At 44.0% G+C, this 58,102-nt stretch overlaps 3 protein-coding genes across 7 annotated transcripts; 1 reads left to right on the top strand and 2 right to left on the bottom strand.

Annotated features, from left to right (window-relative positions):
• Positions 1-276: 276 nt before the first annotated feature.
• HAGH (hydroxyacylglutathione hydrolase) lies at positions 277-19,259 on the bottom strand. 3 transcript variants are annotated; one of them, XM_089896402.1, is made up of 10 exons: positions 19,143-19,232; positions 18,735-18,876; positions 16,328-16,503; positions 15,751-15,815; positions 13,588-13,705; positions 12,556-12,664; positions 9,056-9,159; positions 8,642-8,743; positions 1,009-1,088; positions 277-524 (listed from the first exon to the last, which is right to left on the bottom strand). In XM_089896402.1, the coding sequence occupies exons 3-10, from the start codon at positions 16,430-16,432 to the stop codon at positions 425-427; spliced, it is 783 nt and encodes a 260-aa protein (XP_089752528.1). In that variant the 5' UTR covers positions 16,433-16,503; positions 18,735-18,876; positions 19,143-19,232; the 3' UTR covers positions 277-424. The 3 variants fall into 3 exon arrangements, with proteins under 3 accessions (XP_089752528.1, XP_022450177.1, XP_022450179.1); XM_022594469.2 differs by lacking the exon at positions 18,735-18,876 and having other exon boundaries at positions 19,143-19,258; XM_022594471.2 differs by lacking the exons at positions 12,556-12,664; positions 18,735-18,876 and having other exon boundaries at positions 19,143-19,259.
• On the top strand, positions 8,735-24,358 carry FAHD1 (FAH domain containing oxaloacetate decarboxylase 1). The gene has a single exon (XM_089896404.1). It carries the CDS (start codon positions 19,681-19,683, stop codon positions 20,344-20,346), a length of 666 nt encoding a protein of 221 aa, XP_089752530.1. The 5' UTR covers positions 8,735-19,680; the 3' UTR covers positions 20,347-24,358.
• MEIOB (meiosis specific with OB-fold) lies at positions 19,978-57,760 on the bottom strand. Of its 3 annotated transcripts, none has more exons than XM_089896395.1 (16): positions 57,457-57,760; positions 53,225-53,301; positions 50,873-50,930; positions 46,710-46,841; positions 44,674-44,746; positions 42,307-42,502; positions 40,069-40,169; positions 39,103-39,155; positions 38,922-39,017; positions 36,373-36,474; positions 34,760-34,913; positions 32,605-32,788; positions 31,804-31,890; positions 27,974-28,976; positions 25,291-25,433; positions 19,978-20,672 (listed from the first exon to the last, which is right to left on the bottom strand). In XM_089896395.1, exons 2-14 carry the CDS (start codon positions 53,291-53,293, stop codon positions 28,866-28,868), a joined length of 1,416 nt encoding a protein of 471 aa, XP_089752521.1. In that variant the 5' UTR covers positions 53,294-53,301; positions 57,457-57,760; the 3' UTR covers positions 19,978-20,672; positions 25,291-25,433; positions 27,974-28,865. The 3 variants fall into 3 exon arrangements, with proteins under 3 accessions (XP_089752521.1, XP_089752520.1, XP_089752522.1); XM_089896394.1 differs by lacking the exon at positions 19,978-20,672 and adding an exon at positions 24,569-25,032; XM_089896396.1 differs by lacking the exons at positions 19,978-20,672; positions 40,069-40,169; positions 42,307-42,502 and adding an exon at positions 24,569-25,032 and having other exon boundaries at positions 57,457-57,754.
• Positions 57,761-58,102: the final 342 nt, after the last annotated feature.

Below are 58,102 nucleotides of genomic sequence, written 5' to 3'. Positions count from 1 at the left end.
AGAGGGAGGGGACGATGCCAGGTAAGGGGAGTGTGCCCCTCCCAGGGGCCTTCTTCTGGTAAGCACAGACTTTGAACCAGGGCGTGCCGGCCTCACCAGGGGCAGGGCGGGTACGACTCTTACTGGGGCATCATATGGGGCTCACACGGCAACTATGGGGGCCCCATGGGAAGGCTGGAGACAACACAGTCTGCAAGCAGAGCTTCCGGGAATAAACACTTTCTAAACTTCTTCTCTTATAAATATGTATTAGAACATTTGATAACACAAGCAAGATGCTCTGAAATTAATTTAAAATTAAACTGAGACTGAATTTCCTGCACTCCTAGCCAGAAATTCACCTAACACATCTGAATACCCAAATGTGGTTGAAGGTGGCTGCAGCTGCAGCAGCAGCCTTGGACACCCAGGCCCCGCAGCCACCTCAGTCCCGCGGCACCTTGAACTGGTCCTTCTCTTTGCGGATGGCCCTCATGGTGGTCACAGGGTCCGTCTCACCCGCATGCTGCTGCACAGTCTTCTCCCTGCGGAAGCCAAGCACCAGGCAGCAGGCCGCACCCTGCACCCGCGGGCCCACCACCCCTCCCAGGGCACCAGGGAAGAAAAGAGCCTGTAGGAGGCGGGACGTTCTTAAAAATGAAGTGCGACAGCCAATGGCCAACTCAGGTGTTTCTAACTGCGGGAAACATGCTGGCCGAGCCAGTCCTGCTGGTGACCTGGAAAGCGGGGACACCAACTCCACGCTGGCATCCGGCACTGCCCCGCGCCTAGAGGCTCCCCAAGCACAAGTCTCGTCCACCTATGGATCCAGACTCCAGGGTCAGAAAGGACCCTACACCCTAGCCAGGGCGTCAAGAAAAGCGTCCCCCTTTAAGAAGAGGTGTCTCATTCTTTGGCTACACTTTAAACAGAGATTTCAGGGCAGCCTCCTCTCCCACCCGGGCTCTTCAGGAGTCGGGGTGGCGGAGGCGGAGATGTCCGAGGACAGCGTGGGACCCGCTCCCTCACCTCACTCTCATGAATGGGTTGTAGGTGAACTCCTCTGCAATGGTGGATGGCACCGTGGGCTCCCCGATGCTGTACTTCTCCTGCAAGAAAAGCGGGTCCCTTTAATGCGGAAACTTCTAAAGCTGACACTTCAAAAAGCCTCCTAATGGTCTTCCAGTGTCGTCCGACTGAGAAGATAAAGTGAGCAGTGGGTCAGTACCAGGACAGGCCCTTCCCTGCCCGTGGAGAAGAGATGTGAGTGCTCCAGCTGCCACCAACAACCTCTCTCCTTCCCTTGCTGTCTTGGAGGTGCAGGGGCACAAGGAGCTTTCTTTTCATTAATACAGAAGTCATAACTAGCAAAAATGCAGAAGACATAGCCCTACCCCCAAGACAGCATGTGGGTCGTGAGCACCTCACTGCCAGGAAGAACAGCAAAGCAACAGGTTCCTGGGGTCCCTCCCCTGCGGTGACAGCCCCCCAGAGGGCAGCTCTCATCACAGGGTGTTCAGGCAGCTCGTGACCTCCACTCAGGACCAGGATGGCCTTGCTTCTAATCAACACTGACCAGGGCAGGCAGAGAGAAGACGCATACTGGGACATCTGGCCAACTGTTCACTCCTATAGAAATGCCTACAGGAAGGAGGTCAGAGTTAACAGCTGGGGGTTTCCACCCTGCCCGCAGCCCCTGCCCTGCTACTGCTGGGCTCACCCTGAGGGCCACAGGGCCAGTGATTGGACAGCCACTGTCAGCACCCACACCCAGGCTTCCTGACCATCAGGGGCCCTCAGACCCAAAGGTCCCAATCCCACCCACACTGTGAGCAGTGGCATCGAGAAGTAATCCTTTAACCGCTGGAGGTGGGTCACGTTGGAGTCTGGTGGGAGGTCAAGATGAAGGCTTAGGGACTTCCCTGGTGGTCAGTGGTTAAGAATCCGCCTGCCAGTGCAGGGGACACAGATTTGAGCCCTGGTCCGGGAAGATCCCACATGCTGCGGAATGACTAAGCCCGTGAGCCACAGCTACTGAGCCTGCGCACCACAATTAGTGAAGCCCATGTGCCTAGAGCCCATGCTCCACAACAAGAGAAGCCACCAAAATGAGAAGCCTGCGCACCACAATGAAGAGTAGTCCCCGCTGACCGCAGGTAGAGAAAGCCCGTGCAGCAACGAAGACCCAACACAGCCAAAAAATTATTTTTTTTAAAAAAAGATGAAGGCTTATTGCTAATCTCTGAACTTTCCCTTCTGGTGAAAACAAGCATAGAATGTTTTATAATATTCCCTGCACTTCCTCCAATATTCTCACTCCTCCTAAGAAATCTTCCTCCACCTTTTATGAAGGAAGAAAACCACTGAATTATTCTAAGGATAATTTTAAAACAGGTCCTTGTAGGCATAGTTGGGGGAGTGTAAACTGTCATAACCTTTTGGATTATCTATTAAGATGAGCGTTAACATGCAGGGACTTTTCCTACAGAAGTATGAAGCACACAAATGTAAAGACTTACATTTGAGGATGTTGTTCACTGTAGCACAAGTTATAAGAGCAAAAATGTTGGAAACTCTAACTGTTCTCCCTAATTGTATTGGTAAAATGATTTACGGTTGACGTTCACACATTAGTATGTTTTACTTATTAAAAAGAATGAAAGTAAGATGGATAAATAGGCAGTGATAAAATTAGTAAAATGTTACTAGCAAGGTGTTAGGTATATGACTGTTCACTATGAAATTCTTTCATCTTTTCTGTATGTGTGAAAATTTTCATAATAAAAAGTTGAAAAGGCTAAAAAACAGTTTAACACAGTTCAGTATAACCTATGTGTCAAAGAAGAAATCACAAGGGATATATTAAATTATTTCAAATTGAGGATAATGAAAATAAAACATGTCAAAATTTGTGCTGCTAAAAGCAGTACTTGGGGGTAAGTTTTTAGCTTTAAGTGCTTATATTAGAAAAGAAAAAAGATCTAAAATCAATGACTGGGACTTCCCTGGTGGCACAGTGGTTAAGAATCTGCCTGCCAATGCAGGGGGCCATGGGTTTGAGCCCTGGTCTGGGAAAATCCCACATGCCATGGAGCAACTAAGCTAATAATTATAAAAATAATTACTTTTATTAAAAAATAAAATCAATGACCTTGGGTTCCATACTAAGAATCTATAGGGCTTCCCTGGTGGCGCAGTGGTTGAGAGTCTGCCTGCCGATGCAGGAGACATGGGTTTGTGCCCCAGTCTGGGAAGATCCCACATGCCGCGGAGCGGCTAGGCCCATGAGCCATGGCCGCTGAGCCTGCGCATCCGGAGCCTGTGCTCTGCAACGGGAGAGGCCACAACAGTGAGAGGCCCGCGTACCGCCAAAAAAAAAAAAAAAAGGAAGAACAAAGCAAATCCAAAGTAAGTAGAAGGAAAGAGTTTTTTAAACTTTATCTTTTTAAGAACAGAAATCAGTGCAATGGAAAAACAAGGAAAATTAAGGCAAAAGTTGTGCTTTTAAAAGATCAACAAAATTGATAAGAGCAATGAAAAAAATTCGCAACATCAGAAACGAAAGAGGGGCAATTACTACAGATCCAACAAATATTGGTGGTGAGCGGCAGGGGGGTTGGCGGTTTAAGTCATATTGATCTAACAGTAAAAGCTAAAACTATAAAGGTTCCAAAAGAAAGCATAGGAGGTTTCTTTGACCTTGGCAAAAGAAAAGATTTCTTAGATGGGAGATAAAAAGTATGAACCACAAAAGAAAATTAATATGCTGGACTTCATCAGAATTTAAAATGTTTGCTCTTCAAAAGACACTGTTGAGAAAACAAAAGGCAAGTCACAGAATAGGAGAAACTATTCACAATACACATATCTGAAAAAGGACTTGTACCTATACTTAAAAAAAAAAACATTATTCAATAATAAGAAGACAATCCAGTTTTTTAAATAGGCAAAAAATCTGAACAAACACTTCACAAAATGGCCAACAGGCACATGGAAAGATGTTCAACATTATTAGGCACTAGGGAAATGCAAATTAAAACCATAATGAAATACTACTACACAGCCATTAAAATGACTAAAAAGACAGACAATACCAAGTGTTTTTGAGGATGTGGAACACCTGGAACTCTCATACTTTGCTGGTGGGAATGTAAAACAATACAGTCGCTCTTTAGAAAACAGCCTGGCAGTTTCTTTACAAGTTTCAACTTGGGACTTCCCTGGTGGTCCAGTGGTAAAGAATCTGTCCTGCAATGCAGGGGACGTGGGTTTGATCCCTGGTCAGGGAACTAAGGCCCCACATGCCATGGGGCAACTAAGCCTGGGCGCCACAACTACTGAGCCCGTGCGCCTCAACTAGAGAGCCCCACATGCCGTGAACTACAGAGCCCATGTGCTCTGAAGCCCATGCGCCACAACTACAGAGAGAAAACCCCCATGCCACTAGAGAGAAGCCCGCGCACGGCAATGAAAGATCCCACGTGCCACAACTAAAGACCCAATGCAGCCAAAAATTAAAAATAAATTTTAAAAAAGACTGAACAAGTTTCGACTTAATACATACACCTAATACAACCCAGCCATTCCACTCTGAGATATTTACTCAAGAGTAATTAAAACATATGTCACACAAAGACTTGTACACAAACGTTCATAGCAGCTTTATTCACAATGGCCAATAACTAGAAACACAAATGTCTATTGACAGGTGAATGGATAAACAAAATGTGGTATAACCAAACAAAGGAATACTACCTGGCAGTGAAAAGGGATGAACTGATACATGCAGCAACATGAATGAATCTCAAAATCATTCTGCTGAGTAAAAAAAGATGAAAGAGTACATACTGTATAGTTCCACTTATATGAAGTTCTAGAAAATGTGAACTAAGTTCTAATGGCATACTGGAGCAGGGCAGAGAAAATGAGGCATGAGGAGGTTCTGGGGGGTGATGGAAATGTTATGTATCTTAAATATAGTGGGAGTTAATTGGTATATACGTCTGTCAAAATTCACTCAATTGTTCACTTCAAATGGATGCAATTTATTACATGTGAACTAAACCTCAACAAGCTTGATAATAAAAAGGGAAACTATGAAAACTATGCCAGTAAATTTGAAAACCTTGATGAAATGGACAAATTCCTTGAAGATACTAGTTGCTAACAAAACTGACTCAAGAAAATATAAAAATCTAACAGCCCCACACAAATTAAAGACATTAATTCATATGTCTTTATGAATTATGTCTCATAATTCATAACAAAAAAATCTTTCCACAAAAAAGAATTCAATGTCCAGAAGGCTATGTCAGTGAATTCTAACAAACACTAAAGGAAGAAATAATAACAATCATAGAAAAACTCTTTCAGCAAATAGGAGGAAGCACTTCCAACTCATTTTATGAGGCCAGCATTACCCTGATATTAGACAAAGACATTACAAGAAAATAAAACTACAGACCAATATCCCTTATGAACACAGACACAAAAATAGACACCATGACTAAGGTTTATCCAGAAAGCAAGGTTGGTTTAACATTTGAAACCAAGTGATATACTTCACCAGATTAAAAGAGTAAGGGAGAAAAAAAATGTATGATTACATAATAGATGAAGAAAAATCATTTAACAAAATTCAACACCCACTCATGACAAAAACTCTCAGAAAACCAGGAATATATGTGAACTTCAACAACTTGATAAAGAAGACTTACAAAAAACTCACAGCTAATATCATACTTAATGGTGGAAGACTGAATGCTTTCTCCCTAAGACTGGGAACAAGCCAAAGGTGTCCACTCTCACCATGTCTACTTAACACTGTCCTGACGATCTTAGCCAGAGCAACAAGGCAAGAAAAATAATTAAAAGGCATATAGACTGGAAAGGAAGAAATAAAACTTTTTTTTTTTTTTTTTTTTGCGCTATGTGGGCCTCTCACTGTTGTGGCCTCTCCCGTTGCAGAGCACAGGCTCCAGACGCATAGGCTCAGCGGCCATGGCTCATGGGCCCAGCCGCTCCGTGGCATGTGGTATCTTCCCGGACTGGGGCACGAACCCATGTCCCCTGCATCGGCAGGCGGACTCTCAACCACTGCGCCACCAGGGAAGCCCGAAATAAAACTATCTTAATGTTGATGGCATGATTGTGTGCTAAGGAATCTATGAAAAAGATGCTAGACTAAAATGAGTTAAGCAAGGTCACAAGGAAACAAGGTCAAAATACAAAAATCAATTGTATTTCTGAAGACTACCAATAATCATTTACAATAAAATCTAAAACCATGAAGTCTTTAGAGATACATTTAACAATATGTGCAAGATCTTTAACACTGAAAATTACAAAACACTGCTGAGAAAAACTAAAGACCTTAATAAATGTAAGGCTATATCATATTTATGGAAAGACGCCATATTGTTAGGATCTCAAGTCTCTCCAAATCTTTTGTTACAACACAATCAAAAGCCAAGCTGACTTTTTGTAGAAATTAACAAGATGATCCTAAAATTTATATGAAAATGTAAAGGACTTAGACGAGCCAAAATGAATTTCAAAAAGGAATAAAGTTAGAGGATTTATACTACCTGATTCTTAGACTTACCATAAGCTACAGTGATCAGGACAGTACTACTGACGCAAGAATAAGTCATGTAGATCAATGGAACAGAATAGAGTCCAGAAGTAGATTCATGCCCACATGGTCCATTTTATTCAGGAAAGATGCCAATGAAGAAAGGCAAGTCTTTTCATCTAATGGTGCTGAGCAACTAGATGTCAATATGCAAAAAAGTGAACTTCTACCCTTACCTTACACCACAAACATTAACTTGAAGTGGATCACTGACCTAAACATAAATTTATATAAACATAAAAGCTAAGACTATACAACTGCTAGGAGAAAACAGAGGACAAAGTCTTTGTGATGTAGGGTTATGCAAAGATTTCGTAGGACACAAAAACCATAAAAGAAAAAATTAATAAACTAAACTTTACCAAAAGTATAAACTTTTATTCTTTGAAAGACACTGTTAAGAAAATGGCAAGGCAAGCCACAAACTGGGATAAAATATTTGAGATATATATCCGACAAAGACTTGTTTCCAGAATGTATAAGGAATTCTTACAACTTTAGCCATCAGAGAAATGGAAACTTAAAAACTACAAGCTACCACGACACACCTATTAGAATGGCTAAAATTTAAAAGATCAGCAATACCAAGTGTTGATGAGCATGTGGATCTCCTGGAACTCACACATTGCTAGTGAGGATTCCAAATAGTACAACTAATTGGAAAACAGGTTGGTAGTTTCTTAAAAGTTAAACATACACTTACCACACAACCCAGCAATTACACTCTTAGGTATGTTCCCACAAGCAATGAAAACATGTGTCCACACAAAGACCTGCACACAAACGTTCACAGTAATTTTATTTAAAATAGCAAAAAACTGGGAACTACCCAAGAGTCCATCCAGATGAGTGGATAAACAAACTGTAGTATGTCCATATGAGATACTACTCAGAAATTTAAAAATCTCGAAAACCTGCTGAGTAAAAAGAGCCAGATACAACAGAGTAATGTTGTATGATTCTGTTTATATGAAAATCTAGAAAAGAGTAATTTATAGTTACAGAAAGCAGATCAGTAGTTGGGGACTGAATGGGGAGGGGCAAGGAACCTTCTACGATAGTGGAAATGTTCTCTATCTTGATTGTGGTGGGGCTGACACAGGAGCATATACTGTCAAAATTCAAACTGTATAATGCTCACTTAAAACAGGTATGTTTTATCGTATGTAAATTATCCTTAAGCAGATAACCATGAAAAGAATAAGCTCAATATGTTTGGACTGCTATGGAAAGAGCACTAAGACCCATTATTAAGTGACAAGGAAGCCACAAAATAACACACAGGATGAGTTTTTTATATTAAGTACTCTTATGTGCACACTGTAAAAAAAAAAAAAGGAATAACATTTATCAACCTATTACGGTAGTGTCTGAATTTTTATAAGTATTATTTTGCAAGCCCACCTCGCAAAATTGATAAAGATGCTTGATAAAAACAGGTGACTTATGAAAAAAAAAACCTATGAGACCATTCCTCACTGAACTCAGCAGAAGGGAGCCCAGCACCTGAGGACTCCCAGGTGTGTGTGTTTCTTACTAACACCATTTCTCAGTGACTGAACACAGACACCTGAGTCCAGGAGAACGTCAGCCCAGCTGCCTGCAGCAGCGTTTCCAAACCCCCCCACAGAAGATGCCTCCAGAACAACACGCCAACCCCTGGGCCGAGCCACGGGGCATGTTCGGGGCCATGTCTGAAATAAATGCCTTTCAGACAAGCAGCCTCTAGGGTGAATCCACTGCCCACAGACAGCAGGGAGGGGCTGGGACCTGCTGCTTCAGCCTCACCTGGGCACTTGTTGAAAATGCAGAATCCCAAGCCCAGCCCTGACCCACGAGTCAGAAAGGATCTTAAGCAGACAACCAGGGCTTCTTGCTCCAAGCTGGGCTGTCTAAACCCCGCCTCGCCCACTGCCCCGGAGGAGCACTTTCTGCCCACTCTGAAGCGGGCACCATGAACTCCGTGCTCCTGGGAAAGTGGCATCACGGTGCCCGACCCCAGGACGCGCCCAAGTGCATCACGCTCACCTTGGCCCAGGCCAGTTTCTCCTGGATGGCGGCATTGCTGGGCTCCACATGGCAAGCAAACTTGAGGTTGTTGATGGTGTATTCGTGGCCACAGTACACTCTCTGGGGAAAAAGCCAAGCCCGCCAGCTCTGAGAAGACTCATTAACCCACCCTCAGCCCCTCAGAGATGGGTGTGAGGGACCTGGCTGGTCCTGGGGGCAGCACCCACGAGACGTCCCTCAGGACAAGGACACGTCTTGCGTGTATGTTAAATGACAATGAAAAGTATGCTTAAAGAAAAAAACACACTTCCAGAAGCAATGCCTCTACCCTCCTGCTCCTCCCAAGATGCAGGGGAGACCCCAACGGGGAGAGCCAGCAGGGTCCTCCCACCACCGGGTGAGCGAGTGGGTGGCAGGTGGGGCACCGCCTACCGTGTCTGGAGGGAGCCGGCCCAGGACCTCGAGCAGGGCTTTGTACATCTCATCCGCTGTCCCCTCGTAGAACTTCCCGCAGCCAGCCACAAACAATGTGTCGCCTGCAAGACAGGACAGTGTGGAGCTGGAGGGGCTGTCAGCAGTGCATGCCCCCTTGAGGGCCGGGGCTTTGCCCTGACCCCTGTGCTGACTGGGCCACAGCCCCAGACCTGACCTCCACCCCGAAAGGGCCCAGGGATGACCCACGAGTACTGGTTTCCACCCTTCCCAAACCTTTTCCCTCAAGTTGCACTAACTGGCACTGCCAGGCCCCAAACAGCTGTTCAGACCCAAACCTTAGAGTCACCCTGGCTGCTCCCTTCACCGCCCAGTCCTATCAGTCATAGCTCTGAGAATCCCCAAAACCCAGCCCTTTCCCCCACCCATCCAGCAGCCCCCTCCCAGGCCAGACCTTCCTGTGACTTCCCTTACTCCCGACAGCCAGCACCATTCTGTAAGACCCCCATGATCTTGCCTGGACCCTCCAGGAGCCCCTCACGCGGGACCACAGCCCCCATGGGCCCTTGAGACACGGACCTGCCACCTCCCAGACTTGCCCCCTTCCTGCCGCAGCCCTACCTCCACCTGACACCCACCAGGTCTCCACGTGCTGCTTCCCTCCCCCAAGGCTCTTCCCTGAGAACGGGCTTCATGCCCAGTGGACACACATGGCACATTTGTTCTCCAGGCCCCTGGGTGGGGGAGGGCCTGGGACCCCACAATAGGGAGCAACAATCCCCCTCCACCAGCGTTTGCCAGGCCTCTTCCCAGGGAGCTCCAGGCCAGGCAGGAGCCAATGCCCACCCAGTGGCCATGGTGCAGCACTGTCCCCTCAGAACAAGACCACAGATGAGAGAGTTGGGTAGCCCGTGAGCAAAGCCTCAACACGCAGGACTGGGGCTATGCCCTAAAGGACCCCTCAACCTCGTGGTCTGGGCACCAGTGAGAGGCCAAGGAGAGCCCAGAGGACAGGCCGTGAGCAGGCACAGTAGGCTGGGGGGATCTGGTCCTCCCTCCAGGGACCAGCAGTACCTGCTGTTTACACATGGAATTTCATGGGCCTCCTGCCACAGGGGCTGGGGAGCCAGCCTGGGCCTCCTCCGTGGGGCCATGTCCTCAACCAGCAGGACACTGAGAGACCCGGGGGCCCCCACGTCTCTCCCTGGCAGTGGGACCACCATTCACCTGCACCCCCAGCCTCTCGCTGACTGCTCTCCACCTTCACCACCAGCTGCTAAGAGTGCCTGGAGGCATCCCTCCCCTACGCAGGCTGCCCCACCCCCAGGCTCTACAAAGCCAGCTTTGCCTCTCCTCCCTGCACACTGGGCCATGGTTCTAGCATCGACTTCAGCCTCCATTTCCCCACCGCCACCACCTGAGCTGCTCCTGGCGCTCACTGCCATGAGTTCCCAAATCTGAGGTCCCAGATCCTAACCTCTCAAACAGACAACCCACTAGTGCCATCACAGCACCCTGCTCCAGGCCTGCTCCCCCGGACAGCCATCCCATCTTCCTCCCTGCTCTGTGGGTGCCCAGTCCTGCCCACCACGTCCCAGGGCCACATGCACACCCTTCTCTGGGCTGTCACCTCCTCTGCTTGCATCCTTTTCCCTTTGTTCAGCTCACCCCAGAGGAGAAGGGAGTGGGGCCATGGGTCACTCACATCCGAGCTCGAGGCCTGGAGCTGCCAGTCACCTCACCTCTGGACGCTGCAGGTTCCTCAGCCATGCACACAGAGGCCAGCCGGGGCCCTGCTGGACTGCCCTGCTCCCCTGGTCCTCACTGCTGATGCCCCAGGCAGCTCAGCTTCACCACTGAGGACCCTGTGTGACTCACCTATTTAGTATAAAAGCTACCAATTAGATAACGCACTCCCCTGCCGGCCACTGTCATGCAGACTAGAGAACAGCACGTGCAGGACATGGTCCAGGGCCTGCCTGGCGGTAACCAGCCCTCCACACCTTCCACAGCTGGCACTCGGCTTCTAACATGAGCGCGGTCCAAGGGGGCCACCGCCACGGGCCCGCACAACCCCAGGCCCTGCCGGGATGGGGGGCAGACGGACACCCAGGGGCCAGGCAGCATGACAGAGACAGGAGCGCAGTTGTGAGAGTTCACCGAACCCAGCGCTGGTTCCACACCCCTCACCTCACACCCACAACCACCCAGTGGGGGAGACCCCACACCCACCACTGACGCAGGGGAAACTGTGCTTAAGAGAGGGGGTCAAACCTTGCACAGGCAGCCAGCCCACCTGCCCCAAAGCGCTGTCTGCCGAGGCCCATTGGGAGGCCAGGGGCTCCCACAACATGCCCAGGGGCCCGTGGCCCACACTCAGCAGTCGGCTCAAAGCCCACACATCCTGCTACTGCAGCAAAGACCCTAAAAATGACTGTATTTTTAAAAATAAACATAATAGATTTGGAGATAATTTTGGATTTACAAACAAGCTGCAGGGACAGTCCAGAGGCCCTGTGACCCCTCATTCGGCCTGTGTGTCCCTTCATGCTAGCGTCCCCACCCCTGATCTCATGTGGCTTTCCCATCGACACCCTTTCCCCACTCCAGGAGCCCACACTGCTTCAGCTGTTGTATTTTTAAACAAACTTTCACTGCGGTTATAATATCATGATTGTTACGTAACTGGGGAAGACTCAAGACTGAAAACTGCTTATACTCGCTAAACAAGCTAAGGGGGCAGAGGGGCCTGCTCTGTGCCCATCCACGGCCACTGGCTCACACTGCCCTGAACACCCACCGTCACACGGCTGCTCTGCTTCACAGGTTCCGCAACCACCATCAAGATTCTTCCATTTCCTCTCAAAAGGAGAAACACCTCTAATTGCTGGAAAGGCCTGCTCGCCCCAATCGAGAGCCACTCACACAGCCCGATGCTGGTGGGGCTTCACCTCCACCTTCCAAGCTCTTTGGGCCACCGTGTGTGACACCCTGACCTGGGGCTGGCTTTTGCCAGACCCACTCAGCTCACGGCCCGTGGAGGGATGGGGCAACGCCCAGCACCAATCAGGCCCCACACAAGGCGGGTCTGACTTGCTCCACTTGGGGTCTCCCTTGGCCCCTCACTTGCCTACCTGTCTGCTGCTGGACGTAGTGGGGGCTGGGACTGCACCCCCACCAGGCAGAGTCTCTCAAGGAAAGGCCTGTCCCCATGCACCTGACAACGATGACCAGGATCAGAGGGGTGCATTCAGGCCAGCCTCGCAAGGAGGTAGCACCCCCACCACGTTCCCACCACAGCTGCCTGTACCCTGGACGTGTTTGAAGCCAAGTCCCACGCTCTACCCTGAGGGCTGTGGTCCTCCTCACAGAGCCCAGCACAGTCTGCCTGGCAGGAGATGCTCTGCTGCTCTGCCCAAAGGTGTGCAAAGCCATCTCTATGCCAAGAGGGTCTTTGCAAAGAACACCAGACCCCCCAGCTCAAACACCTGAATACTCACCTGTGAACACCATGGGGGGCTCGGGACTGTTGGGTTTGCTCACAAAGTAGCAGATGTGTCCGGAAGTGTGACATGGCGTCGACAGGCACTTGACGTTGAGAGACCCCACCTTAAACAGAGCACACACTGGCCTGTGCTCCCTGCGTGTGGGGAGCCTGTCCTAAGGCTCACAGATTCTCCCAGACCCCATGCCCGCCCCACAGCAGGAGCTGCCATTAAGGGCGAGTGGGCTTCCACAGCCACTGCTCCATTGAGCAAGTCATGGGTCTTGCTAGTGACCACAGGACCCAGTCCTTGAGGGTACCCCAGATGCAGGGACCCCCTGGAAGCCGGTGTTTGCTGGTATGCAAACGAAAGGGCTGATTTTGTTTTCTCCTCAAAACCAGGCCAAATCTGAACCAGGCGTCTTGCCAGAATAGAGTTTTCCTTCTTAGCTGCTTGGCCTTTTGTTTTGTTTCCCTTCTCTGCCTCCATCCCCCACCCCACTCTTTACTTCAAAAACGTTCAAACCTACCAAAAACTAAAATGACAATGAATCCGTGTGCCCTTTACCTGGGTCACTAAATGCTAACAGGTCCCACCTGTGCGGCACCTGCTTTGTTCACACACACATATCTTGACACACTGCCCCTAGACACTCCAGCTACATCTCCTGAGAAAAGGACATCCTCCCATATAACCTCACTATTATCAACACCCAAGAAATTTAACACTGATGTCAAATATGATCCCACGTAGAGTCCGTATTTCAATGTCCCCAGCTATCTCAAAACCATGCATACAGCTTCTCCCCTCAGCCGGTCACCATCTGCACACTGATTTGCTTGCAATGCTCTCAACAGAAGGGACTATCCAGGCCCAGGCAGCCCCAAGAGCCCATCCACCCATGCACAGGCCAGGCTGTCTCCACAGCTAAGCCCTTGACTGCCCCTCTGGGTTCCTGGGGTAAGTGAGGGGACAGCCAGCAGGAGGCGGCTCTAGGGCCTGGAGCCCAGCAGGGCCACAGTTGAGCCCCTTCCATTCACTCCTCACCTGCAGTGTGGACAGGTGTGTGACCTTGTGAGTCAGGGCTCCGATCCGGTCATCACCCCCATACACCTTCAACCCAGGTTCCAACTTGACCAGCTTCTCGTTCCCGCCAGCGTGGTCCCTGGAAGTCGAAAAGGGGAGCTAGGGCTACTGCCGATATGAACAGGGTTTGCCTGCTTTTAAACCCTGACCAAACGGAATTTTTATTTTTCCCAGTTATGTTTCTCAGAAGAGAAATGCATCTTCCAACCCAGGATCCTCGCTTCTTGTCTGTCATTTGGCTCCACTGAAAAAGAATGTCCTCAGACACCCCATTCCCAAGAGAGGCACTTCTGTGCCCCTGCCGTGTTGCTGCAGAAGCTTCTGGAGCAGATGAACCAAATCACAAACACCTGGATAATCCCTACACCCGTGGTTCCCAGACTTTGGGCGCATCAGAGTCACCTGAGGATCTGTAAACAGCGCCAAGGCGTGACTCCCACACACACATCCTGATGCAGTGGGCCTGGGGAAGCCCACAGCCCAGGAGTTTTAAAGGCCCTCAGGTGATTCTGATTCACAGACCAGATGGAACCCACTGCCCCGAGCAGATTGCAAAGCTGTCTCCTAAAACAATGCCCAGCTGCCAGAGGGGGATCTGTCCACCCAGGGACAGGCCAGCTCGGAATGACCTCCCCACGTGACTCGAATGTGCAGCCAGCATTGAGGCACCTCCTGGAAAATCATCCAGGAGTTCCCCACGCTTCCCAGGTCAAGAGAAGAGCTCCACGCCTCGGCCTTGTGGGGCAAGAAATACACTAGTGCAAGACCTGCCAGGGTCTCGGGGCGGGGCTGGGAGTGTCCTGAGCCCAGAAGATTAGCTTTTCCAGGATGAGGCGAGGGCTTTCCAATCACCAGGGAACACCTGCTCCTCACTACACATTCACCTACGGGCCCAGAAACAGCAGGGCTCACAGATAAGAGGGGGCAGCCCTCTGCTCCCTGCCCTGCAGGGGGCTGATACACACAAGCTGGCACCAAGCACTCAGCACACGCATCACTGACCCCCGAAAATGCCACATATAAGTGGGAGGGTGGCACAGGCCACACCCTGGAGCTCAGTTTGGGGCCTGGTTTAATTTATAAGGCATCACAATGTGGGAAAAGCCGTGGGAGAGAGACTCACACTGTGAAAAGTTGGGGAGGTGGAGCCCCCCAGTGCAGCCCCACAGAGGCCAGAGGAGTGAGGGCGCCTCGGCACCACACGGGACGGAGTTCCTGAGAGAAGGAGCGGCTGTGCTAAGTAGCCACTGCAGATCCTTGGGCCTAAATCAGTCAGGAAGTAACACCTGATACCCCAGAGGCTAAACAACCCCAAAGATTCTCAGTGACTTAGTTACATCAACAAGTTTCCAACACTTAGCAGACTTTGGCCAACCACATCCACGTGACACTCCCACACAGAAGATGAAAGGTGTCCTTTTACCCGAAGACACGCCCCAAGCTCCGTGAGATGCCACAGAACAGGTTCAAAGCTGTCCTAGCTGCCCTCGGGCAGTTATTTGGAAAAGAAAATTCAGAGCCAAATAAACATTTTTTCCTAGCTTTGAAGAGCCTCAAAAGTTTCAAAAACCCACAAGGGCCTTGGGCAGGCAACTCTAGTCCTAAGACCCAAATATAAGAACTTTTTTCATCCTTTAGCCTTCAAATATCAAAAAAACCGCAACCTCTCCAAATGATTGCTTGATTTTCAAAAACACTTACGTCTAGACTAGTTCATTCCCCGACATCAAGGCCAATTTCCCACCACACAAGCACAAGAGCTTTCAAAGATGTTGCCAAAGGTCCACCCATGGCCACAAGATATACAGCGTAAGCCTCTCCCCTTGGAGCCCCCAAGTCACCAGACCCCATCACCAGGCCTGAGGGACACAGGGCAGCAGCACAGAGGCCCAGAAGCCCCGTCAGAACCCCACTGGGGCTGACCCTTAGCTCACAGCTGTGGAGGAGAGAAGGGCTTCCAGGGCTCTGAGCCCCTAGGCTCCCACCTGTGGGGGGACCCCTGGGAGCCTGCGAGCGCCCCACCCCCCTCCACCTGGTGGATGCTCCCCCCTGGAGTGTGCGCGGCACAGCTGTAAGGCCCAAGCAACTCTGCTGGCACAGAAGTTCGGCCTCTGGAGCACTTACCAGTGGTGGTGGGTGGTGAGCACTGTAGTCAGCTTCACACCGTGCTTCCTCACCATTTCCACAACCTGCAACCAAACATGAGGCAGGACACAGGCCACAGTCACACCCGGCACTGGCTCATCAGTATGCAGGGTGATGCCCAGTAGAGCCTGCCAATTTGCCCCAGCTCCAGGAGAGCAGGGTGACAAGGAGGCTTTTTCTCCCTTGATCCGTTCGGCAGTTCAGTCCCACCCACAACCTCTCAAAGCCCCTCCAGCAGAGACTGCCACTCTTAGAGGCAGCACTAAGGGGCAGAAAGCCCTGAGGCGGAGGAGAAAGTGCTGAGAAGGGCTCCTCCTTCTCTTGCCCAGGGACTCTACAGACAGGAGCCCTTTTCTCTCCACTCCAAAGCCTTTGGTCGCTTCCACCCCTCTCACTGGCCCTTTGCCCCTGTAACAGAGTGGCTGGACACTAGTTTAACTGTTTTTCAAAAACCAAATGGATTAATTTCTGTTCAGCTTTGGCCAAGTTGCAAGGGCACTGTGGTTATCAAACTCATCAGGAGATGAAGAACTGGTTCTGGGGCCTCGCCTCCCACCTTCTGGGGCTGCACCGGGTCCACAATGGCAGCCTCCTTGGTGTCATCATCGATGATCAGGTACATGTAATTGTCGGTCAGAGCAGGCAGTAACTCAACCTTCATCGTGCCCTGCTCCACGGTCAAGCTCTTCCTTAAATCCGTGTGATGGAGAAAGATTCCCAGCAGGGCTGGACCTGAAGACAAAATGTGGTTCCAGTCAGCGTCCACATGAGGCCACGCTGGGCCGAGACTTCAAAGCAAGCCCTTGGCCCAGCAGTCCAGGCGTCCGGGGAAGTGACATCCCAGGGATGCAACGTGGTGAAATACGAAGGTTTTCTAAGTTCTTTGATAAAGAAGAGGATAGCCTCATTTAACCACATCCGTAAGGAAAACAGAGAACACGATTCATGTTCATAATTGTGGAAATCAGCTCTTTCAGACTTAGGATCCCTATTTTCTTTTTCAAAGGTTCTAAAAGGACACAAATGCCAGCCTGTCCCTGTGATTCAAACCTTTGTCAGATGTGACCACTGCCAGTTCTGGGGTTGTTCACACCTGATTCAGAGAAAGACCATGAAGAATGAAAGCGCCAGGCCAGGCTCTTTTCCCTCGGCATATGGCTGCCTCTGCAAGCTAACAGAGCCTGAGTCCTGTGCAGTTACTCACAGCCCTTCTCAGGTCTCGAGCCAGAAAAGAAAACAATATCCACTTTCAAATGGCAAGAACTCGAAATTTGGATAATGCACAAAAGCCACCCGGGGCCTGAGAAATGGGACAGCTGGTCACAACTGTTCTAGATTCGAGTGTGCATGATACAGAATCACCATCCAACTGAGCCAAAGAAGGCTGCCAGTGTGGGCTGGGAGTGACCAAGGGGCAAAAGCATCCTCCGCCCAGGAGACAGGTGCCAAAATGTTTTCAACAATGAAACTCCTATTCAATCTAAAAATTCCCAAAGGCCCCCAACAATACTTTAAATCTTAGTGTGAAAGGGATTAAAACTGCAAAAGGTGACAGAAGACAGCCATGAAATTCTGGAGTAGGTAGGTGCTGGGATGGGACCTCTCCAAAAAAAGGGATCCAGAGAGCAGGCAGCATCAACCAACAGACTGATAGACCACGTCCACGGGGGCCATCTGATGCAGAATTCAAGCTCATCTGCCATGGCCAGGGAACTGCCTGAATTGCAGCGTTAAGGATCACACAGAGGTAGCTAAGTCCTCCTTTTGACAACCAGCTGGGCTTTTTCCAGGCCCTTCTCCTCATGCTCGGCAAAACAAACATTTTCACATGATCAGGTTTCTGTGCTATGCCACCTCCTCTCAGCCCCGATATGTGCCATACGAGCTCCAGGAGGACTACAGAGCAGAGTCAAGGCCAAGCCTTGAGACACATTTTGTTGGGCTTCTCTTGAACTGGATCCCTCCTTCTGCATGGCATCAAAGGGCTGGCGCCCCCTCTGAACGGGGCAGCCACACTCTTGCTGATTCCCTACAATCCCACTTCCACCACCCGCCTGACTCCTGACACAGGAACTCTTAGCTCTGATGCTCTGACGAGTTCCCTAAATGGAAAAAACCCAGCTCTTTCCTTAATAGTGGTGACACACTGCGCACTCCAGAACCTCGACTGCTCTCAGTAAGATCTGGAAGTGGCCAAGGATGGCTTCCTTCTGCTTCATCTCCCTACCTAGGGCTCTGCGGTTATTTAGCTAACTGCTAGCCAGCTCCAAAGACTCAGCTTAACCCACTGCCCCTATTGCTACATCAGTCAGATAAGATATCAGGAAATAAAGGTGATATCAAAGTCAAAATATTCCAACAAAGCAAGAGGTAACACAGTGAAAATGGAATCTGACAGCTGGAAGAGCAGGCCCTTGGAGGTCAGGGCGCCCATCGCCTCTTTTTTTTTTTTGGTACGTGGGCCTCACTGTTGTGGTCTCTCCCGCTGCGGAGCATAGGCTCCGGACGCGCAGGCTCAGCGGCCATGGCTCACGGGCCCAGCCGCTCCGCGGCATGTGGGATCTTCCCGGACCGGGGCACGAACCTGCGTCCCCTGCATCGGCAGGCGGACTCTCAACCACTGCGCCACCAGGGAAGCCCCGCCTCCCATTTTTGAGGCGGGGATAGGAGACCCAAAGAGGGCAAGGGTCCCACGGCTCACAGAACCCAGTTCTGCCCCAGGCTTTTCTTGCCGGCCACAGCTCACATGAAAAGCTGTGATTCACTTCGTGGAGAATATACACAGCATTCTGTGCGGCTTCAGGCACAGTTCCATCATCCCTGGGCGTTAGAAATAATGGGGTTTGTATGGGGCGCCGCAGTCAAGGAGGATGGGGGCGCTCGCTGGCTGCCAGGCAGACCCTAGGGAAGCAGGGGTCCTAAGACAGGGCTCCCGAGCGTCCCTGGAACACCCATTTCCTTACCTAGCACAAATCCTTCAGCAACCCCCAGCTGACAAGTTACCCCACTCTGTCTTCAGCCCTCTCAAAGTCTGACTCAACTGCTGTGTGGCCTTTTCTCGACCCCAATCGGCTTGCCTGCCGACGTCAGTTAGGGGCTAAAATCCTGTGTCAATAAAAAACAGCGTCAGCCGCGGCGGCCCCAGCGGCTCCCCGCCGGCCCCCCCGGTGCGGGCCCCGCGCTGGAACGCTTCACGGATTGCGGCCGGCCTAACCGCCTTTAGCCCGGCTACGACGCCGGCCAGGACCCGCCGGCCGGGCGGCTCGCCTCGCCTCGCCCCCACGAGCCGGTCACCGTGGCCCCGGCCCCTGTCAGGCCAGCGCCTTGGCACCCCGGCCAGTCCGGCCCCGCGGCGGCCCCGGCCCACCTACCCAGGCCGCAACGGGCGCAGGACGCTCTCAGCGCAGCTAGGGTCCGGCAGCCGAGCAGCCAGCGGCCCAGCACCATGACCGAGTCGGAGGGCGGGCTGCGGCGCGAGGGGTGGGCGGGCTCTTCACGCCGGCGACGGCAAACCGCAGCCAACCAGCGCCCGCCGCCCCACCCCAGACCAATCAGCGCTCGCGTCCAAACCCGTGCCCTCAGTTCGCCCCGCCCTTCGGCCAATCAGCGCTCGCGGCCACACCGGTGCCTCGTTAGCGTCCCGCTGCCGCGGATCTGAGGGCCCCCTGAGAGGCACCTGCGCAAGAACCTCAGCCTCTCTCCGGGGAGCGGGCCGTGTCCCGAGGCCGGGAAGCCCCGAGGCAGCCACTGGACAGGCGCTCCCAAGAGGACGAGCGCCGCGACTCCCGGGCACCCGGCGGAGTCCGCGGGACGGTGCTCCGAGGTAGTTGGTCCTCTCCGGGTAGCCTTCGGCGTCCGGTGGCCAGCCGGGCAGAGTCCACGTGACTCAGGGGGGCAACAGGCAGGAGCATGGCTGCCACCAGACCGCTGTCCCGCTTCTGGGAGTGGGGGAAGAACATCGTGTGCGTGGGCAGGAACTACGCAGACCACGTCAGGGAGATGCAGAGCGCCGCACTGAGCGAGCCGGTGCTCTTCCTGAAGCCGTCCACCGCCTACGCCCCCGAGGGCTCGCCGGTCCTCGTGCCCGCCTACACCTGCAACCTGCACCACGAGCTCGAGCTGGCCGTGGTGATGGGCAAGCGCTGCTGCGCCGTCCCAGAGGCCGCAGCCATGGGCTACGTGGCCGGCTATGCCCTGTGCCTGGACATGACCGCCAGGGACGTGCAGGACGAGTGCAAGAAAAAGGGGCTGCCCTGGACTCTGGCCAAGAGCTTCACGGCCTCCTGCCCGGTCAGCGCGTTCGTGCCCAAAGAGAAGATCCCTGACCCTCACAACCTGAAGCTCTGGCTCAAGGTCAACGGCGAACTCAGGCAGGAGGGTGAGACATCCTCCATGATTTTTTCCATCCCCTACATCATCAGCTACGTTTCAAAGATCATGACCTTGGAAGAAGGAGATGTTATCTTGACCGGGACGCCAAAGGGAGTGGGTCCCGTTAAAGAAAACGATGAGATCCAGGCTGGCATACACGGGGTCGTCAGTATGAGATTTAAGGTGGAAAAGCCAGAATATTGAGTGTATCCAAAGCACCCTAACTTCTTAACACGTTTCAGGGGGAAGGGGAACAAGATAAAAGCAAGAAAAGGTTATTTAATGTGATAATCCTTTAATGAGAAACTAATTTTTTAAAAATGATTGGATTGCTATGCCTCAACTCAAGGAAGATGGACCGTCGGAGAAAAACCTGATCTAGAAGAGCTGGGCCAGAAATGGAAATGAGAAGCAGTGCCTCCTAGGAAACAACAAGCCAAATGTTCAGAAAACTTACTTTCCTTTCCTAAAACTGGACCGGATAATACTTCAGTGGGTCATTCTGCGACCACGTGTTCAAGACTTAAAATCTGCAAAGGAAATGGAAAAGCACGTTTAATCAGTGTTTCCCAAAGTTCCTTGATGATGAAAATCATCTGGAGGTATTTGTAAAAGTAAAAATTTCCAAATTGCTGGGCCATCCCAGGCCTAATATATTAATTAATGGAATCAATCTCTGGCACTCCAAGTGATTCTTATCATGCAAATGTGGAAAAACACTACTCCACATAGTTAATTAAAAGTTTTATTTAATAAGTGAGCAATTAATGAAAACCTCACTTGTTTACTTAGGGTGTGTATTCTGGCCCATAGATTCTGAGTTAGGGAGATAATTTTGAAACTTGTTTCCCAAATAAATATGCTGTCTTTTGTGTGACCTAAAAGTGTACATTTTCCCCCCCAATAGTGGTTAGGAGGGACACATCTCATTAAGGGGCTTCAGACCTTGGTCTTTGGCCTCCAGAATACTGTGCTTTATTAACAGAGTTAATCAGCACCTGTACCTCGCACCCAGCGATAAGGAAGCTTCAGGGAAGTCAAACTGCCTGGGAGTGCTGCTTTTGCTCTCACCTGCTCCCTTCTCTGACAAAAAGCTAAGTGAGATGCACAACACAGCTATCAGAGTGCCTGGCAGAGTCCTTTAGGCTTAGGCAGGCAGGAGCTCCTGCTGTTAGCCTAAACAGAAGGCACCTGCTGGCTCCTAACATTTATTGAGCACTTTGTACTACTAGGCACTGTGCCAAGAGTTTTCTGTGTATTATTTAATCCTCAACAAAGCTGGAGGGTGGTATTATTACTACCATCCCTGTTACACAGACGGAGACAGATTTAGAGGCTAGCCAGCCTGGCTGTATGATCACTCAGCTAAGTGGCAGAGCCAAGATGTAACCCAGCCATCCCAAGACCAAATCCTGAATTTTTTTTTCCGTATTTTTTTTTATTGAAGTATAGTTGATTTACAATGTTGTGCCAATCTCTGCTGCACAGCAAAGTGACTCAGTTTTACACATATAGAAATTTTTTTTAAAATATTCTTTTCCACTATGGTTTATCCCAGGAGATTGGATATAGCTCCCCGTGCTATAGAGTAGGACCTTGTTTATCCATTCTAAATGTACAAAACCTGAAGTCTTGACCACAACGCAGGCTGCGTCTTTTAAGTAGATATATTAGAAAGTTCAAATGTTTAGGTCTTATGCAACCTAAACTTTATGCAATTTATAATTTATTATGAGGAAATGTCATAGTTGGATTTGTTTATAAAATGTCATACTATCTTTTATCTTTTTTTTGTTTTGTTTTTTTGGCCACATCCGGGCCACAGCAGTGAAAGCCCAGAATCCTAACCACTAGGCCACTGGGGAACTCCCTTTTTTTTTTTCTTTTTTTCTGCGGTACGCGGGCCTCTCACTGTTGTGGCCTCTCCCGCTGCGGAGCACAGGCTCCAGATGCACAGGCTCAGCGGCCATGGCTCACAGGCCCAGCAGCTCCACGGCATGTGGGATCTCCCCGGACTGGGCCACGCACCCGTGTCCCCTGCATCGGCAGGCGGACTCTCAACCACTGCACCACCAGGGAAGCCCCAGGAACTCCCTTCTTTTATCTTTTAATAACACTTCTTTTTTCAAATGCTTAAGCAATAGATGTTTATTATAGAAGACTCAGAAAATATGTATAAGCTAAAAACCAAAACACCCCAAATTTCATATGCACAGAGACAGTCCAAATTAAGCATTTGGTGTACATTCTTCCAAATCTGCAGATGTAATTGTGATCTTTTAAATAGAATTTGTTCATATCATACAATTTTCTAACCTTTTTTCACTATATATCGTGAGTATCTTTTCATGTCAGCACATTTCAGTGATTGCATATGATGAAGTCAGTCCTCCATTTTTGGTCATTGAAATATTTTCTAATTATTTGCTAATAGTTATTTCCTTTGGCTAGGTTCCCATAGTGGAAGAGCTGAATCAAGGGTATGCTTATATTGAGAGTTTATTAGTAAAACTATCAGATATGAGGTCCAGCTGAACCAAGTCTACCAAGCTGACAGATGTGAAAGCAAGCTAAAGGTACACAGCAGGAGCAGTGTTCACATATGGCCCCCTTGGGTGGACAAGCCAGCATCCAGATAATGTACGGTGCCCCTGAGGTCAATGTTCACCCAGTGGTGGCACAAGCTTTGTCACAGACAGCTGCTATCAGCATTGCAGGTATAGCACACAAACTCCTTGACTGCAGGAATCAAAAAGAGAGATACCAATTCTCATAATTCCTGATGTTGCTAAAATCGCAATAATCCTAATACCCAGAAAGTACATTTTCACCAACTTTTATTTTTGAATAAATTTAAACCTACTATACAATTGAAAGACTAATGCAACAAACTCCATATACCCTGCACTAAATTCAACAATTGTTGACATTTGCTATGTTCATTCTCTCTCTTCCCACCCCACACCCTGTGTGTATACACACACACAAACACACACGTTTTGGAAAACTGAAAACTGGAAGTGAAGTGAGTTGCAGAAACACTCTACCCTTTCAGCATGCATCTCCTAAAAATAAGGACATTCTCCTACATAGTTACAATACCCTTATCACAACTTTTTAAAAATCCATGATATTATTAGTTCATATAGAGTATATGGCTTGACATCTGTTCTTCTGGACTTTTTTTTTTTAATTGTTCATTAGGCATATACTGTGAATATCTTTCCAGGTTGGTGCATATTTTCATAACCACTTTTAATGACTGTGTCTTAGATCATGTACCCCAGAAGCAGAGCCTTAAGTGGGGATATTTGTTCAGGTGATTTTTAGGAGTGCTCTCAGGAGAAAGGAAGTGAAGAGGAAGTAGAAAGGGCAGGGAACAAACTAAGAAAGAACAGGGTCTCAGAGCTGGAGATGAGTTTCAGTCCACTGACCATCCCAAGGGGATGTCATTGCCAGAATCTGCTCCCCCACCTCTACTGTAACTTCCCCAGGTAATTCTCCAACCTTCATAGAAGCTGAGGGCTAGGTGCCTACCAGAGATCTGGGTGGAGCCCAACACTCCCCTAGAACAGCAGTGCCCAACGTTTCTAGCACCAGGGACCGGTTTCATGGAAGACAAGTTTTCCACAGATGGGGGGGAAGGGGAAGAACGATTTCCAGATGATTCAAGTGCATTACATTTATTGTACACTTTATTACTATTACATTGTAATATATAATGAAATAATTATACAACTCACCATATTGCTAACAGGAGGTGGAGCTCAGGTGGTAATGCAAGCCATGGGAAGCAGCTGTAAATACAGATGAAGCTTCGCTCCCTAGCAGGCCACTCACCTCCTGCTGTGCGGCCCGGACCAGGGGTTGGGAACCCCTGCCCTAGAGGTTGCATAGGTTTCAAATGCTTTGCTACTAGAAACAATGATACAAGGAACATCCTCCATACACATAATTTGGCACTTGTTCATTTCCTTAGGGAAAGTCTTAGAGGTGAAATTTATTAAATAGTTTGCCAGTTACATTTTGATACTTTTCGCCAAATTGCCCAGGGGAAAGGATATACTAATTTGTACTTGACAAGAGTGTTAAAGAATACCTTTTTGCTCACACCTTAGCCAACACTGGGTATTGTGGCTATGGTCTTTTTAATTTGCGTTTCTCTGATTAATAGTGAAGCTTATATCTTTTCATGTGTTTATACAGTTCTTTTTTTTTTTTTTTTTTTTGCGGTACGCGGGCCTCTCACTGTTGTGGCCTCTCCCGTTGCGGAGCACAGGCTCCGGACGCGCAGGCTCAGCGGCCATGGCTCACGGGCCCAGCCGCTCCGCGGCATGTGGGATCTTCCCGGACCGGGGCACGAACCCGTGTCCCCTGCATCGGCAGGCGGACTCTCAACCACTGCGCCACCAGGGAAGCCCTACAGTTCTTTTTTTAAATAAATTTATTTTATTTATTTTTGGTTGTGTTGGGTCTTCGTTGCAGCGCATGAGCTTTCTCTAGTTGCGATGAGCGGGGACTACTCTTTCTTGAGGTGTACAGGCTTCTCATTGCGGTGGCTTCTCTTGTTGCAGAGTACAGGCTCTAGGCACGTGGGCTTCAGTAGTTGTGGCTCTAGGGCTCTAGAGCTCAGGCTCAGTAGTTATGGTGCATGGGTTTAGTTGCTCCGCGGCATGTGGGATCTTCCCAGATCAGGGATCGAACCCGTGTCCCCTGTATTGGCAGGTGGATTCTTAACCACTGCACCACCAGGGAAGTCCCCACAGTTATCTTTTTAACAAGACTATTGGGCACATCTTTGGTGTAAATGTTGGTTGATGTAGGATCTGATTTCAAGGAAGTTTTATATTTCCTTTCAATACAATTCATATGCTAAAACCTTCATATATTCTAAAGGGAAAGAGTAAAGTAATTGTAAATCTAATAAGATACTAGAAAAAAATTCAAATTATAAAAGCAAAATAGACATAATACAACAAATATATTGTCAAATATGAGTGCCAATGATATTGCTATACCTCGACATTTACAATAACTGGTACTTATTGATCATATACTAAGTACATGAGTCTAAGCACTTTACATATACTAACTTATTTAGTCTTAACAGTTGCCCACAGGAGTTGGTATATTATTATCCCCACTTACCAAAGGGGAAACCACAAATGTGGAGAAGCTTAGAGCTGGAGTCCATCCTGGGAGTAGCAGACGGGGTTGAGCCTGCAGCCACAGAGCCTGCCCACTCAGCCACCTCCACATCTACCTCCTCTAACTTGGCCTTCATGTCCCATCTGTAAAGTGGGCAAAATAACAGTAATTGCATAAATCAGATAATATAAATAAAGTGCTTATTACAAAATCCATCACATTAAAAAGTATTCAATAATGTAACATTGTTGCAACAATTTAATATCTAGAAACTTATCCCAAAGAAATAATTAAGAATGTGGGGCTTTCCTGGTGGCGCAGTGGTTGAGAGTCCACCTGCCAATGCAGGGGACACGGGTTCGTGCCCTGGTCTGGGAAGATCCCACTTGCCGTGGAGCGGCTGGGCCCATGAGCCATGGCCGCTGAGCCTGTGCGTCCGGAGGCTGTGCTCTGCAACGGGAGAGGCCACAACAGTGAGAGGCCCGCGTATCGCAAAAAAAAAAAATGTGGCCAAAGATTTAGCTATAGCCATCATTTGTAATAGCAAAAAATGTGAAACATTTTAAATGTCAAATGTTATTAGATTGATTACATTCACTATCATATACTCATATAATAAAATAATATGTAGCTATTGAAATTATGTAGAATATTTAATGGCATGAAAAGTTTATTATAAATTATTAAGTATAAAAGCAGGTTATAGTATAACCTGTATTTGTAAATCATATGTTTTTAATTTTTTGGTTTTATTTTATAAATTATATGCTCTAACATAGATGGAGAGATGATAAAAACTCAGGAAAAACGTTTACAAAAATGTGGATGCTTGTACACAGATGTTCAAGTAGCTATGATTGGCTAATCACAATAGCCAAAAGGTGGAACAGCCCAATTGTCCACCAAGATATTAATAGATAAACAAAAGGTAGTACATTTATCCAATTCATACATACTACTCAGCCATAAAAAGGAATGAAATTCTGACATGTTATAACATGGATGAACCTTGAAAACATTATGCTCAGAAAAATAAGACATAAAAGGACAAATATTGTATGATTCCATGTATATCAGGTACCAAGAATAGGTAAACTCATAGAGACCAAGTAGATTAGAGGTTATCAGAAACTGGGGGAGGGGGAAATGGGGAGTTATTGTCTTAATGTGTACAGAATTTCAATTTGTGATGATTAAAAATTTCTGGAAATGGATAGTGGTGATGTTTACACAAAATTGTGAATGTACTTTAATGCCACTCAATTGTACACTTAAAAATGGTCAAAATGGTAAATTTTATGTGATGTATATTTTACCACAATAAAAAAACAAAACAAAAACACATTTATAAGAAAAGAATATATTTCCTACCAGTTTAAAAAAATTGGGATGGGAGATTATGGGTTTTCTTTTCTTTCCTTTTCCTTTTTTTTTTATCATTTTCTCTAATTTTTCTACAATAAACACACAAAACTTTATGATAAAAAATATTTAAAAAGCAAAAACAACTCCAGGGTTCCTCAAGATGAGTAATAGGTGGATAAATATATATTGTGTTTCTGCCACGTACAGAGTATTGAACCACAACAACAAAAACCCTCACCAAAGCAGAATTAGGAAAGGAAAACTGTATTTAAATGAACCACTAATAGAAGATTAGGAAAAATTATATAGTCACCAAACTATTTATATAAAGCAATATAAAACATGTAGATCAGAAGTCACTAGGACCAGGAAAAGCAGCTTCTGGAGAGCAGCAGAGAAATAGAGATCCTGGACAGGGAGTTGTAGATTTTGTGTTGATGGGGCAGAATGCTTCTTTCTTTCATTGATACTTCAAGTACCTGCATTCTGGCTAATCTACAGCCAAATTTTAGATACTGACCCGTTTGTAATCTTCATTCTGTGAATGTGTAAGTTAAGTAAGCTCTGTGAAGCACCTCTGATTCAGTGTGGCATGACAGCTAGCCCTGTAGATTCCAATTTCATCAGATGAAATAAGCAACTGTGATGTCCCTCTAGTGACAGGCATGGGGTCTCCTTAGTTAAATGCCAGCAGACTGAGAGGTCACCATGGTAGCAGTGAGGAAGTCATGCAGAGCCCTCTGCTGCCCACTAGGCCTTCATAGGCCTTGGTTAGGCAACACTGAGTACTGCATATGCACCTACTTTGAGAATGCTGGTATTTTGTACCTGTATTATGCAGTTGAGGCTAGTGGTGAAACATCCAGGGCAGCTGAGGGCCATGGACTATAGGAGCCCAGACAGCTGGTTCTGGCACCCAAAGTGCCAGGTGTTGGCACTTTGAGACCTGCTGCTGGAGGTCAGAGCCCCAGGAGGCCTGGCACAGCAGCGCCGGACACACTATCTGGGCCAGGCATCCTTGTCCCTGCACCACTCTCCTTCCTTCCTTCCCTGTCCACCTTCACAATTCACCCTGATTAACACACCTATCCCCTCCCCGAGGGAGAAAGGAAGGAAGCCCTTCATCAGGTACACTTGATATTTGCACAACTATGATCAAGATCTTCATTACTTCATTTATTACCACAATTTAGACACACTAAGTGTCAACTCATATCCCTCCCCCATGGCTGCATATGGTTAAAGCCAGAGAAAACATTACTGACAAGATAAGTTTATCTCCCAACACCAGCTTTATAAAAGAATTCCGTTCACTTACTTTTTCTTTTTTCACTCCTGTGGTGGGTGAAGTGTAGCCTTTGAAGTGCCAGACCCAAATTACGCTGGACAAACCTCCCACACTGTGGATCAACACTGACCGCAGTGGTGGGTCTTTGCCCTGAAGCAAGTGACCAGTGACCTGAGATGGTGTGGAGCTGAGCAGAGCACTCTGGGGCTGCTGCAAAGGCAGCTGAAGTGGAGGGGCCGTCGCCCTGTCAAAGCAGAGCAGGTCACCCACCCTTCCAAGTTCCTAAGACTCGTCACCGCTTGTGAAACTTCTGAAGCTGGTCTTCCCCGAGTTGATTCAGACTCACAAATGTCAAGCCTGAGTCAGCAAGCCTTCACAAGCATTGGGTAGCTCTGATGTGTCATCAGAGAAAGCAACCGACTAGAAAAGCTCTACAGTGATCAAAACAGTTGTACAGCATCACCCATGGACTTCTGCCGTCCCCACCCGGCACTGGGAGAACCGGTCGTCTGTGCCCATCAGCTCCAGCAAAGTAGTCTGAGCCATGGCCACGTTGTTTTTATAGGTTCTTATCTTTCTCCAGGCAAACAAGACAAACAGGAAAGGGGCTTAAGAAAAATCATTCATATCTGTGGGAAAGATTAAACTTGTTTATTAATTCATGCAAACATTTTCCAACTTGGGAAGAGAGAGAGGGCAAAGCCAGTAGAAAAAGCCTTCTAAGAAATGAACTTGAATAAGAGGGGGATTTTAGGATTTACTCTTAACCAACTCCAGAGGGAAACAGAATAACAATTTACAGAAACATTCTCACCACATTTGAACAAAATACAATTTTATCTGTAATTTTCAAACTCATTTTCCACTTTAAAGGCAGTTAAAACTTGTATTCTTTTCCAGAGTTTAAAATGACGTCTGGTTTTTAAATATTTCCTTGTCCAGACAAGTTCCTACTTGCCTCGATAGGATCTGCGAGCTTACAGGAGAGCACACTCACTCTCAGTCCACTCCTTGCTCTATGAGATAAAAAAAACTGCAGGGAGAAAAAGAGAGTTAGTTTCTAAAATCACCTGGTATACAACGCTGAAAACCAACGACCACAAATAGAGAACAGCAATGAGTTTTCTTTACAGATATGAACAAATACTTCAATTAAAGCTGTAAGACAATGGAAAGAGTTCCAGTCTCAGGCAGAGTTGGGAGAAAAATTATAGATCTGGCTTCTGACAGTAATTTTGTAAAAATCCACATCAATTTTTCATGACCTTTTTCTCAGGTAGGAAAGTTGGCATTTCAAATCCAACATGTAGAAAAAAGGGCTTAAAGTGTGTTCAAACAACCAATTGTGACAGACGTGAACCCGCAGCAGTAACGTGACCTGTTAGAGCACAACAATATCATGATGCGGTTGATTAATAATGATGTCTCACTTTTTACAATTTACAAAGCACTCTCACCAACATTTTACTTAGTATAGAGTGGAAGGACACATCAGCTAGGCACTTTAATTTCCTTCATTAATTAATGAATTGAATTAAATCTTTGACATGTATTCATTTTATTTTGTATGAGTCAATTTAACCTTTTTGAAAATTATTCTTTAACATTAATATCAGATCTTACAAGGATCTGTGATACTAATATCACTATGTGTTTTAAAACATTGAAATGAATAACTCACTTTGAAATCCCTCCAAATGAACCACTTTAAGTAGCCATTATTTTTAATTGAAATATGATAAATATACAAAATGTCCTATATGGAAATCCTTTGTTTTTATCTTATTAGCAGAGCAATGTAAGTTCTTATTTTTTAAATTACATGTTCTGTTTTAACTGATTTATAACAATTGAAATTGTATTTGAGGCTCACAATCTTTATTACATTTTGTGATATAACCACTACCTGCTTGAAATCTTTGTTAAATCTGACAAATATCTTTTTAACATATTCTTTGGAAAGGTACAATATCCATTTACTTGAGAGCAATTTGTTGCTATATTTGAATCAAGTTTGGGAAACTATAAATAAGTTACCATGAATTTAAATTGATCAAACTCAGAGCAACTGGTACCTCCTGTTTGGAGGGAAACCACAAAGTTGGACAAGGATCTGAGTATATGCTGATTTGGGTGTAGACAGTATACAGTATTTAGGTGGATTCATGCAAATGGTGGAAGAGATGCAGTTTATTACTGTAATTTTCCCCCTTTGGCCTAGTAATGAAGAGGCCTCAAACTGAGGTCCTAGAAATATTGTTGAGGCCATTGGTGACTCCATGTCTGTAATCTATTCAGATATGCTTGAGGCTGCAAGGAAAGGAAGCCACAGGAAAATGGGAAAACCTGCTTACGAGGCTGAGATGGAGCAGACCCAGTGTTCTCAAAGACTCTTTCAGGGTATCCATGAGATCAGAGCTATCTTCATAATAATACGAAAATGCTCTTTGCCTTTCTTACTCTCATTCTTTCACCAGAGTGCACTGTAGTTTTCGAGACTACATGACATGAGATATCATTGTTCTAACTGCTAAAAGAATGTGTGCTCATGAATACATTTAAAATTTTTCTCAATGTTAAGTTCTAGTACAATAAATGTTGACAGATATAACTCACTTAAGAGCTCAAAAATTTTTAAGAGTGTAAAAGAGGAAATATCTGAAATAATGTAGACTGTGTAGCCCTATCTCACCTGTGACCTGGGGCAAGAAGCAACATTTCTTGGTCCTATTTTCCTCACTTGCAAAACAAGGGGAGTTTGTCCCACTGCCCATTTTACACTTTTAACACTAAGGTTCTGTGGCCTTCCAACACTGAAGTGTTGCTATTGCTGCGGGAGTCTGCTCTGATCAGAGTTGTAGGAGCACAGAATTTTAGAGGCTTAGAGAAGTTAATTAACCTCCCAGGCTTAATTAACCAGTCACACAGGCTGAGGAATGGTGGGACTGGGAGTCAAACCCAAGTCTGTCTCACCGCAGCATTTAACTTGCTATTGAATACTGCTCACTGAAGTGAGGAGCATCGCACATGGGGGCGGGGGGGGGACCCAGCTTTGACTCTAAAGCCCAGTTCCTAGCCTTGGAGTTAACATTAACGGAGTTAATATTTTCTTTGTTGGTCTTTTTATTTTGCATCATTTATAACTTCTTTATACTATATGAAAAAAGCTGATTACTTCCACTGTTTCTATGGTAGCCAAATCCTTCTGCACATCTGGGAACTGGGCATTATTAAAAATAGCAAATTCCCGGGTTTCCCTGGTGGCGCAGTGGTTAAGAATCTGCCTGCCAGTGCAGGGGACACGGGTTTGAGCCCTGGTCTGGGAGGATCCCACATGCCACGGAGCAACTAAGCCCGTGCGCCACAACTACTAAGCCCACGTGCCACAACTACTGAAGCCCGCGCACCTAGAGCCCATGCTCTGCAACAAGAGAAGCCACCGCAATGAGAAGCCCGTGTACCGCAACAAAGAGTAGCCCCCGCTCGCTGCAACCAGAGAAAGCCTGCACGCAGCAACGAAGACCCAATGCAGCCAAAAATAAATAAAAATAAAAAAGTTTATTAAAAATATAACAAATTCCCTAATTTATTACATCATACTCCAGGATTTTCTTATTGCTTGAACATATAGAATAACATAGTACTGGGACTTCCCTGGTGGCACAGTTGTTAAGAGCCCGCACTCCCAGTGCAGGGGGCCCGGGTTCAATCCCTGGTCAGGGAACTAGATCTCACATGCATGCCACAACTAAGAGTTCACAGGCCACAACTAAGGAGACTGCCTGCCACAACTAAAACCTGGCGCAACCAAATAAATATGTTTAAAAAAAGAATAATATAGTACTATAAAATGCACTAACCTTTACATAAATTTTGCTTCTTTCCAAAAGAAACTGCCACTTTAATGCTGTTTTCTGTTCATCCGTCATTGCAAGAAACTCATTTACCTGGATAAAAAAATTAAACAAATATTTCCAAAGAATATATAGATAACTCATCTTGACAATAATGTAAAACAAATTTGCTCACTGGAAATGGAATTTATCCATAGTAATTACAGGTCAATTCTCTTGACGGAGGAGATAAGGCTAGATAGAAAGGCTCTAAACTGAATGTCTGAAGCCAGCCAGGTGGCTCGGCACAGAAAGCCCCCCTTAACAAAGTGGAAACCACTGAGGCTTAATGGTAAACTTCATGAGCGGGTTCTAACAATAAAAAACATCAAACCTAACATCAAGCACACAAGCTAATCTCTGCTGCTGTGCTATGGGGCAGACTGAGGAAGAGCTCATGGCTGACCTTATACACCTGGGTAGGTGAAATACTGCCAAACCCTCCTCACAGAGGACCCTGCTCAGTGTCTCCAAGGTGTTGTTTTGCCCATTGTTATTTGACTATATAAAATGTCATGTTTATTCTCCACTGTCACCAAGGACGTCTCTTGTTATTCCTAACAGTTAATGTTAGCTAGGATTTTAATATGCAATATGTAATTATTTGTTCATTAAAACAATGTGTGTTTAAGTCAAGATTGATTTTTCCCAGACCTCTTTATTAATGAATTAATTTCTATCAAATGTTCACCAAAATAACCTATATGTTTGGGGAAGCGAATTCAATTTGGAAGTATTTCTAAACATATTTTCCTTTTTATTATTTACCGTGAAGCCCAAAGTCTCCTCAGCAACACTTCCTGTGAGACTACAGGAGTGGAGGGTACCTGTGTGATCAGTAAGATCAATTAGCATATGGAAGCTGCGAAAAACTGATTTAAATTCTGAAGAATCTTTGTTGCAAGTTGTACAAGTGCTGGATGCTTCATTTACAATGTAACCACAGCCTGCACTGAAAAGAAACAAAGACAAGATAGAATGTGAAGGCCCTAAGTGACAAATCTGATCTCTAGCAGAAGAATTATCACTTAGACTTTTAGCCTAAGTCAGCACCTGGAATATTTACAGAGCAAGTAATTACAGAGTGCTCAGTGCTGAGCAGGGTACAAAACAGACCTACGAAATAACAAGGAAAAATGCACAGCAATACAACATGCTTTCTATGCAGTCAACCTCATTTTCAGTATTCCTGCTTCAGAAACTGGGACAATCCAGTCCTCTCACAGTTCTGCCTCCTACTTTCCCCCATGCTGGGGTTCTTGCCCAGGATCACTCCCCCACTGGGGCCTTCCTCACTTGCACCCCAGCCCCACACCCTCCCTTCTCTGAACAGCTGCACAACTTACACTTCAGCACGAACTTACACCCTATCACATCCTATTCCATGTTATTGCAGGTATGTTTGTTTATCTCCTGGCTCAGAGTTTGAGGGCAGGAATCCTGTCTTGTGCCTAGAAAGCCTGGGTTCCATGAATGCTCACTTGGTCCTGTACTAAGTCCTCTGTACATCCACAGAATAACCTGAGGGTTGGGGAGGTTCACACTCTAAATGCTGCTAGTACTGCTAGTGACACATTCTCCTCTCTTTAAGGGGTAATTCCATGCTCTTCTATATTTTTGAAGCAGTCATTACTTTGCCAATTTGAATAGGCAAAGACTAATTCAAATTTCTCAAGCAGAGGGAATGATCTGAAGATACTGGTTTCTTGTAAGCCACAGATCACTTTTGAATTAAATTTTAGATACTTTTCCTCAGATATCAATATTAAAGATGTAGGAAAAATAAGGGAGACAATAACATTTTTTTTAATTTTTGAAAAATATTTTTCAAAAAATAAACACCTGCCTTACACAACAGCCTCTACATTAGTTTTTTTCAACTTTAACACCAAATCATACAATGTTTTAAAAATCCATAGGTCAATTTCTTGATTGTGGTGGTTTATCATTTCATACATGATAAAACTATATGAAATTTCACATACACACGATGCATATTAATCTGGGGAAATCTGAATAAGATCAGTGGATTTAATTAATGTCATTACTGTCTATGATGTGATGCTATAGTTTTGCAAAATGTTACCATTGGGGGAAACTGGACAAAGTGTACAGTTTATATATTATTTCTTACAGTGCCATGTGAATCTAGAACTATGTCAATAAAAATGTCAATTATAAATCCATAGGGAGGCTTTCACAATAACATTTTAGAATTTTCTTACCAAGCATTTTTTGGCTAAGATTATTAAATCTACTTGGGTTTACTTTTCTATGCAAGTAGATACTAACTTTGACCTAGGAGAGGTTGGAAATCATATTTTTCATACAGTTGAAATAATTTATTAAAATGCTATTACTTGTATTGCTATAGGATGTGGTCACCAAAATAATTTTCGAATTGTCATAAAACAATAGTTTCTTATCCCAGCTAAAAGTTTCGACATTATTATATCTTTCTATTTTAGGGTTGCTGAAACACAGTAAATTAAATTTTGCTTTAAAAGGCAATTATAATTTTGAATCTAAATAGTTTGTCAAATGCATAACCACTTATGCATAATGCATAACCACTATTCAAATGCATAACCACTATTATGTCAAATAATAGCTTAACTTTATTAGAGTTTAAAATTTATTAACAAGGGGGCTTCCCTGGTGGCACAGTGGTTAAGAGTCCACCTGCCAATGCAGGGGACACGGGTTCGTGCCCTGGTCCGGGAAGATCCCACATGCCGCGGAACGGCTGGACCCGTGAGCCATGGCCGCTGAGCCTGCGCGTCTGGAGCCTGTGCTCCGCAACTGGAGAGGCCACAACAGTGAGAGGCCCATGTACCAAAAAAAAAAAAAAAAAAAAAAATTAACACTAACTGTTTTTATTTCTTACAAGAATGAACTTTCTAAAAGTAATTTGGTTGCTTACCATCTATTTCGAACTACTTTTGTAGTTTCATCATCAATGTTCAGTGTAGAAATGTAAGCATAAAGAATTCCATAGATAGGATCAGCTTTTCCTTCATTCTTCAAAGCTTTTACCTTTAATTGTTCAACTGTATAGACATCAACTATTGTATTTACTAAAAAAAAAGAAAAGTCATGGAAGTTCTAAATATATTCTAAGAACTCCAAAGGATTATATCCAAATAGAAAAGCTACAAAGCTCAAATGAGAATACGTAGTAGCTTAAGTTATGTAATAGAAAAATTATTATATATGATATATTAAAACTGATTATATAGAAGGACATAAAAGCAAAAAAGGAAAAGAATGAGAAATTAGTCTTTATTAAAATGAATAATTTCTGATCATCAGAAGATTCCATTAAAAGAATGAAAAGGCAAGCCATAGAGTGGGAGATGCTAGCAATCTATAAGGAGATAAAGGATTCATATCCAGAATATCTAAAGGATTCTTAAAAATAAATAAGAAAAAGACAAGTCAACTCAATTTTTTAAATGGTGAAGAGACTATATTTATTTATTTATTTTTGGCTGCACCACGTGGCTTAGTTCCCCAAAAGCCACGCCGTGCAGCCGAAAAACAAAACAGAGCAAGACAAAACAAAAAAAACAAAAAGAAAGAAAGAAAGGAAACATGTTAAATATCCTCCAGGAAAGCATAACAAAGTTCTTCTTTTACAAGTTAATGTGACTTGCAGCATAACTTATTTCATGCTTAATTCAACTGTTACTCTCTCTAGAGGAATTATTAGGAAGTATTTCATCTCCTAGGATGAAGTTACAAGAACGTGCCTTCAGGAAATGATTGAAGTTTTCCCTCTGCTTTCCGCCATTCTCCTGAGTGTCTAAGCATAAGCCACAGACGGCAACAAACCACATCCCTTTTTTTTTTTTTGGTCACACCACGAGGCATGTGGGATCTTAGCTCCCCAACCAGAGATAGAACTCACGCCCCCTGCTTTGGAAGCATGGAGTCTTAACCACTGGCCTAACAGGGAAGTCCCAGCATCCCTTTTAAAGTCAAGCTTCAGTCTGGGGTCTGTGAACACATGACATTTTATGCAAAATTCTATGTGTGGGTACAGCTACTTTTCTGGGGAAAGGGTCATAGCTCTCATCAGATCGGCAAAAGGTTATATAAGCCTCCAAAAGTTTTAAACTACCTTTTAAAAAGTGGAAGTATAGGGCTTCCCTGGGTGGCGCAGTGGTTAAGAATCTGCCTGCCAATGCAGGGAACACGGGTTTGAGCCCTGGTCTGGGAAGATCCCACATGCCGCGGAGCAACTAAGACCGTGAGCCACAACTACTGAGCCTGCTCGTCTGGAGGCTGTGCTCCGGAACGGGAGAGGCCGCGACAGTAAGAGGCCCGCGCACTGCGATGAAGAGTGGCCCCCGCTCTCCGCAACTGGAGAAAGCCCTCGCACAGAAACAAAGACCCAACACAGCCAAAAATAAATAAATAAAAAGTGGAAGTGTAGCAGTTACATAATAAGAATACAATATCTTTTACTAAGTAACTTTACAGGCCCAAATTCTGGCCTTTTAAAAATTCAAATAATATTTAAAGGTCACTTACAACTTGTGGATTCTTTCAAATAACTGTCAATTTCATCATCCAGAAGATTCGCTTCTTTATTTTCTCTTATAAAATTCAATAGGATGTTAGCTTCTGGTGTATCTTAATTGAAAATGCATAATAAGTAAACAGCAAACTGATTATTTTTTAAATCACTGTAAATGATCCAAAATTATTTTTACCAGTAAAAAGTGAAGACGTATAAGAATACAATCAAACACAATATTACAAAGCCATTGACAATGTGATGGGGTGCTCCATTAACACAGAGAGATGTACACCAGATATCATGAGTTTAAAGAGCAGCTTACAAAACATTGTCATACAATTCCCTTTCATTTTAAAAAAGATACATAAGCAAAATTATCTGGAAGAATATCTATCAAAGAAATGATTATCTCTTATGAGATGGTGAATTTACAGCTGATCTTCCTTTTTATGCTTTTATGTATTTTTTGAATTTTATATGTATTTCTTTTCTAGTCAGAAAAAAAAATTTTTAAGGTTGTTTAAAAAGCTTGCTCCAGACTTGCCTGGTGGCACAGTGGTTAGGAATCTGCCTGCCAATGCAGGGGACACGGGTTTGATCCCTGGTCCGGGAAGATCCCACAGGCCGCGGAGCAACTAAAACCGTGTGCTACAACTACTGAGCCTGCTCTCTGGAGTCCGTGAGCCACAACTACTGAGCCCACGTGCCACAGCTACTAAAGCCCATGTGGCTAGAGCCCATGCTCCACAAGAAGAGAAGCCACCGCAATGAGAAGCCTGTGCACCGCAACAGAGAGTAGCCCCCCGCTAGCCACAACTACAGAAAGCCCAATGCAGCCAAAAATAAATAAATAAAAAGATTTTTTAAAAGATTCTTATAATTAAAAAAAAAAAAGACCTTGCTTCTCGGGACTTCCCTGGTGGTCCAGTGGTTAAGAATCTGCCTTCCAATGCAAGGGATGTGGGTTTGATCCCTGGTCAGGGAACTAAGATCCCACATGCCACGGGGCAACTAAGCCCGCACACCACAACTACTGAGCCTGAGTGCTCTAGAGCCCACGCGACACAATTAGAGAGTCTGTGTGCCACAACTAGAGAGCTTGTGTGCTCTGGAGCTGTGCGCTACAACCAGAAATAAGCCTGCGTGCTGCACCTAAAAACCCCACATGCCACAACGAAGACCCGAAGCAGCCAAATAAATAAATAAAATACTTAAAAAAAAAAAAAACTTGCTCCTCAATTTGGGACATGAGTATCCTCAGGAATAGTGAGATAATGTGCCAGAAGGCACGAATCTGATTTTGAAGAGGGGCTCTCTAACTCTGACACCCTTCAACTCCAAGCCCCAACCTCTAACACCTGCTTGTCTTCAGCCCTCCCTCACCATCTCCAACATTCTGCAAACCGTCCTGCCAATGCTTGGACCCCCTGACTCCCCTGGACAGAGTCAGGGTTTCTTCCTCCTCGTCCTGTTGTACCACAAGTCTTATCACTGTTGGTTCTTTCTCAGAACTAGACTGGAATCCCAGACAGGGGTTTTGCCTTTTCATTTCTGTACTTCAGTTATAGTGACTATCCTTCCATCCATCTGAGCATCCATCCACTCATGTACTTCCTTGTTCCAGAAAGTGTTAAAGTTACCTCAGTAGTTGTCAAATAAAAGGCATTCACTAAATATCTGTAAATTAATGAGCATCCTGGGACAGAAGCTGGTAGGAAGGGTGGGGTGTAGGCACTGCTGTCAAGAGCTCTAAGGACAACAGGGTCATCCCAGACTGTCTGTGGGGGGACAAATTCTTCCTTCCCCATCTGATGAACTCTCTCGGGGCAGGAAGCCTGGACATGCTGGCTAGGATGAAAGCTCAAACCATTTAGAGGTTCTTAACTTCTACGTGGCATGTGTAGCCCAGGAAATTAGAAATAAGACTGATTTAAATAAGCATATTGAAATTCACACACTGTTATACATATTCTCCTTTATATTTGTCTCCTTGAGAAATAAGGCATTTATTCTAATGATGTTAGCATTGCTCAAAACACTTTGACATTTCCCCTTTGAACCTGTTTTCAGAGCCAAACGCACAACATCCTTCAAATCTGTCTCATTAACTTAGTCTTGAGGTTTTGATACGATTAATACTGTCAAGCTTGATAACCTTTTCCACCAGACAAATCCAACTGGGCCCGTGAGACACAACTACTGAGCCTGTGCATCTGGAGCCTGTGCTCCGCAACAAGAGAGGCCGCGACAGTGAGAGGCCCGCGCACCGCGATGAAGAGTGGCCCCTGCTTGCCACAACCAGAGAAAACCCTCACACAGAAACGAAGACCCAACACAGCCAAAAATAAATAAATAAAAATTTTTTTTTTAAATGGGTCTGGTTTTTCACATTTCTTTTGTAAAGATATCAAAGATATAGCTCATTGTAAGTTTTTCAAAGCAGTTTTTCACTTTTAATTCAAATGAAATCCAAGCTTCATTCTTAAACACACTGCACAAATATTAGAATACATGATGTAGTCATTTCCAAAGGGATAAAAAATTTCAGATAGCTTTTTACCTGGATTAGTTGTAATAATGGTTTTTGAGATTACAGTTGCTGTCATGCAGTTCCGAAATTTGTCAAAACTTATTCTTACATCTGAGGCAAATATTACTGTTTGGGAAAAAAGCCATTTTAAAATTATTACACAGGGGGATAAAAAAAATGACAAATATTGAACACAATCATTGAAGTATACCTGTTTCTCGTGGCACCCAGCTCTGTGCAAGTAGAATAGATTCATTATCCCAACTGCATGTGTTAAAAAAGAAGTGATAAAAATCAAATACATTAGAAAAAAACTGGCAGTGACCACATTATTTACCAGAAAAAGGATGTCTTAATGGATGAGGTTAATAATCCCCCATACGGTCCAAGGCACAGTTAAGGATTTTGGCTTCTCCTGCCATTTTGCAGGGCTACACTGCCTATTTCACAGAAAATTTAACACCTATGAAAATCATTCCTTTCAGCACCATTCATCTCTAACAACTTCTGCTCCTTCAATTCCTTCTTTTCCTATCACCCAGGTCACTCCAGGCTAGTTAGAACTGAGTGACTACAAGTTTAAAAATTTTGAAGTCACTCTTTTCATGCCATTAAGGGAGGGCCCCCACCATGGATAAACTGCTCGGGGGACTTGATAGGTTGAAGCCCTGTTTCAAATTAAGTGCTTTCTTTGGTACCCAGGCATCTGGAGTCTAAACAATACCATGTTATACCCTGTGATGCTTCAGGATGTAGCCCTGCCCCACATCTGACACACTGGGAGCCCCATAGAACCCAGCCTGTGACAATGCTTGTTTTTCTACCATCTTTCCATGGCTTGGCTCCAGGGTACCACCCAAGGAATCACAGAAAGTCTGGCTTGTTCTTTATCAATGAGACTTAGTAAATGACGATTTGTTACAAAACAGAGTACAATAATAAACAAGTTACAGTAGAGTCCATCTATGAAATCCCATGCCATCTAAAGATCTCATTTTAAGGTAATCATAGACTGTAATGACTCAACATACAAGAGAAAGGTTTATTTTTTAAATATCATTTCTATATCAGTACTCCTCTCCTGATATGAAATCCATCATCTCCTGATGAAATTAAAATGTCTGACTTGGTGATAATAGCACAGATTTCACAGTTTGGAACAGATGTGGAAAGTTACCATATCATTGCAAAAGAAGGCTCTGTCTCATCATAGAGTTTAACTTCACACCTCTGGCCTTTTCTTTGGTCTGAAGTTGTAAAGTATTTTGGCTCTCCAACCTTAGAAATTGAAGAAAATCATTATTTTTCTTCACCTACAGCTGTAGAGGTACTTAAATATTTGTTGATGGAAATACTCAAATGTTTACCTTTTAAACAACAAATTAGAAATATCAAAATAGCTAGAATCACTAATATATATTTGATGATTTAACAGCATCTTTTATCTCTGAACCAGGTGTATTTAAGTTGTAAGTCACACACTTTGATTGAAGAGAGATACAGATATGTGTGCTTTAAGTCAAGACTGTGGGATCTTTTCACCATGTCAGAACAAATGCTCCATGACAAGTCCCTGGGTGGCATCTATGTGGACTCAGTGAGGGTAGAAAGTACATTTTCAATATCTGTGTATCCCCATGGCTTAGCACAGGGCCTGGCACGGAGTTAATGTGATTGGATGAATTCATCTCTCTGGGCCTCAGTGTCCTCGTCTTGCTAGCCCAGGTATGGATATTGATACCCCCTTTGCTGCCTTCCTAGGGACAAGCTGGTGAGAATCGAATGAGGGATACATGGGAATGTGCTTTGATATACCGTCTGATTCAGTCCACACTGTGGTGTAAGAGGATCATGGACGTGGAGGTGAACTCAGGGGCCCTTCTGTGCCCTCAGGGAGTTCTCAATGGAACAGCAGCACCTCTGATGGTCACACAGCAATGGCCCAAGCATGGACAGTCAGCTGCCCCCTATGCCACTGTCACCCATGCATCTATTGTCAGGGCTGAGCTCCTTAGGCAGGAGCTGAAGAAAGAGTCACAGCTGCCTGCATAAGAGAGCATCTAGAAAGAAAGTCAGAGGAAAGGACAGCCAGAGTATGAGAGAGGCCTACCATATCACAGCATGCAAGAAAACTGTATGAAAAGGAGTTTTAAAGTGAAGAGACCTAAGTAGAGGCGAGAAGGAAGAAAACAGGTTAAATAAAAACGTAAAGATAAGGAAATGTAAGAGGGATGGAAGCAAAATGGGAGAAAGAAGGCATGAAAATAAAAGAAATAATATAATCCTATGAAAGGTGGTACCAGACTCAAGAGGTGGAGGCAGGAAGGGGGACATGGAAAAAGCTGTTGTAGGTTTTATATTCATACTGAGTTTTAGAAAATCCTTACTACATTGTGATATAATGGCATTATATGGAATTTCAGGGAAATTGAGAGATCATATCCTGCCTTTAAGTAAGATTGAACCTAAGTTGCCCAGAAATGAATTTTTCCCATTTTTCAAGACTGTCATATCGGGTGTTTATTCCTCCATCCTGAATGATACTGAGTGTTCACTGTGTGGCAGGCACTGTGCTGGGCTGTGCTGGGCTGGGCTGGGGAACAACGCAGGCAGGCCTCTGTTGGCCTGTCATGGGGATAGTCGACACTCAGTCATTTAATATGGAAACGCAATTAGCAATTACTTACAACATTAACTATAAGTACCTAAATCTATTTCCCGTTTTTTTGTCTTCTGATTATCATCATTCTGTATATTGAGAAATTCTTCTTGCCCCTTTATTTATGTACTTTATTTTGTGAAAATTTGCTCCCTGCCAAGTGATTCTAGTCTGTCCAATGGAGTTCAAAACTTGCTGCAATAATTGGGTAAGAGGGAGATGTGGAAGCAAAGGATGGTGAGACATTCCCTGGCACCCCATGGAGTGTTGTTCTGCCCTGCTTTTCAGCACCTGATGCTATGCATTAGCTCACAGGGCCCCTACTGCAGCACCGTGGGTTTCTCGCTCTCTCCCCCAACTCAGGACAGCTCTGAGAACACGCACTGAATTGATTCCTTGATTTATTCAACTTAAGCCCCTTCAAAGAACTTCCTGGAGATCTTGAAGTCAATGAATTTACCCTTTCTATCTGTGCCTTTTGTTTAACTCAAGTATGAAAAGCTCTCATATAGTTAGCGGATCATTTATGACTGTGTACTGCATTTAACATTCAAATACAATTTTATTTTGCTACTCATTCACAGGTAAAATGCTGCTTTCCCTTTAATGAGAAGTGTTATTTTCTAAATTCAACGGAGGATGCATCAAGATACAGAGGAAATTTTACTCCAGTTGATTATTACTTTCCAAACACAAATAAAATGATAGAACTCCCCCCACCAAATTGAACTTGGCTTTGTTGGGGTTTTAACTTACCGACCTCACAGCTGCAAGGACATTAATAATTCTTCCATCAAGACTGTGTCCGTTTGCAACAATGTCACCCAATGAATAATAATCACAAGACTCTTTAACAGGTAAGTATATCAAAGAAAGTAGCTTGGCATCCACTTCATAACTGGAACAAACTTTTACCATTGAGTGATTCTCACTGAGCAATAGTTTATAATCGCTAAATTGTAAAAACACACACCAAAAGTTAATATCAAATGATTTTCTAATAGAAAAATACTTCAAAGTTCACAGTTAAACTTTGGTTGTAACTTAAACTATATTTTAAAAATTATATTAAGAAGATTTATACTTTTCACTCTTAGAAACATTGAAAAGCTTTGTAAAATATTTTTTGTCTAAAATGTATTTTCATTGAGAAAATGTTTTAAAGACCAACTGTGTCTGAGTTTTAAGCACACTAATAGTCTGATCTTGCACAATACTGAGTTTCAGTTTCTCTCTCTGTAAAAAAAAAAAAGGGTGTAAAAGCACTCTAAAACATTGTGTGTGGGGGGGGGAGGGTGATTTCCACCTCTATGACACTGACTGCCCTGCCTATGTGCTTCCCTTACCTCTGTGGTGCTCTGTAGGAACAGATACACAATATTTACACAATTGAGGTGCTCTTCCCCTTCCAGCCAATCAACTTCCAAGTGTCCTCCATGGAGCATCTTTCTAGTCCTCTAATCCAGAGCCTTCCCCGCCCCCCCCCCCGCTACTGCTTTAGGTGTTTCCCTCATCACTTCTCACCCAAACTACTGCTTGTCTCCTAAGCTTTGTTCCCCTACTGTCCATCCTCAGGTAGCCAAAGTGATCTTCCTAAACCACGAATATGAATATATTTCCCAGCTCAAAAGATCTTCTGTGCTAGCCATCACCAAAGCATGAAGTTGGTACAACAAGCAAAGCTGTCTGTGAAGTGTCTCTGCTTCTCTCTCGAGCTTCTCCTCCTGCTGTTCCCCTGCCTATATTCCAGCCACATCATATTCCTAGGCTATGAAACTACCACTTTAGAGAAGACATAGTCAAACATCAACAGTTTCATAAGGTTTAAACTACTATTAACTGTTCTGGAAAAGGCCAGGAGGTTTCGTGTTTGTTCCCTCTGCCAAGGATGCTCTTCCCTCCCTCCCTCCATTCATGTGTTCATTCCATAAACACTTACTGATAGCCTATTATGTGCCAGACCTTAGTCTAGGCACAGGGGGTACAGTGGTGAGGAAGACACACAAGACCTACGATCTCACGGAGTTTACATGCGTGAGAGGGAGACAGATAAGAACAATTAATCAAATAATCCCAGATTGTGATCAGGGTTATGATGGTACACATACACTGTGTACAGGACGAAGTCCTAGTAATGCAGACTGGAAGGGCTACTACAGACAGAGTAGGTGGGGGAAGATCTAAGGAGGTGACATTTAAGCTGACACTTCAATGAGAAGAGCAAATAAGATTGTTCTCTGCAGAGGGAAGTGAACATGCAATGCTGTTAGTGCAGAATGAGCCCAGGATGTTCATAAAGTGGAGGACTCTTCATGTGGCTGCAGAGAAATGAGACCTATGAGGTCAGAAAAATGGGTGCAGGTGCACGTGTAGTAGAGACTTTTGTGCCCACCCAGAGCTCTTTACCAGCTACTTCCTTCTCTCTCGAGATTTGCCCTCAGCCAGAAATACCTTTAAGCCTTCCCTCCTCTGCAGGAATAGGGGGTGGACTTCAACCAATAACTTGTAAATACAGGGTACAAAAGCCCAGGCCTCTTTCTTTAGGGTGGTACCACTTTGAGGTGCCACTCATGCTCCAGAGCTCCCATCTGGGTCAGGATGAGACTGGGCTCCTGCTGAACCTGCCTCTTTGCTCACCTTCCCCCCAGTGCTATCCTTACAGGCTGCTTCTAAGGGCTCTCCCTCAACAAATCATCTGCACAAAAATCCTCCTCTGGGCTCTGCTTCCAAGTAACCTGAACTAAGATAGTAAGGCATGTGAAGAGAGTTATAAATTGAGATAAAAAAATGGATATATGACTTCCATGATTTACCTTTTCACTGTTCAGCTTTAATGTGACTAGAGTCAGATTTTTGTAATCTAAGAATGAGAATCAAAGTACTAAAAACAAAGCCATTTTTTATGTGATCCTATGTCAAAGTAAATTATTTCATAATCAAAGATAAATATTATGAAGCAGAATTAAACTCCTAATTTTCAAACTGAAGTATACACCTTTAATAAGCTCTCTGTTAATCTGACATGCAAAAACTTATTAGTAATAATCATTCTGGCATAAACTTATTAGTAATAATCATTCTGACATAAAGTAATAACCATTCTGACCTCTGTGCTAGATTTACCTAGGAGTTGCAGGGCTGAACTTTTCTTCTCTTTCTAATTCCTTTCTTTGGATCAGGGGATTTTCAATTATCACTAAAACAGAGGGGAAAATATGATGTTATTAACAAAAAAGTAACAGGATAAGTTTAAAAAATGAGTGTACATAACAATGAACATTACAATGTTATTTCTAATTTTGAGTTGGTGTTATGTATCCTTCACAATCATTTTCTTGTGGCACTGTGAGCAACAGAATCCTGGGGTATGACCAATCAATTTGATCTCAGATGACATTTCTTGTACTTTGTGTTTAAATCCCAACATATGATCCACATTAATATTACTTTATTGAATAGTTACACTGAACATTTGATTTGGTTACAACATGCCCTTCTATAAAATAAATTGATCTTCACCCAATTCACAGCTGTCCTCAAAAATAACAGTGGTAGTTAGAAAGAGCAATGCAAAATCTGGGTCCTGATTTGAGCCCCACAACTTATCAGCTTTATGACTTAACATTTTAGGGTTTTCATTTCCTATGGTCTATGTTAGACTTTTATGTGCTCTATTTTGCTAATTCCTCACACAATCATCCCTCATTATTATCCCTTTTTCCAAATGAAGAAATTGAAGTTCACAGAGGTTAAATAACCTTCTTGAGGTATTATATCTAGAAAGTAGTAGAGTTGGAATTAGAACTGTTCTAATTCTATTTGTAATTCTAATTTAAAAATCTGTAATCTTTTCATTCTACCACACCAAAATCTTATTTACTTCTATAAGCATCATCAGATTTACACCTTTAAAATCCCTTATCTCATTCATCCTCACAACAGCCATCAACATGGAACATAGGTTAATACCGAAATATATCTTTAGCTCTAGGTAACTAATGTTCTGGCATTCATCCAAGAAATTCATCCAAGAAATGTTTTGCTTGTAGGAGGAGTAGGGTGTGGACTTCAGCCAATAACTTGTAAATACAGGGTACAAAATCCCAGACCTCTTTCTTTAGGGTGGTACCACTTTGAGGTGCCACTCATGCTCCAGAGCTCCCATCTGGGTCAGGATGAGACTGGGCTCCTGCTGAACCTGCCTCTTTGCTCACCTTCCCCCCAATGCTATCCTTACAGGCTGCTTCTAAGGGCCTGTAAAGTTTTTGCAAAGTCTGCAAGGTTTTCTGCCTTCATAGTTCATATGTTCAACTACCTTATTATTCAGTTAGAGAGATATTATATGTAATCCTGAAAGTTAATAATATGATTGGGTGCTGAGTAACTAGTATGGGTACTAGGCTGCTTGATACTGCAGGGTTGGAGAGGAGTAGTTTAATTGTCCGTGTTACCCTTTCCCTTCTTTTTTCTACCATGAAAGAGAACTGGTATACATGCTTTCTTGTTTCTTGTATGAGGCTAGAGCTGTCATCTATTGAGTGACTAAGTTCTACACTTTATAACAGGCACACTATCTCATTTAACATTCACAAGCATCTATAGGGTGTTAATTCATAGTTGAGACCCAACAAGATTAAGAAATTTTCTCAAAGCCACAATGTAATAAAAGTTGGTACTTGGAATTGAATTCAGATCTACCTGTTCTCAAAGTCTTGTTCTTTTCAACATACTACACTGTACCATAGAGGGCTATTGGGGTGGGTAGATGATATGAAAGATTTGGTATTTTAGGCTGAAGGTTTCTTAAAATCCATTAAAATTTCAAATATCTTTTATCAAAATCTATTTAGCATCCCTATTATAATTTTACAGAAAGATAAATGATTAGAGCCACAAGAGGGACTGATGCAAAGTGAAATAGAAATAAACCAAAGATCACAGAGCTACTTAGTAAAAATATGTGATTATCATGTTTGTATGTTTCAATTAAATGCTGAATGCCTTGTGTTATACTCTTAACACTTGACTTTTTTCTGGTAAGGTTCTTGAGAATAAGAATTGTGTCTCATTTCATTTTGACTCCCTCAGTGTAGTTATCACAAACATATCATGGGAATAATACTGTAAGAGAAACAGTTTAAGAATCAATGCCAACTTACCACACTCCCCAACACGAAAGCTGTCAGAAAGTGATCTGATGTAATCTTCCTTGCCCCACGATGTTGCATTTACAAAATGGGTTGTTGAATCACGAATGGTGAAACTGAAAGTGTACCTTTCTGATCCAATATCTAAGGAAAAACCAATGCTTTTATTTTTCAAATGAAAAGTTTTATTTTAACTTTGAACAGATATGATTATTTGATGCTAAAAACACTCAAACACATGGTGTAAAATATTATTTCAGATATAAATTATATAAGTTATGCTTTTATGAATTCTAAGCTGCCAAGGTAGATAACTCACCTCACTGTTACCCCTATGTTTCCTTTCCCCAGTTATCTGTATATTTGGAGGGAAATGACATGTAGGCTTGAACCATCCTGATATTAGCTTAGAGTCTCCATTTCTCTCTTACTGTTGTTTTAACCTAAGTCATAATTCAGATCTAAATTATTTCAAAACAAATAAACGTGTGCTGCTAAAAGATACCACTAGGGGTCAGCAAGTACTTTTTTTCCAAAATAAAATTTCTTTATTGTTTTGCTAATTTAAAAAGTAATACAGGGCTTCCCTGGTGGCGCAGTGGTTGAGAGTCTGCCTGCCGATGCAGGGAACACTGGTTCGTGCCCCGATCCGGGAAGATCCCACATGCCGCAGAGCGGCTGGGCCCGTGAGCCATGGCTGCTGAGCCTGCGCGTCCGGAGCCTGTGCGCCACAACAGGAGAGGCCACAACAGTGAGAGGCCCACGTACCGCAGGAAAAAAAAAAAAAAAAAAAGTAATACAAAACAGCGCGGTACTGGCACAAAAACAGACACACAGATCAATGGAACAGGATAGAGAGCCCAGAAATAAACCCGCACACTTATGGTCAATTAATCTACAACAAAGGAGGCAAGAATCTACAATGGAGAAAAGACAGTCTCTTCAATGAGTGGTGCTGGGAAAACTGGACAGCTACACGTAAAAGAATGAAGTTAGAACATTCTCTAATACCATATACAAAATAAACTAAAAACGGATTAAAGACCTAAATGTAAGACCAGATACCATAAAACTCCTAGAGGAAAACACAGGCAGAACACTCTTTCACATAAATTGTGTCAATATTTTATTGGATCCATTCCTAAAACAAAGGCAATAAAAGCAAAAATAAACAAATGGAAACTAATTAAACCTAAACGCTTTTGCACAGCAAAGGAAACCATCAACAAAATGAAAAGACAAACTACTGAATGGGAGAAAACATTTGCAAATGATATAAACAATAAGGGGTTAATATCCAACATACATCAACAGCTCATACAACTCAACATCAAAAAAACTAACAACCCAATTTAAAAACTAGGTAGAAGAACTGAATAGACATTCTTCCAAAGAGGAAATGCAGATGGCCAACAGGCACATGAAAAGATGTTCAATATCACTAATTATCAGGGAAATACAAATCAAAACAACAATGAGCTATCACCTCACACCTGTCAGAATGGCTATCGTCAAAAAGAACACAAATGGGCTTCCCTGGTGGCGCAGTGGTTGAGAGTCCGCCTGCCGATGCAGGGGACACGGGTTCGGGCCCCGGTCCGGGAAGATCCCACATGCCGCCGAGTGGCTTGGCCCGTGAGCCATGGCCGCTGAGCCTGTGCGTCCAGAGCATGTGCTCCGCAACGGGAGAGGCCACAACAGTGAGAGGCCCGCGTACCACAAAAAAAAAAAAAAAAAGAACACAAATAACAAACACTGGCGAGAATGTACAAAGGGAACCTTGTACACTGTTGGTGGGAATGTAAACTGGTGCAGCCACTGTGCGAATCAGTATGGACGCATCTCAAAAAACTAAAAATAGAACTACCATATGACCCAGCGATTCCAATTCTGAGAATATATCTGAAAAAAACAAAAACACTAATTTGAAAAGATACATGCACCCCAATGTTCATAGCAGCATTATTTACAATCGCCAAGACGTGAAAGCAACCTAAGTGTCCATCACCAGATGAATAAAGAAGTTGTGATATATATATATATACACATACATATATATACACACACACACACACACACATATATATGCACAATGAAATTTTTACTCAGCTATATAAAACAATGAAATGTTACCATTTGCAGCAGCATGGATAGACTTGGAGGGCATTATGCTAAGTGAAATAAGTCAGACAAAAGACAAATACTGTATGATATCATTTATATGTGGAATCTAAAAAATACAACAAACTAGTGAATATAACAAAAAAGCAGAATCACAGATAGTGGTTACCAGTGGGGAGACGGAAGGAGGGAAGGGGGGAAGGGGGGAAGGAGAGAGGGGCAATATAGGGGTAGGGGATTAAGAGGTACAAACTTCTAGGTACAAAATAAGCTACAAAGATATACTATACAACATGTGAAATACAGCAAGTATTTTATAATAACTACAATGAAATATAACCTTTAAAATTGTAAATCACTATACTGTATACCTGTAAGTTCTATAATATTATATATCAACTATACTTCAATTTTAAAAGTTTTTAAAAAGTAATACAACCTAACATACAAATGCACATTATAGATATCTATTGAACTGTGATTAGTGCTTACCTTTGGGGTGGGGGCTGGGATGGGAAAAGTTGAGGGTTAAATGAAGAATTTCTCTTTTGGACTCTATGACCTTCTGCACTGCTTGAATTTTTTATGACAATATATTGATATGTATAATGTTTTTTAAAGTCAGTAAGCATATCTTCTCCAAAAAAGGAATACTGTACAGACAATTATAAAAAATAGTCAAACACTACAGAAATGGTGCCCTACTCTCACCGTCTAATAGGTGAAAATTTTATTTCATTGCTGTAATTTAAGCAAATATATAAATATTGACCTTTTCTAATTCATATATTTCAAGTTATTCCTTTTACAGCTTAGAAAACAGAGATGCAGGATTTCTCAAACTATTCAAGTGGTAATTCTGATCTAATTAATTATGATGCAGTAAAGAGAAGACAAACGAGTATGGGTGGGAGATGACATCTTTGTTATTTACCTCAAAAATAACAACAGAATATTATAAAAAATAAAATGAAAATAAAGGTACCTATCACTACACCATAAGTCAATTAACACAGCCACAATTAATTGTCTTCGTCTGTCAAAATTACTGGCTGGCTGACTAGAGCTCGGATTCCCTCAGGCTGTTTAGAAGGACTTATACTGTACCTTTTAATAAAAAGCATTGACACTTCAAAAGCTAATAATAGTGAATTGCTACTTTTGGCATTCTATAGTTCATCTCTGCATGTAAACTACAAAAGTTTGAGAGTCAGTTGATTTTAAAAATCCAATTTTAGTCTCGGATTGTGTTTCCATAGTCCTAAAATTCTTGCACAGTTCAAGCAACTCAATAAGAACCACTAAAGCCAAACTTAACTGTATTTTCCACATGTGAAAGGTGATTTTTTTCCACTGAATTGTCTGGTTCTTTGAGTAAATACATAGATACTGCTGCCATACTTCTCTCGCTCAACACTGTCAGGACATATCCCTGCTGGAAAACCTTCCTCCTTATCACTTTCTGTCTTCTATGAAGATTTACCTGTGTACTTGTATCTCTTAGGCTGATATTGATAGTTAACATGGAGTTCTTACTGTGCCTTACACACCCTTCCATGTATGAGCTCATTTAATTCTCATCCCAGCTTTATTTACCCCGATTTCACAGCTGTACATAGAATAGATCTCAGATGACTCGTGCTGAGCCCAGTCAAACTAGCTCCACGTCCATCCTTTCAGACACTTTGATAACTGAGGATGATGAGACTACATACAACGTCTCTCTCTCTTACCTTTCCACCGGGTTTTACACAGTGGAGGTGCTCAATAAGTACTCGTTGATACACATTAATGAGTTGACCAATTTAGCTATTTTAGTACTGTATACACAGCTTTTAAAATTATGTTTTAGAGATATCAAATAAAATCATTAAGAATGATTTAAGGCCACACATGTGGCCTTAAATCAAGTACTTTACCATGCAATAGAGAACATGGCTGTTGCTCTTAGGGAGTTAAACAGGCATGAGAAATTTAATCACTTAAATATATTTTGCTGTAGTCATAAGCCACAGTTGATGAAAAATGAAGCAAAGAGTTAAACAGAACTCAGCTTTTTCTGTCTGGAAAGCCTTTGACATCTGTTTTTCCAATAACTATGCCGATTATTTTCTGAAAAACAAAAAGGTTATAGAAGACAAATATTAAACACAGATGGAGATGGTAAATTTAATTTCATGGACTTGTTATATTTTACTGGCTCTAACAAACATTTTTAACTAGGAACCATTTAAATGTATTTATTCCAGACAAACATCTAAAACAACTTCATAAATGTTCAGCTCCACAAGGAGTAGTACAAAGTAATAAGACAGTTAACTGATATTACAAATATAATCATTTAATACTTAGTATGTTTCTACTTTATTTTCAATCATTAGGTGGAGCACAGTAACTGCCCTATGCTATCAGTCCTTACTGAATTCATTCAAAGCACATGTATAATGCAATTTAATTTGCCATGGTCTTCAAAGCTTTCTTTTATATAGGGTTTTCTAACAATCCACATAAAATTGCTTAGCTTCTTAATGCAAACATGCTGGACAGTAACATAAATTAGATTGTAACAAAACTTGCATATTGCTGCTAATAAATCTAAGCTCTGAAGTCCTAGATCTTAAACCTTAAAGATATTAACATCTTTAAAATTTTTTAAGTTCTCTTCAGTGACTAACAAAGAAAAATTAAGTATTTTTTAAATGTTTTAAGAAATAAAAATAACCTTTTTCTGAAAGGATGAATTTATATCACTAATTCTAGCAACTGATTTTAACCTTGCAATAATCTGTTACATTTAAAATACATTCAAGGACTTCCCTGGTGGTGCAGTGGTTAAGAATCCGCCTGCCAATGCAGGGGACACAGGTTTGAGACCTGGTCTGGAAAGTTCCCACACGCCAGGGAGCAACTAAGCCATGCACCACAACAAAGTGAGCCTGTGCTCTAGAGCCCGCGTGCCACAACTCCTGAAGCCTGCATGCCTAGAGCCCGTGCTCTGCAACAAAGAGAAGCCACCACGGTGAGAAGCCCACGCACTGCAATGAAGAGTAACCCCCACTTGCTGCAGCTAGAGAAAGCCCGCGCACAGAAACAAAGACCCAACGCAGCCAAAATAAATCTGAAAAAAATATAAACAAAATACATTCAAGCTTTTAAGACTACCACATCCTAGCTGAGCTATTAGCTAGTCTTATTACATTTAGACATATTACTATTATTTCTTTAAATTCCATATGCATGCAGATCTCACTGAATTTTGTTGGGAAAACAACTAATGGAAATATTGAGTAAAATTTTCTAACTGAAGAGGCAATTAGCAAATAGTTTACCTTTCAAGAAAAACTGTAACATCAATAATTATTTTTAACATTAATAAAGTTTAAATTGCAAATTATTGAAGTTATATGTAAATTTATCCCATTTTAAGAAATCTGATTTGCAAATTCTAAATGTAAACAGCAGACTGCTGGGGGTAGGAAAAGTAAGGCAGTATGATAATTGCTTTAAAATGAATTCTTCACCTTATAAGATGATTCCACCTAGATTTCTTTTAAATAAATAACAATCTAGGCATACTTGACATGACTGATTCCCCCACAATCCCTTCCCCCAAAATGAATTTTCACATAATGATTTCAGAAATATATCTTTTGTGTACCTTTATGTCATAAAAGCAGCATAATAGCAAGTATTTCAGTATATAACTTGGGCAATTTGACTAGAGAATAGATACTGCTGAACGACAATGTTTTAATTTTATAATGCTAAATTTGAGTACTTATTAAATATTTAATTAAAATATAGTACAAGGACTTCCCTGGTGGCGCAGTGGTTAAGAATCTGCCTGCCAGTGCAGTGGACACAGGTTTGATCCCTGGTCCGGGAAGATCCCACATGCCGCAGAGCAACTAAGCCCATGCACCGCAACTACTGAGCCTGCGCTCTAGAGCCTGCGAGCTACAACTTCTGAAGCCCGTGTACCTAGAGCCCGTGCTCTGCAACAACAGAAGCCACCACAATGAGAAGCCCACGCACCACAACAAAGAGTAGCCCCAGCTCACAGCAAGTAGAGAAAGCCCGTGCAGCAATGAAGACCCAATGCAGCCAAAAATAAATAAATAAAATAAAATATAATACAAGTAAACTTTTGATAATTTTTAACAATCGCTAGTCATATCTACAATCTCCTAATCCGTAGACAAAAGAAAGACTAATTTTCATTTAGCTGGCATAAATACAAAGAAGTTTAGGAGTTTTTAATATCTAACAATCACTAATGCAGTATCTGTATACTTGTCAATTATACAAGCATGTGTTGAAACGAATCAATAATGTTGACATAATGTAATATTACCACCTAAAGTTTCAACAGAGATCAAATGAACCACTACACCACTGAAACCTACCAGATTAGCCATATTTGGATGCAGGTCTGAAAGTGCAGTAAAGTTCTTTGATGCAATGGAGTTAGCCATTCTTTTATCTGCATATTAGAAAATATAACTTAGATGCATAAATTAAACAACTGAAATAAACCTTGAAAAATTCCAAGACTGAAAAAAGAATTTATTAGGAAAGTACTGGATATTCTACTCATTCTTTGGGAAAATTTTATGTTACAACAATGAAATGCAAGTTAGATTCAACCTGTAAAAAGCATGTTTCAAAATGTCCTCTTAAAGTTTTGAATGATATAGTTAGGTTTAAATTTTTAACTTTCACTTTTCAAAAAAATAATTTAGCAATATTTGAGCACCCTGCAAATTTAGTTTCAGATGAGAAATGATTCAATGGGACATTTGCAGATTTAAATATTTATTACCATACAGCCTACTTTAAAAAAACAGCAAAACTCTATTGTAACCACCTTGAATCATGCATTTAGTTACACTGTGTAAGGGGATAGGTAGTACTTTATCCTCACCTCTGGATGGTAAGTAAGCTCCATCAGGGCAGAGGTAGGATCTTACAAATTTTTTGTATGTGCATTTCAATGCTACCTTGCACATAAAAAGCACTCAATAAATAAATGAAATGGTGGCTTGTCCCTCAATATCATCACTAGAAAAGGTTTTAGTGTAATAACAACTGTCAGCTACACCAAACTAGCAGATTTACTCCATTTCACTTCATATTACGTGGCCTCTTTAACAGTGAATGCCCTCAGCTACAGGCTGCACTTTCAGGACATGTCGCATAATACGTTTCAGGAAGACTGTGGAGTTAGTCAAATATGATTATGAATTCCAGCGCCACTAGTTTGTAGTCAAATGTTTTGAATTACTGAGCTTTAATTTCTTCATCCACAAAATATGGATAACATCTACCCTACAGGGTTGTTGTGAGAATTCAAAATAATGTACGTAAGGTGCCTAGATGTTCACAGGCTCTTGACAGATGAGAACACTGCTTTTCATTCTTATCCAATGTAGCAGCTTCTGCATTCAAGCCAGAATAAACAATGGGGAATTAAGCAGCTTTAAGGTCCTACTTATTCTTCGGCCTAGTCTGATCTGGCTTACTATGCAATTTCAGTCTCTGAAATTCTTGACAAATTCATTCATTCATTCATCCATCCACTCAACAAACATTTATTGAGAGCCTGTCAAGTGCTACACACTTGAGGTTAGAGAGGAAGAACTATTCAGTAGCCAGATTTTGTGTAAAAACACTATCCATCTACATATTGAGTTCTCCAAATTTTTACCCCTTAATATCTCTTGGTGGTTATTGACTTACAAGTAATATCACATGAACTCTTTGAAGCTCCTTCACTTTCTACTATTATTCAAAATATATGGTGATATACCTTAGTGTCTGTCTACCAAAAAAAGGACAACTTGCTTCTCTACATGGACATTTTGAGAAATACAAAATTACCATGAACTAAAGAGCTCAATATGGTGATACAGAGATTATACCATTCAACAGCAACTACTGTCCCTTCTACTTTCCAAATATATTTTAAATGTCTCCTTTTCTCCATCTCTGCTGCCATCTCCTCAGCCCAAGGCTCAGTCATTCCTCATCTAGAGTACTGCAATTACCTGGTTTTTATACATAGTTTATTCATTCAACATGTGTCAGTTGAGTGTCTGATATGTATCAGGCCCTGAATCAGGATGGGGGATGGCTCAGAGAGCAGCAACGAAAACAGAGGGCCAGATGTGGGACTAGATGTATACAGCCTCAAGGCCACTGACTCAGATACTTGATAAGGGTAAAAGGAAAGAAGAGGTGGTGGTGAACCTAGTCTGGTTAAGGTAACATGATGGCAATGTAACAGGTAATAGTTGTGGAGTGTCTACTATGAGGCTGACCCTATACCACAGACTAGATACACCATGACCATCTCTGACAGCCCCCCAGCCCAGGTCTCCCAAATTCCCTTCCCTGAGTTCTGTGCCCTCCTCCTACTTTTGAAGGGCAACCTCCCGCCTGGACCAGAGCCCAGCCTGACCTGGCCAATTCCTCCCAGGGCCTTCCTGGTCCCTTGCTTTAGGTTTCATGAGGGCATGGTAGGGCCCAAGCCCCTCATGCTCCTACTTGCTAGAGCTTTCCTCCAGAGGACAAAGCTGCACTGCTTGGTCCTTACTCTCGTTGTGGCTCTGGAAAAAGAGAAGGGGACTCTGGACCCAGACAAGGAAGAGGCATTGCTAGCTGCTGGCTCTGAGAAGGTGTCTGACCCACAGGTCAGCTGAGGCTGTCAGTCAGACCCTCAGGGCAAACCCCACCAACTTTCTGATTTTGATGCCATTGTCTCAAATTCTGAGCAGGCCAGAGTGAGCAGACCTGGGGCCTTGGTATATACACAGTTTCCTCTTCCTTGAGCATCCTCTCCAATCCCACCCTCACATCTTCCCAAGACAGGATCTTCAGCATTCTTTGGATCTCAAGAAGACTTTCCTACTACCCTCCTTCAAGTATCCCCCAGCCTCTATTCCCTCTCTTAGCACTCCTAATTCATAATGTTGCTTGTGTGCTGTCTTTCTCCCTCATCACAGAGTGGGGTCTATGATGATAGGCTGTAATGTGAAATTATTGCTATAATTAACTTTTTGGATAAATAGAATTTTAGTTAACAGCTAATTTTACATTTATATCCAGCATTTAAATTATAGAAACAAGTACAGTTTATATCCTGCTATTCTAGATAAATAGAGCTTTCAAAGAGCTCAGCAATGATGGTCCTATAATTTGCTATTTTACTCTGTGCTGGGGCTACTACAGAGAAGTCCTCTTTATGTGGTTATTTCTATACATGGAAATCCCCCCAAACTTTCATCACAAACCAAAGATTTTCTAACAAACTTTGACAAAATTGGTCACCTCTCACAGAGGGGAACAGTCGCTCAATTATCTTTATAAATCCAATTCAAAAAGTAGATTTTACTCCTTTTACTGCTTCAATGGGAACTCAGCAAGTTTTGCACTTTTTTTAAGGTTTTTTTTTTTTTTTCCAGGCCCCATCGTGCGGCTTGTGGGATTTTAGTTCCCCAACCAGGGAATGAACCAGGCCACAGCAGTGAAAGGGCCAAGTCCTAACCACTAGACCACCCACCAGGGCACTCCCTGTATTTTGAAATTCTAGAAGAATGCTTGTTAATAACCTTTCAAGGTAGTTTCAAATTTTCTAACTAAAAGCTGTTTTGAAAAAAAGAAGAAGAGAAAGAGACAGAAAGAAAGAGGGAGGGAGGAAGGAAGGAAGGAGAGAAAAAGAAAGGAAGGAAGCAAGGAAGGAAGCAAGGAAGGGAGGGAGGGAGGAAGGGAGGAAGGAAGGGAGGGAGGAAAGAAAGAGGAAACATGCATGACTTGCATTCAAATGCCATTTCCCAAAGTTTATCATTTCATGCCCTCCTCACACTTTTGCACCTTATAGACGATAAGTCCAGCGCTTGGCAAACAGGGATTGAAAGCGGTCCCTTTGAAACCCTGAGGTGAAATGCGACTCTTCTCCCTATTCACTCTGTTTTAAAATGTATTCTGAAGATTCCAACTCTATGACATTCTGGAAAAGGCAAAACTGTAGAGACAGCACACCATCTAAAGTTGCGGGAGGGAGGGGTGAGTCGTGGGTAGGGAGTTTCCGAGGCAGTGAAACTGCTCTGAAGGATCCTGTAACCAGGCATCTGTCAAACCCACAGAATGTCCAACACCAAGCGCGAACCCTAACGTAAGCCAGCCTCCGGGGGGAACTCATTTTTGAGTCACTGCAGGACGTGGGTATATATCTCGCATAATTACACCCCCGCGTCTGCACTCGCCGCGCTCTACGCGGACGTCCACACTCTAAGGTGTTCTGCGTGTTTCTACGTGACTGTGTCCCTGCGTGTTTGGACTAGAAGCCGACGTCACCTGCCCGCTTCGCATCCGGGCGTGTTCTACGAACTCTAACCCGCCGGCTTCCACCGCGCGGGGAGACGGAGGTGGCCCGAGGGCCGGCCAGGACTCGGGGCCGGGGTCTCGGCGCAGGCCTCGCCTTCGTCACCACCCGCCAAGTGCGCGGGCAGCTGGGAGGGGAGGCCGCTCCCACTGCGGACGCCGCAGCCCTGAGATCCGCCCTCAGGAGCGGACGAGAGCCAGCCATCCGCCGCCCACAGCCGCGCGGGACCCGCCGCCCGCCGCCACCGGGCTTCACCTCAGGCGTCCGCGCCGGCTTCTCCCGGGAGCGCTCGCTTAGCCGCTCCTCGCACCTGGACAGCGGTCCGCCACACACAGGCCCCACCCGGCCGCTTCTCCACAGCGCGTTCAGCCCACAACCCAACAGCTCGACTACGGTCGCGCGAGGAATGCCGCGCGACCGTTAGCGCAGGCCCCGCCCCGCCTCGCGCTGGCCCCGCCCGTCCCGAGAGTCGACTCCACCCACGCCGACTCTGCCCCGACTCCGCCGACCTCAGACTTCGCCCCCGAATCCGCCCCGAATCCGCCCTCCCCGCCCCACGAGCTCCGACCCCACCCCCGCCCCGCCCCCGAACTCCGATTCCACACACGCCCTGACACCCCCAGAGTTCTAACTCCTATCCCGCCCCGCCCCTGCGTCCTGACTCCGCCCTCGACCCTGCCCTGTTCCCTCGGGCCGCCTTGAGGGCCTCCGTCCTTCTGGGGTGCGGGTCATGAGGATCGAGACTCCGGGAGGCTGGGTGCGAGTGGTTCCCGTTTCTTTCCTTTCCCGGAGCCCCAAGCCTGTCCTCCAGACTCGAGGATCCTCCGGGGCGGGAGTCCGGGGTGCTAAGAACCAGGCGCCCAGGAAGATGCTGGGGATCTTTTCTGCTGAAACACGGCAG

This window comes from Delphinapterus leucas, chromosome 15 (genome assembly GCF_059928025.1).
Source record: "Delphinapterus leucas isolate spDelLeu-1000000601 "Yukka" chromosome 15, BTC_Dleu_Yukka2, whole genome shotgun sequence".
In the NCBI taxonomy this organism is placed as follows: Eukaryota; Metazoa; Chordata; class Mammalia; order Artiodactyla; family Monodontidae; genus Delphinapterus; species Delphinapterus leucas.
This window is presented reverse-complemented; position numbering and strand designations above follow the sequence as displayed.

Excerpts from the sequence above, each read along its gene's own strand:
- HAGH (XM_022594469.2), bottom strand. The coding sequence starts at position 19,218 with ATGGTGCTGGGCCGCTGGCTGCTCGGCTGCCGGACCCTAGCTGCGCTG. Across the intron at positions 9,160-12,555 it reads GCCCCCCATGGTGTTCACAG|GCGACACATTGTTTGTGGCT; the intron begins GTGAGTATTCAG and ends CCTGTCTTGCAG. Across the intron at positions 8,744-9,055 it reads GCCGGCTCCCTCCAGACACG|AGAGTGTACTGTGGCCACGA; the intron begins GTAGGCGGTGCC and ends CTTTTTCCCCAG.
- FAHD1 (XM_089896404.1), top strand. The coding sequence starts at position 19,681 with ATGGCTGCCACCAGACCGCTGTCCCGCTTCTGGGAGTGGGGGAAGAAC.
- MEIOB (XM_089896395.1), bottom strand. The coding sequence starts at position 53,293 with ATGGCTAACTCCATTGCATCAAAGAACTTTACTGCACTTTCAGACCTG. Across the intron at positions 46,842-50,872 it reads AGGCTTTCCAGACAGAAAAA|ATATTGGATCAGAAAGGTAC; the intron begins GCTGAGTTCTGT and ends GTTTTTCCTTAG. Across the intron at positions 34,914-36,372 it reads TTTGAAAGAATCCACAAGTT|TAAATACAATAGTTGATGTC; the intron begins GTAAGTGACCTT and ends CTTTTTTTTTAG.